At 30.6% G+C, this 60,948-nt stretch overlaps 2 protein-coding genes across 2 annotated transcripts; both read left to right on the top strand.

Moving 5' to 3' along the window:
• The first annotated feature begins 894 nt into the window (after nucleotides 1-894).
• On the top strand, nucleotides 895-8,409 carry LOC131935652 (mucin-like protein). The gene is made up of 17 exons (XM_059292171.1): nucleotides 895-1,044; nucleotides 1,139-1,300; nucleotides 2,192-2,350; nucleotides 2,574-2,760; nucleotides 3,194-3,292; nucleotides 3,779-3,924; nucleotides 4,189-4,414; nucleotides 4,579-4,712; nucleotides 4,834-4,957; nucleotides 5,263-5,391; nucleotides 5,703-5,897; nucleotides 6,134-6,385; nucleotides 6,550-6,778; nucleotides 7,049-7,215; nucleotides 7,382-7,543; nucleotides 7,975-8,087; nucleotides 8,383-8,409. The coding sequence occupies exons 1-17, from the start codon at nucleotides 895-897 to the stop codon at nucleotides 8,407-8,409; spliced, it is 2,661 nt and encodes an 886-aa protein (XP_059148154.1).
• Nucleotides 8,336-54,611, top strand: LOC131935671 (fibrillin-2-like). The gene is made up of 19 exons (XM_059292190.1): nucleotides 8,336-8,511; nucleotides 8,629-8,742; nucleotides 9,210-9,329; nucleotides 44,360-44,611; nucleotides 45,243-45,365; nucleotides 45,569-45,697; nucleotides 45,980-46,102; nucleotides 46,422-46,544; nucleotides 46,894-47,151; nucleotides 47,478-47,732; nucleotides 48,001-48,261; nucleotides 48,589-48,723; nucleotides 49,362-49,483; nucleotides 49,783-49,847; nucleotides 50,020-50,186; nucleotides 50,512-50,613; nucleotides 51,449-51,599; nucleotides 51,899-52,511; nucleotides 52,671-54,611. Exons 1-19 carry the CDS (start codon nucleotides 8,436-8,438, stop codon nucleotides 52,692-52,694), a joined length of 3,213 nt encoding a protein of 1,070 aa, XP_059148173.1. The 5' UTR covers nucleotides 8,336-8,435; the 3' UTR covers nucleotides 52,695-54,611.
• The last annotated feature ends 6,337 nt before the right edge of the window (nucleotides 54,612-60,948 follow it).

Genomic DNA, 60,948 nt, shown 5'->3' with positions numbered 1-60,948 from the left:
GTCCCAAATAAGTTAGACCTATGATTCTAAAGGTCAAAAGGACTTTGACATTATTGTTTTGTATTTTGATTATGTTGTAGCATATTGTGCATTGTTTGTAAGGATGTAATCTACCATAGTGTTCATGTTACAATATAATTGGTGATTTTAGGATACTATCAATTGTTCTATTGAGAGATGTGTTATTGTGTTCTAAGGGTAAAGGGATGTAATAGATTGAGTTAATTGTGAGGTCAAGGGAACTCACTCTCTGTATTAGTATTATATTTATATTGTTATCTTGAGTGATGTCCCTTACATGTTGTTATCTATAAATAGCTCTCTCTCGCCATTTCTCCCTCTCTTTGCATGATGGCGTCTGTACATAATAAAGACTGTTAACAACCAACGCGGCTTCTCGTCAGTCATTACAATCCACTTCATACACAATCTTACATTATGTTTTCAGCTTGGCCATTTCTTAGTTTATTAGTTAGCTTACTAAATAGCCATTGCAATAATTCATTTAAATGTGTTTTTAAATTCATATTTAAAATAATCTTTTGGTTTCAAATATGTTCATCGGGTTTAAATTGTTAAAAATAAACACAGTGACACACACTCTGAACGTATCAGCTACATTACAATTTGAACACTATGACAAATGAAAGTGTAACATTACACATAAACATGGATATCGTAAAAATATTTAAAATAGCTTACAATGTAATAATCATTAGTACACTTTAAATTAGGTTGCTACAGAAAGTCTAAAAAAAGTTTTTAAATATTCATACTCTATCACAAACGAGTATAGTACATTTTCATCCAGTCTTGTTCAATATCATTGTTACACAACATCAATTTAGTAGGGTTTATTTACACTCTAAATAAACTTTCCTATCTCATTATATGATGGTGAGGTGTATTCTTTTTTTAGGAACATATCCATATGGAGTTTTGTCAATGGATGGAACATTACCTAAAAACAAGGAATTCGCCACCGTAAAGATTTACATTGAAGATTTTATACCATTTGGTAATACATTGTATCAATACCTATGGGTAAGTTTCCACAAAACTTTGAATAAAAAGTGTTAAAAGTATTTTTGTTGTGTGTGAGCTTTGCAAACTATGTCCACTACCACGTAATTTACAGATTTCCGTGAATGGATTGATAAGTTTTGGAGATGAGTTCTCCAGCTTCACGCCCCAACGACTGCCTGTGTTAGATAAAAAAGGAAAGCCTCGACCTCTGTTGGCTCCGTACTGGACAGACCTTGAGCTCACAGATGGCGATGAGGGACAGGTTTATTATCATGTATGTTTTCTTTCAGTTTTCATACATTATGTTTGATTTGCCTATCATCAATTTTGGAATCGTAGGACAGGAGATTTATGAATAAAAATAATTTGTTAGAAAGCTGAACAATGTCGTGCTGCTAACTTTTTGCAACAGATTGTATTCGGCACTTTTTTCAATACTTTTCATTACCTAGATCTATATGGGAAAAATGGAAACAATCACAGTGCGCGTGTGTTCTATTAATAACTACAAATATTATAATCGATTAAAAAAAATATTCATATTGTAATAACTAGTATTACAAAATAGTGGTCTAATCAGTACGAAAGTAGAATTTACGTAACATTTTGAATTGTAGATCAATATGTAGCCTACATGGGTAAAGTAATAAAGTGACTAAAATTTTAATGTTTTTCGTTTAGGCCCCTATATTTCTGAAAAGGATTACACTATAATAAAATCGACTATATCGTTGGGGTTTTGTAAAAAACAGCATTGTGTCAGATGAAACATTTTTCAATAGTGTGGTGTAGAGGGTCATTTCTAAAAATTGCAACTTTACATATTTCTATATAAATAAAGCAAAGTGATAAAGACGCGTAATATGGCAATGGAAGTTAGAATTAGTACATATTATTTTTATAATCAATAAAAATTAAAGCAATAGCATTTCTTGTGATATTCATTTTTAATAAATAAATACAAGAATTTAGTGGAATTTTCATTAAATATCTAGGTGCATTTATTTGTAAAACTATTATTTAAAGAAAAGGATTAAACATGTATAATTTAAAAAAAAAAATATCAGTTATATTCTACATCAATTTTTTTATACAGCTATTAGTTTTGAAAAACACAGCAGTTAATGTGTGATGCTAAAAATTACTTTCAAATAATTCCATTTAGGTTTTCAATTGTAGTCTGGAAACATCCTCCTCTAAAGTATGTGAACAGGCTAACATTGATGTCGTTAGATATTTGGTTAACGCCTCATCCTACAATGCAACTACAGTTATTGTAATCACGTGGGTTAACGTACCTGCCCCTGGAAATAACTCAAATGAGGTAATAATCGTTAAAAATTTAAGTATTATTTTTTAGTTTATTGAGTATATACTTTTGAGGATTCTGGTCTATGACATTGTCATAAAAACAATGATTGAAACTGGAAACAAAATGTGATATTTGTGTGCTACAAGCCTGCAATGTACCTTCCCTATATCAAACATAGTAGAGAACAATAAAAGTATTTTACAATGCCTAAAAAAATTTATAAATTTTTTTTCAGCGTGTGTCATTCCAGTGTGTCATTATAAACGATGGCTACACAACCTATGCAATGTATCTGTACATGCAAGCAGCTATGCAATTCAAATCATTGTCAGCAAGGAGTGTTGAAATTGGGTGGGGCAAGTTCAACCTCGACACATCCACATCAGCGTATTATATGTTCGACCGAGTTCTGGGTAATACAGGTACGTTAAAATAAATGTTCTAAGTTTATGAATTGTTATTAAGGTGTTGATAAAATGTGAAACGCAAAAACTCTGAAAACCCTCCATTAAATTAGTTACTTCTTCACAGTTTACCACTTTCCAGGCTCATAAAATAACGAAACCACTGCTTCGCTATTTTGAGTTTTGTATCTCTCAGTTGACCAACAACTTTGTTGACAATTAAAAATCAACAAGCAATGTAACCTATAAAATTATGTATTTGTATATTCTCAAAAGTAAAATTAAGTAGGCCTATATTGAAAAATGTTATGGTACTATTTACTATTACATTGTATTCCTTTAAGAAACCTAGGCCACATTGTTTCATTTTGTGTATTTATAAGATTAACCAATGAAAAAAATATGTGCATACTTTCAAAATTTGAATATTTAAACATCTTTCAATTGATAGGATCACCTGGTCAGTGGTTTTTTAAAGTTGGTGAAAAAGTAAACTATAAAATGATGTGTAGATCATGGTACCAAACTAGTCCACTTGCTGAATATTTTGGTAAGTGTCATTAGAGATTTTTTTTTTATTTTCAAAATGTTGTATAGTGAAATACCAGTAAATAATTATAGCTTAAATTTTAATGGCACATTACCATATCACATTTAAAAAATTCAGAAAAAAAACTATTTCTAGAGTTTCTTGTTTAATAAGTAGCCAGCTTACTCTGTTTGAGTTAGTGAAACAAGGATCAATGATTATATGATCAATGTATATGACAGCATTTTTATAACTTGAGTCTTCCAAGCAGGTTTTTTTACAAGATGGCTGCAACTGCAATTGCAGTAATGCTTTCTGAAGAGTCTTATGAATACAAATATTTTCCTTTAAGTACCCTAACATAGATACACATAGGTACACACATATAAATAAATAAGGGTTTAATAATTAAGTTCTTTTTCCATTGCTCACCCCCTTGATGCAACTTGAATAAAATATAATGTATTTTTAAATTTGATATTGACATCATTTTTCTGCATTTTGTAGCAATTGAAAGAAAAAAGTCAGAAATGCCAGCTTGTCCTTGTAATGAATTGGTGGCTATAAATAGCCCTCTTTGGGTGTCATACAGTCTTATCCAGAATGAAAGTCACTGTTTTGATTTATTACCATACTATGGTGAATATGGAAGAGTAAGCATTGCTTTTATAGTATAGTTTCTGTTTGTTTTTATTTATTGACATAACTTATACACACTAACATCTTCATGTAAGGTGTATGTGTATCAGTACTCATAAAAATATAGCAAGCCATATATAGCTTATTTATTGAAAGAGGAGAGCATGAAAGAGAATGTATTGCAAGAGTTTATTTTAAACAAATTATAATATAATATAACAAAAAAGGTAAAAATTACATTAATGGGCATAATCTCAAATCATATGACCTTTTTTTAGCGATGCTGTTACCGGACAGATGGGAGTTTCAGTCTTGAAACCAGAATGCCTCAAGCTGGCAGCCTTCAACGCTTCAATGCTTTCAATTCTCTAATACACAATTCTAAAGATCACCAACTAAATGATATTGAACCAAAAAACTGGTGCTGTTATCAGTCAAATTTGTGCGAACTCTACTATGTGTTAAGACCAAATGTGCAATGTACTGCAAGCAGTTGGTCTAGAGGTAAAGCCTTTAATATATTATCATTACTTTAAAAAATAGACTATGAATTCTAAATAAAAAATTTTCATGAATAATAATCTAGCTAAAATATATTAATAATTCCTTATTAAATTTTTACTCTATTGCTGGATGTTTTAAATACTATTAAAAAATTCTTCTTTAAGCGTTTTTGTTTGGCGATCCACACATTATTACTTTTGATGAGCGATTTTATATATTCAATGGTCTTGGAGAATATAAAATATTGGAGGTGAATGGCATAGCAATGGACAAAGCTGAAATCAATTTTATAATGCAGGTAATCCAACAGTCTTTGCAATTTTATAATGCTAACTTAAAATCTTGTATTAAACGTTGAATAATAAAGCCTGCAACTTTCTTTTTTTTTTATTTATTTTTTTTTTATTTTTAAAATAAAGGGTCGAACCTGTGCTGCATTCAACAGCAATGGAACAAAAACAAGAGCTGCAGTTTGGTGTGGTTTTGTATTTAAAAGTGGAGATGAAAACACATTAACAGTGGAAGTTAGTCCTAGCCATAAAAGTATGTCTTTTTTGCAAACAACATTTCCATTTTTTAAAGACATAATAATTTAGTTTTTTATTCTAATTTTAAAACTATGCATTTTTAAAAAAAAAATTTTAATGGTACTAAAAAGTTTAAATAGTTTGAAAGCTGGCTTACTCATTCAGGATTTCTGTTAAAGAAAAACCTAAAAGTTTTATGCAAGTGACAACTTAAAAAAAAATTCTATTAAAAATCATATTGAGTAGAATAAATAGTATTTTAAAAAACAAATTCTTTTATGTAGAATCTTCAAAATAAATAACTATAACTATTTATTTCAGTGATGATTATATATGGAAACAAACAAGATTATTCAGCACAATTTCAAAATGAACATGAGTTCTTTGCTATGGAAAATGGAATGGTGATTAGAAAACAAAATGGGTCGTTAACAGTTTCTTTTCGAGAAAGTAAGTTTTAGTAACTAAACACCTGCATGGAACCCCTTGTAAATAAATAAATAAATATAAAATAAATAAATAAATATATAGGCCTATATATATACATATATATATATATATATATATATATATATATATATATATATATATATATATATATATATATATATATATATATATATATATACCTATATATATATATATATAACATGTACAAGAACATATTTTTTATTGTATTAAACAAAACATGTAACACATACTTAAGTACATTTTGTGATTTGCGAAATTAAACATTGATACATTGTTATTATTCTTATTAGGTGTTGGAGCTACAGTTTCACTCATATATGGTTTTCTTGAAGTTTCTGTAAGCTTGGATAAAAAATACCAGAATATGACAAGAGGACTTTTGGGCAACTTTAATGGAATCAAAACAGATGAATTTTTCTTTCAAAATGGTTCAAAGCTCTTTGATGAGTCATCCGAGAGACAAATTTTCCAATTTGTCCAGAGTTGTGAGATGCTTTTCAAATAAATACTGATATTTATCACTATAATAAATATCTTTTTTATTTGACAGTTATGTTTAATGGCTACTATATCTATGCACACACACAAATATATATATATATATATATATATATATATATATATATATATATATATATATATATATATATATATATATATATATATATATATATATATATTTATATATGAAATTCAGATTATTAAATGATTTCTGTTTCAGGGGCAATAACCCAATCAGAAAGTTTATTCCAGTATGCCTATGGACAAAACACATCAACTTTTTCTTATCCAAATAACAAGCCTTTATTTTATGATGACCTAGATAAGACAATAATAAATTATTTCAACACACTATGTAATGGAACATTTAAAATACCCTGTATATACGATTACATTGCAACTTTAAATGAAAGTTTAGCAAAACATTCATTAACAGTAGCAGATCAGTTTATAATGGACTTCATCAATATTGGTAAATATATTGTTTTTCATAGTTTTTCATATAATATTACAATGAAATAACTTTGATTGCTTCTGTTTAGATATTTGGTTTTTATAGTTTTATCTCTAATAAAATAAATACTTCTATATTGTTTTAAGAAATTACCCTTGTATTTAATTTTTTTTTGTTTACAGCAAATCAAGGACCACTTATTAAATTAAACCAAACATATTTTGAAGTATATAGAAATAAACCTTTTTACCTTAATGCCAGTGGCTTTGATATTGATGGAAACATAACACACTTTATAGTGTTAACAAATGTAAATTATACTGAAATACAGCATGAGCAAAGCACTGCAATACATAATGCAACATCCAGCTTTAGATTTATAGTAACAGATCTTATTCCAGTAACAATAGGGTATGTTGGTTTTCTTAGTTTGAATCTATATACATATTGAAAAAAATATCCACTTGCAATATTTTTTAAAATGAATTTCAATTATATTTTTCCATAGGGTGATCTATTACTAAATTCTTTTTAAAAAAGCAATTTTACATAATTATTCTTACAAATTGTTTTCTCATTATAACATTCATATTAAATATATTCAATTTAAATTATTGCAGTATGATAACACAACATTTTTTTAAAAATTGGTAATAAAATATGTTCTATTTTATACCACAGATTAACAGCTGTTGATGATAAAAACTTACAATCCGAAGTTATACCATTGTCTCTTACTCTCTGTACTGGTTGCAGTAATCAAGGATCATGTAACTTTTCTGTTACCAGACCTACCACATCTCCTTATTTCTCATATGCAACCTGCAACTGTAACTCTGGCCATGCAGGCATGTTGATGATTCATACAATTTTTTTCAATTCAATTCAAAACTATTTTTACTTTTTTTTTATCTTTAAAAATAATGTTTAAATATGTAATAATGTAAAAAGCATTTACTTTAAAAAATGTAGTTTAAGACTAGATTTTTCTTAAATTATATTAACTTTTACTAGGAGCTGATTGTGAAGAAGTTAGTGATGGCTGTGATTCGAATCCTTGCCCATTAGGATGTGTAAATAATACAAATAATTTAGAACAGGAAAATGGGATATTTTATAACTGTGTAAAATGCCCTGTTGGATTTAATCTTAGCATTGCTCAAACCAAGTGTGAAGGTATGATTTTCTTATAAATTGTTTTTGTTTATGAATTATAGAAGTACATTATTAGTATAAGTGTAATATAATATAAATCAGTGTAAAAAAAATTAATAACAAATAGTAACTTTTTATTCTATATTTACAAGAGCTACCAAGTGTTTGAATAAGTAACTTCCAAAAATGTGGACTTTTTGAATGATTCTAGCAGAAAATAAACTGCAAAGATTACTTAACAGAATGCCTATCTTTTCCCTTCTACAAGCATCATAACCAATATTTATCAAATAAATAAAATAATTAAAATTGAAGTTTAAATTATTTAGAATAAACATGTTTAGTAATGTAAAATAAACAAGTTCTTTAATAATTGTATAACATGTACTGTTTATGATAATTGTTAAATTTAGTATTTATTAAGTCTGTTTTAAAAAATATTATATTAACAGACTTTGATGAATGTAAAACATCACCATGTGATTCTTTTGCTGACTGTGAAAATACATTTGGTAGCTTTGTATGCCACTGTCCTAAAGGTTACCAAAACATTAACAACACTTGTGTAGGTAAGTAGTTTTTATAGTTTTGAAATCCACTTCTATTTAGGTATGAAATAGCTGTCTTGCAATAAGAACACACTACAAATCTATTATTTACAAAGAGCAACTAACAACTATGTATTAATACATAATAGGGTAACATTAATTATCTACGCTGATATTTAGTGTAAACATTTTAGTATTAACCTATGAACAATTCAGATCTAAAATTCAATAGTATTCCTTACATTGTAATTCAGGATTTGATATAATTTATTCTTGCTCTAATATGCATTGTACAATTTTGTTTACTTTTAGACATTGATGAGTGTGCTAACAAGTTAGACAACTGTGATCAAATATGTATCAACATGCCAGGGAAATTTAATTGTTCATGTTTTTCTGGTTATAAACGTGCAAATAATTCATGTGTTGAAATAAAAACAGGTGATGATATTTTGATAACTCATTTCATTCTCAAGTTTGGTATTATTTACTGATTAAAATAATAAAAACAAATGTGAATGGTTACATTTTAAATCTTCAATTAATTATGTTTTAAAGATAAAAATCAGTGTAAATCACTAAATAAAACATGTGAGTATGGCTGCAATGACACTCAAGGCTGTTTTTGTAAACGCGGATATAATCTTACACAAGATGGCATCCACTGTGAAGGTAATTAAAATTAGTTAAACAGTAATATAGTCAGATTTTATGTTTTTTTATTGTTTTTTTTTTGTTTGTTATTTTACTCAATGTTAAATAAATCAACTTTCAAAGAAAGCGAAATTCAATTTATTAACGGTTATGTCATTTTAAACATTTGTAAAGAGTTAATTTGCTAATGGTCATTTATATTACAAGTAGTTTTAAGTAAGTCAATTTTAAGAATAGTCAGTTAGTGAATAAATATTAGCTTTAATTTATGTACATATAATAGAACTTGCGTGAATGATGGGGAGGGTTGATCTAGTTAGAATACTAGGGGAAATTGAAGCCAACAGTTGTGGAGGCAAGGAAGACAAAAATAGTCAAAACTAGGTGTAGTTTTGTTATTTATACTTCTTAAAATCTACTATATCATTTAGTATATTAAATATTTTGTTTATTAAAAAATAATGCAAAGATTTTTGTTTCTTCAGATGTTGATGAATGCAAGGAAAATATTTGTGCACAGAACTGTAGTAACAGTGTTGGAAGCTTTACCTGTAGTTGTCATCCTGGTTACAAGATAAACAGCAAAGATGCTCACAAGTGTGATTGTAAGTTTAAAAACATTCACAATTAGTAGGCCTACTACTAGAATCTCTTGAAAAAAAATTAGTAAATTTTATTTTTCATTAGTTTTTAAATAAATACAAACAATAACATGAATTTAAATTACATTTCAATAAAGGATTTTAAATATATTGCACAATATAATTTCTTTTTAGAAACAAAAGCTAAACAAATAGTTTTATGAATATCTTTTTACCAATTCTATTTCTTCAGTATTTTCATAGCTTGAACTTAACTAGGCTCCAGAATCTTAACACTCACAACAGTGCATGTCCTAAAGTTACATTTGTTTTATTTGTTTTTCTAATAGCCTGCCCTGATAATATGTATGGGTTAAACTGTGCCTCACAATGTGAATGTAAGGGCCATGCTGTACGATGTGACAGTATCAAGGGCTGTATCTGTCAAGACAATTGGAAGGGAACAAACTGTGACATTGATGTTAATGAGTGTGTAGAAACTCCAGACATTTGTCCAGCTGATCACTACTGTACAAACACACACGGATCCTACACATGTGACTGTCCTACAGGATTTGAAGATATGAATGGGACTTGCATCAGTAAGATATATTTGCTAAGTTAATTAAATGTACAATTTTAGCCTGATTTTTAGTGCATGTTTTTAAACAAAACACTCGTACTGCAATACATATTTAATGAATATTTTACTATACATGTCTGTAATAGGATAATTGCCAAATCTAATGGATTTTTATTGGTAAGAATTATTTTCTAAGTTAGATATAAGCAAATTGGCAGTTTTTTTAGATTATATGTATCATACGAATATGGACTGACAGTAAATATTAGCTGAATATTTTACAATGCAGGTCTATTATGTGTAATTGCAATATCTGAGAATTTGTTTATTTAGACTTTTAAGCTTAGCTTAATGTGCTATTTTCTAAGGTGGGAGGGTGTTTCACAAAACAATTCATTATAATTTTGGTAGTTAATTTTAATATTATCATTGATTTTTAAATTTTTTTAAATTATGAAATACAATTTTCGGTTACCATTAAATACCAAAAGCATTGACAAGTTTTACAAATTTAAAAGGTTAACAATTATCTGTTTTTGTCATATTTTCTGTAAATTCAATTTGTGATATAATTATCTCAATTTAACATATTAAAGCAAATACATATATTAATCCAATTGACAAGATGTCATTTCTTATGAGGAATAATTAACAATTATTTACTTTAAAATGTATTAATGCTTATTTCTAATTTTTATCTTATACATTATTTTATGAACATTTTATGATTTATTCTTAAGTTTTTGTATAGACCTATAGCTTAATTGTTTTTTCAGACGTGAATGAATGCAACAACATATTACTAAACAAGTGTTCACAAAACTGCATTGATATGCCAGGCTACTACATTTGTGATTGCTTTAATGGTTTTACCAAGCTATCAAATGGGACATGTAATGGTAATATCTAAAAACAATGCAGACTTTATTGTTAAATATAAGTAAAGTGTTAAGTTCGAATATTATAAATTTAACTTAAACATTGTCCTAAATTTTTGATACATCAAATCGAAAAAATTAATTTCATGAATACATAAATGTTGTATTTATTTTATGCCTGCAGATATCAACGAATGTAATAATGGCCAATCTGGCTGTGAGCAGATTTGTTTGAATGTTCCAGGGAGTAGCTACTGTGGTTGTTATCCTGGTTATAGATTAAAGGATGACAGAAAGACATGTGAAAAAGATGGTAATTTTAAAAATTCAATTTATAAATACAGTGATACTTTGAGATAGGAATTCATTTCTTAACCTTGCTCATATGTCAATTAACTCAAAGATAAGCGCCGTTTTGTCTATTATAATTAATTGAAATTTTTTTAATCTATTACCCCCTCCCCCCATCCCCTTCATGCAAGTTGTTTTAAAGTGTTTTTTTTTATTTTAAAATTGTGTTTATAAATGATCAATTAAAAAAAATCATAATTAAAGAAAATGCAAAGAAATAAAATTGTTTTAAAAAGTGCATTTACATTGTATATAATCAGTTTTACAGTATATTAAGGTACCACTGTAATTAAAATAACATAAAGAATAGTTTTGATAAAATTAAATTTAATATTCTTAATAATGTATTTTTTTAAAAATATAATGATTATTAATTAAATAGTATAGTACCAATTATGTCTCACATTATGCATCTATATTAAAGTTACTGAATAGAAAGGTTTACAATTTTAGGATAAAACTAAAGTCAATCTAGTCATTAATTATTATTGTTTAATTTGACAATTTTTATAAATCAAACTAGAGACTAATAGTCAATGAATCTGAAATATTTAGAATTTAGGTCAAAATATTATTCAAATCTTTGAGCATTACATTTAAGACTAGAAATTTACTCACTATATGATATTTTTTTACAAATATAAATTTTATATTTTTTAGCAGTGGATCCATGCATCAATTCTAATTTAAGCTGCAGCCATGGATGTACAGTTATTAATGGAACAGCCCAGTGTTTTTGTAACATTGGCTTTCTACTTAGCACTAATAATTTTGAATGCATTGGTGAGCTAGTCTCTATTTCTATCTGTAAATTTTCAATTATTTCAGTTATATATATATATATATAAATATGAATTTAGCATATTTAAATGAGGGCTTTAAGTGTTTTATCAACACCTTTATGTTACTACTAGCAAAACATTTTCTTAACATATCTATTAACAAAATAACATTTAGTTAATGTGCAGACACAAACATGCAGATACAAATGATTGAACAAGTCCAAAATAATATGTTAGTTACTATTGTGAACAATTCTAATCATAAACAAATTTTAACACCTTTTGTTTTATAAATTAAACCATAACAGCAACGACAAATACATCAAGGAATGAGTGTATCAATTACATTAAAAACTATCAAGAGTATGTGGAATGCCTAATGTGAGTATTGTCTATTATATTATTTATTGAATTTAAATTATTTTTAAAAAAATGTAAATTTGTTTGATCAAACTCCAATACTAGATTTCAGGTAGTGAATTAAAATTAGCTTGGACTTAACTGACCTAAAAGACAACGCCAACCGTGACAATATGCCTAGGTTAAATAGTCTCAAAAAACGTCACTGATAAAACTTATCAAAGTAATCATCAACAATAAATCTGACACTAAGTCATGTATGCTAAAAACAGCCAAAATGCTGCAGCATATTCAAACGGTAGATTAATGCATGATATGAAATTGACTAACTAAAATTGACTAAACTAAAATGACCTTTTTTCCAATAATAATCTACTATACATACATATATACATATATATATATATATATATATATATATATATATATATATATATATATATATATATATACATATTATTATACACATATACATATATATACATATATATATATATATATACATATATATATATATTTATTTACATATATACATATATATATATATACATATATACATATATATATACATATATATATATATATATATATATATATATATATATATATATATATATATATATATATATATATATATATATATATAAATATATATGTATATATATATATATATTACACTTTAAGTGCTTCTTTGTTGACTAGTTTTTTACATGCTAATAGCATAATTATTATTATTGCTTTCTCACTACGTAACTTTTTTTTTGTCAACCACAGTATTACAGGCAAGACAACGGTAACAATGCAGACAACCACAACAAATACAACAACAGCTTCAGTACAACAAACAATTACAACTCAGCAAACTACAAGTCCACAGACAACAAGTACCACCAAACCAACTAGTACCACAACCATAATGTTAACCACCACAACTATACCACAAACAACAACTACAACAACATCAAGTACATCTAAACCAATTACAACTACAACCACAACAAAACCAACTACAACAATACCAACTACAACAGCAACTAAACTAACAATAACTACATTCATACCAACTACAACCAAAACAACATCTACAATAAAACAAACAACAACTCCAACCACACCAACTACAACCAAACCAATAACAACTACAATGAAATCACCACCAACTACAGTCAAACCAACTACAACCACAACAAAATCAGCTACAACAATAACAACTGCAATAGCAACTAAACTAACAACAACTACGACCATACCAACTACAATGAAAGCAACAACAACTACAATGAAACCAACAACAACTGCAGTCAAACCAACTACAACCACAACAATACCAACTACAACAGCAACTAAACTAACAACATCTACAATAAAACCAACAACAACTTCATTCAAACCAAGTACAATCGCAACTAAAAAATCATCTACAACAGTACCAACTACAGCTACAACAACAAGTAAACTAACAACAACTACAACCATACCAACTACATCCAAAACAACATCTACAACTAAACCAACAACAACTACAGTAAAATCAACTAAAACCACAACAAAACCATCAACAGCAATACCAAGTACAACAGCAACTAAACTAACAACTCCAACCAAACCAACTACAACAAAACCAACAACAACTACAACAAAACCAACAACAACTACAGTAAAAGCACTTACAACCACAACAAAACCAACTACAACAATTCAAACTATAACAGCAACTAAACTAACAACAACTTTAACCATATCAACTACAACAAAACCAACTACAACAATACCAACAACAACAGCAACTAAACTAACAACTACTACAACCATACCAACTACAACAAAACCAACAACAAGTACACTCAAACAAACTACAACCACAACAAAACCATCTTCAAAAATACCAACTACAAAAACAACTACAATGAAACCACCAACAACTACAGTCAAACCAACTACAACCATAACAAAACCAACTACAACAAGAACTAAACTAACAACAACTACAACCACACCAACTACAACCAAACCAACAACAACTACAATGAAATCAACTACAACAACAATAAAACCAACTACAATGACAACTAAATCAACAACAACTTTAGCCAAACCAAACACAACTGCAACTAAACTAACAACAACTACAATCATACCAACTACAACCAAAACAACAACTACAACAAAACAAACAACATCATTAGTCAAACCAACTACAACCACAACAAAACCAACTACTACAATTCCAACTACAACAACTACTAACCTAACAACAATTACAACCATACCAACTACAACCAAACCAACAACAACTACAATGAAGCCAACAACAACTACAGTCAAACCAACTACAACCACAACAAAACCAACTACAACAATACCAACTACAACAACAACTACAATGAAACCACCAACAACTACAGTCAAACCAACTACAACCACAACAAAACCAACTACAACAATAACTAAACTAACAACAAATACACCCACACCAACTACAACCAAACCAAAAACAACTACAATGAAATCAACTCCAACAACAATAAAACCAACTACCATGTCAACTAAATCGACAACAACTTTAGCCAAACCAAACACAACAACAACAACTAAACTAACAACAACTACAATCATACCAACTACAACCAAAACAACAACTACAACAAAACAAACAACAACTTCAGTCAAAGCATCTACAACCACAAGAAAACCAGCTACTACAATTCCAACTACAACAACTACTAAACTAACAACAACTACAACCATACCAACTACAACCAAGCCAACAACAACTACAATGAAGGCAACAACAACTACAATGAAGGCAACAACAACTACAGTCAAACCAACTACAACCACAACAAAACCAATTACAGCAATACCAACTACAACAAAACCAACAACAACTACAACCAAAACAACAACAACTACAATGAAACCACCAACAACTACAGTCAAACCAACTACAACCACAACAAAACCAAGTACAACAATAAATAAACTAACAACAACTACAACCACACCAACTACAACCAAACCAACAACAACTACAATGAAATCAACTACAACAACAATAAAACCATCTACAATGACAACTAAATCGACAACAAATTTAGCCAAACCAAACACAACTACAACCAAACCAACAACAACCACAATAAAAGCAACAGCATTTACAACTAAAACTACAGCAACCACAACAAAACAAACCACTACTTCAACTACACCAATAAAAGCTATATGGACAACAACTTCAGCTAAATCAACTACAGCTACAACCAGACCAACAATTACAACCAAACCAATGACAACTACAACTAAATCCATTTAAATAACCGAACTCTCTAAGAAGCTTACCAAGGTAAATCGAAAAGGCTGGTATATTTTAAGCACTATTATTTAGTTTCAGGTGTGTGTTTAAATGCTAATATTAAAAATTGTTAACCAGTTTTAAATTAATAAACATTATTTAAAATATATAATAAAAATGTAACCAAAAACAAATCTCCTTAAAGTTCTAAATAAACTAAGAATTGCTTTTTTTCTCAGAAAAATATGCTGCATCAAATTTTGTTTTAAAAGTTGTCAAAAACTGTCACTGTAACTATGACTTAGGTAGCAATATCTTATAATACGTGGAGTCTAATTGAATAACTTTTAACATTACTTCTACCATTTTCTATCAGTAATACATAAAACTTTCATAGTTCTTATTATGAAATCTTATTTTAAAAACATTATACTATCATTTATAACAAATAGTTAAAATTGTATATATATATATATATATATATATATATATATATATATATATATATATATATATATATATATATATATATATATATATATATATACTAGCATACCCGTCGACCGCGCGTTGCTAGCGGTGATAGAAAAAAGTCTGACGAAATATATTAGAAGGATTTTACCAATGCGTTACCAATCATATGTTCTTAGACGTGTGACCTTGTTTTCTAAAACTGATTTATTTAAATGTAAACAATGCCTGCGCTTGGATCATAAATATTTGACATGGGTTTACCTACACTACAGCATGAAAACATTGAGTGTACCGAAATAATGAGGGAGAACACACTGCAACTCATTTTTATTATTTTTATACACCGTATAATAATATAGAGAAAAAACAAATTGCGCCCTGCCGGGGCGCCACCCCTGCGAATTTGAATTTTTTTTTTTTCGCAGAAACCTCCCCAGAATTATTCTCAACAACTTCTCAAAGTTTCACGGTGATGTGATGAGAGGTGTAGTAATGCATAAAAGACAAACACACATACATTGCTTTATATATATATATATATATATATATATATATATATATATATATATATATATATATATATATATATATTTTACTTTCAACATTTTTTTACATGCAATTAAGAAATGAGTCACATACCATAGTATCAAAGTTTTTATATTCTACCTGAATTTATGATTTTCTTAAATGCAGATTTAAAAAAACAATATTTTCTTAAAATTTGCATTATTTATTACCTGAGGTAATGTCTGTTTAATTGTATATAATAATTTTTGAAATATTAGAAATGATTTGTTTTTACTGTTTAATCATTTATGAAACTACATTTGTAAAGGATGGAATATTCAATGCCATTTAAAAATGTTTAAGGAAAATGATTATGAAAGAAAATAAACTGTGGACTTGTTTAAATCTAAATGCTACATTTCCTCCAGAATTATTTCCATTTCGATGTGTTTTAGCTTAAATTGTTTTTTAATATTGTTATTAATTTCAGCAGAATAGTTGAATGCTAGCTAATTTGGTAAATGGTGTATGAGATTTGTGTTTTGTTTTTCTCTATACTGTTTTGCAGTTTATGTGTATTCATTTATTATTACAAATGAAGCCATACATAGTATAATGAATTACATCGTGTTTTAAAATACAAATTATTGGATTATAATGAAAAATTTCTAAAACATCGTTGTGTTTATTTTTATTAATTATATTTCAAATTTAATGCATACCGTATTAAATTATTTATAATTTATCTTCCACTTCTGTGGACCAATAAATACATTACTTTATTTAATGCTAAGCAATTATCTAGTTAAAATATCATTCACCTTTGTATGTGTCATTTATCATCACGTACGCTGCTATTTTAAAATAAAGCACACGCAAATATTATTCCAACTAAAACCTTTTTTTTTCTTTATTTGTTGTGTTGAAGATTTCGATGTGCCATTGTATTTTGTACTGTAATGTAACGTTTTTATTGGTACTCTCACTTAAAACCCTTATCCCGCATGGACGTCATAAATATTTATTGGGCGGGAGTTAGGGGCAAAAAACAGGGATTCATTTAGGGTTTAAAGACAATAATGTGTGGTTGCAATGGGATATTTGCTCCCTGGTAAAAAAAAAAACCCTGGATATAAACCCCCTACTGAGGTTTATATAAGGAAATAATAACGATGATTAGAACAAAAAAAAATAATTAAAGTAATGTAATTTTTAACGACTAACAAAAGAGTTTCTGCATAAAAGGATGCTATTAGAACGTCAAGGAGTGACCTTAGCTGCATTTGATCGAAAATCGGGCATCGACAACACCTTAGATATCGGTCATCCATCTGTTGGAGCCGTGCGGATCAAAGCAACGCATTTTTAACAAAACAAAAGATGTGAGAAATTCACCGGCGGAAGCTTGATTAATATCCACCTTGGCACACAGAAGCATGGTATAAATATAACATCAAATTTATTTCTCCACAAATCTTATAACTTCTATTATGATTGACCTTATCAAACAGGCAAAATCGCTCCAAGAGGTTTATTGTACACAGATGAATTCGGGTCACTGGTTACCAAAACAGAAAAAAAATTATTGATAGCAGCGCTCGAATTTGAACTGCTGTTAAAAGTTTTAATAAGCCCACTATTATTGAGTATTTGAGAGGCATCGCGTACAATTTCTCTTTTTAAAGTTATAATAAAACACTGTTTTTTTCTAATATTTGTTTTGTTTTTATTATTAATTATTAATTTTGGTTGGCGTCATATTTTTGGTTTTTCCTAATATAAACCTCGATTGCTGTTTTTTTTTCCCAGGGAATTTATATCGCCGGGGTTTATGTTGAGGGGGTTTAAGTCGATGGTTAAGGTCCAGGTTTTTTTGTCCAGTGGGTTTTTCCAACGGACACCTGGAATATTGGATTGTGGTCCAGTGCAGCAGATAGACCATTTGCGAGCTGGAAACTGGGTCGTCTAGTTTTTATCTTAAGCAGAAACTGTGTTTTATTTTATGTTGGGTGCTTTTAAAGATTTTTATTATAAAGGTTTTTTTTAATTACCTTTGAGAGGAAGGGAAATCGTTCTACTTTAACACGCAGATACGGAGAAAAAGCAGCCCAAAGTTCAAGCACATCCGTAAAATAGTTTAAGTATAAAGGACTTTTTGCGCAAAGAATATATATAAATATTTTATTTCTTCCTGTGAAGGAAAAAAAAACATATTTAACTACAGCTTACCGATTTTGTTATATGATATTGCTGCCAGGGAAATGTATTTTAAGCTTATAGAAAATAAATTCGACTCCCCCCCCCCCCCCCCCCCCATTTTTTATTAGCATGTTTAAATCAGGTTTCTGTTAGGATAAGATTTAGGTAGGGTAAGAGTTAGAGCGGGTTATTCTAGATCTAGATGTGACTAATAAATTCACAAACGGTGTACAATTCTAGAGCAAGATTTCGTTACGGTATATTACAATAATATTACCGAGTTAAATAAAGCCTGGGTTTCGGGGAGTAATAGAAACTTCTAGGGGGGGGGGGGACACACACTGGTTGAGTTATATGTTTTCTTTTGTTTTTCGTGAGAGGGTGGACATGCTTGGGAGGAGGGTCGGGGTCAATGTTCCACTTTAGAGATATTTAAAAGAAAAAAAATGACTGAATAAAACTTCGGAGTCAACCATTCCCTAAGGCGAGGAACATGGATGAGACAAAACTACCGGCGCTGCTCTGCCGAAAAGACGTAGACCCTCCTTAAACTTTGCTGGAGCTTTACCTGCCAACGCTACTGGGTGACAGTACTACAGTAGCTCACACACCATTAAAGAAGTTATATGTTTTGTTGATTTTATTATTACAATTAATGCGGTAAGGGATCATCCATATATGACGTCACGCGTTTTTGAGTATTTTTACCTCCCTCCTCCCACCCATCACAAATTGTCAAGAAAAAAAGCCAGACTCCCCCTCGATACAAAAATGACGTCATACTTCAGCCAACAACTCCCCTTAAAAATTGTAGTGTAAAAATCGATTGTTGTTTCTGAAATCATAATTGATCTTGATCCACATAGAGTATTTTTATCCATTTCTTTTACAAATATTAAAACAGATTTTTAAACTGTTAAAATTAGTTTTCTAACATTACTTTTTTATAATGCAAAAGTGAGACTTCACACAATCTGACCCCCTCCCCTACGCATCACACACCGTATTTACGGACCTCCGTTAATCCCCCCCCCCCCCCCACAAATAACAAACATATCTGAGTGTAAGATAAAATAATTAGGTTTTCCATCAATGCTTTAAAAAAAACCCATTAAAAATAAGTTTAGAAATTTCCAACCTCTACGTCGACAATAAGTCTTCTAAATTTAGACTTGATGACCGAGATAAGTTTCCGTGGGCATCGACGCATGACATAACAACCCCAGTCATCAAAATGTAGGGCTGCAGGTTGAACATAAAATATCATAAGGAAAGGTGTGGGAAAGACGGACGTGGAATATTACAGCTTTGTGCCCTCGTCAGTTCACTTCCTGCAACTTGGCTGTAATTACACTTATGTTGGTATAAGGAGATTTTATTTTAGTTTATGGTAAACACATTAACTACACGTGTATGGATACATTTAACTAAGGCATTGAAATAATATACAAATTTAAATGAACCGTGATAGGAATACAGTACTAATTTATGTTCTTGAAAATATCTGAAATATTTATTTTAAAATGTGTATAATGAGATTTTTTTTTTGTAATTTATAGTAAAATACATGTGTATCGATACATTTAGCTAAGGTATTGAAATAATATAAGCAGTTAAATTGGAAAAGATAGCAATACAGTACTAATTTAGTTTCTTGAAAATATTTGAAAAATTTACTTTAAAATGTGTGTTTATATTCATAAAATCAGTACATCTTTATAAAGCTTAATGACCCCTCCCCAATAACGACATGATTCTATATTTCATAGTATGTTTTATAGCCTACTATACTATTAAATCTTTATAAATAAACAAAAAGCGCTGTAGTTATACACCTTTTAATTTGATATTTTTGTTAATGTTCTGATTTAAATGTTTTACTCAGTACATAGGTACAACAAAATAAATTATTAAAAAAATTCATGTTTTATTCTAGTATTTTCAAATGTATAATTATTAAATTATACTTGTTAGGTTGTCGTCATTTAATGGTGTTAAATTAAACTGGTGTTTTAACAATTTAGTAGTTCTTACATATTTATCAGTATCGTCGAACCGCTTATCACAGTAAACGGGAAAATACCAGCTCTTCGTATGCTTTACTTATTTATATAGCTTAAGACAGCATGCTCGAATGATAGAGCCTTCGCCTGCTAACCCAAATTTCGGGTCCCTGGCTAAAGTCATAGAACGTCCATGAGTCCACCCAACTCTAATGGGGACCTGACTTATGTTAGCGAAAGTAAGGGCAGCTGGGCATAGTGCTGACCATACCATCCCTTCGTATGCAGAAGCCACGGTAACAGGTTAACCCTTCTTCACCAGCTTCGTGGACCGCAAAGTACAAAATATAACTTTTACTTACTTACTATTTGCATCGATTAGTAATATTTATTAACATTACTCTGGTAAGCCATTGGTTTATAGTTTGTTAATTAGCTTATTTGCATATTATTTGTTTTTGTTATACCCAACGAAATAATGCCATGTCTGGAATTATCTTCCTGGTGTCTGGCACATGATCAAGTGACACAGAGACACGCTTGGCTAACTATCCGTATCGAATGTATTTTAACGCTCTAGATATGTCGGCTTAAAAAGTACATAATTCTATAGTTAGGCTAATCATGTATCTAAACTTACGTATTTGTTTTATAGCCAACCCTTATATAACTTCCTGAGTGAATTTACAATTAGGCAATTTTTTTAACACCAAAAGATCAGTTTTTTATAAGTTTCAATCTTGCTGGTAAGATTGAAGGAAACAACTGCAATTTATTTACTTTAATGAACTTTAAATTAATTAAAAGAAGCGGGTATCTATATATATAATTCTCTTCTTCGAGCCGTTAGAAAACAAGCTGCAAACGCTCTCCCTACCTCCCCACCCCTACATGGTTTTAGTGAGCTGTGTTCACTCTAAATGTTTACAAACAGAGCCAACGATTTTAAACGTAGGGGGGGGGGGGGGAGAGGAGGGGGGAGGGAAGGAAGGGGGAGGGAAGGAAGGGGGGGGGGGTTATGGTCCTTAACGAGCTACTTATAGTGTTTTAAAGAAATATTTTCAGTGTCAGCGTTGGTACTGTCGAATTCACAAATTATGAATTATTGAAAATTAGAAACAACTAAATAGCGGCGTATGTTATGCCGCGGGCCGGCTCGTTTAGTTAAATTGTATATATGTGTACGCCAGTACAAGAAAATAAGAAGCCTAAACTTATTTCTGTGAAAATATTACTATTAATTTTTTTTTTACTAATTCTCACATAGGGTATAACGAGTAACCACTTCTAGCATATATTTGCTTCCTACGTCATGTTCGAAATATTAATTATTGCATTTGATTATATGATTATTTCTTATCAGAGGTGTAGCGACCCATTATGGCGCCCTGGGGGAGGGGGGTGAACTATCAATTTTATATATATTATTCACGTAAGCGAAAAAAGTCTCTTCCCCCCATCCCTCCACCAATTGGAGAGGTGAGAGCTTTTTATCAATCACATTTTATTTTGGTGTCGTACAATCACTATTGATAACATTTTAATCGTTCTGTAAAGCCATGTAGCAGCCCATTTGTTTTCACTTAAACCAGTGGCTCTTAACCGTTTTGGAGGTACCGAACCCCACTAGTTTCATATGCGCATTCACCGAATCCTTCTTAATAGTTTATCATCCGCATTGACAAAATCCGATCATGAATCATATAAGTAGGGCGTGTTTTGACCTCCGCCAATCCCTGAGATTGACCCACTGAACCGCTGGGGTTCGATCGATATCATACTCAGGTAAGGAACCATTGATTTAGACTGAACAATTACGTTAAGCAGCTCAGAATGAGCTTTTTTCAGCCCCCTTTGGCACCGACATGGGGACGGAGTGGTCTAGCGGTAGAGAGCTGGACTGCTAACCCTTAATTCTCGAGTTCGGATCCGGGTTCAAGTCAGTAGACCGTCCCCGAATCCACCCAACTATATATGTATTTATTTATTTAATAAACTCACGTAAGGCATAGTGCTGACCACACTACCTCTTCATATGCCGAGGTCACAGAAACAAGTGAACTCTACTTCACTTGCCCCATAAACTGTCAGGTTTGAAAGGGAAACTTAACTTTACTTTTATGGCACCGACATTATCTACGCCTCTACTTATTGTGTCACATGCGTCATATCACTTATGGTTATAGAGTTTTATCTAATCTCGCTCCGGCCGCTTACTGTTCAAAAGCTAAAACATTATTTTCGTTTCCTTTAATGCAATAAAATAATATCTAAACGTTCTTACAAGTAAATAATAATCATTAAAAAAGTTTTAAAAAACCCACGTTTTCTGATTGAACTAAAAAGTAGAAAATAAATACTATACATCACAATAATGCAAGCGATCACTCTACTATAAGCTATCAAAAACGTGGGTCGCCGAAGTAAAAGTTATATTACTATTGATTAGATAATACTATTGACTTTTATTAGGGAGCTTGTAGAGAGTCAACAGTATTAGAAACTGTAAGAAAATCACGGCGCCCCACGTTTTTGATAGCTTATAGTAGAGTGATCGCTTGCATTATTGTGATGTATAGTATTTATTTTCTACTTTTTAGTTCAATCAGAAAACGTGGGTTTTTTAAAACTTTTTTAATGATTATTATTTTCTACTTTTTAGTGTTTGTCTGTTTGTTTGCATGTAAATCTTGCTATCGATTTTATCTTTTCACTTTTTTTTTTGGGTAAACGAAGACAACTCGTAAAAAGACAACTCGTAAAAAGACAACTCGTAAAAAACACGTTGTGTGAATACGTTACTGACTAGAACACATAGATTTGAACCCGTGTCGAGTGGGATAGCAATCGTGTGCCCAACCACTCGACCATATCGTCTCCCCCATACTGGCCACCAGTTGTTACGTTATGGTTGTTTGTACACAAACACAGCGTGACAACTACTCAGTAAGCAAAAAGAGGGGGAGTGCCGAACCTTGTTTTCATCAAATTACAGTTACTGGGTAATGTCCCTTTTCCCCCACGTTTTTTGGTACAATTATATAGCGGTCTAAAATGATCAATAAAATGTTTCCATGGATTAATTTAGTAATAAAAACAATAGAATATTCAATTGTCATCCAAAACAAAGCTTCCCTGAAAATTTCAGCGCGCTAGCTAACTGGGAAGTGCCAGAAATTTCGATCGCAAGATTTGATTGGAAAGACAAACACAGAAACACACAGAGAAAGCAAGTTAAAGAAAACGTGGGAAAAAAATATAGCAATGACATAAGCTTCCTTTATGATAAAACTTGATCTACTTCCCTGTTGCCTCCCCTTTACAAACTGTTGAATACGTTAGTTCCGACTGGCTGGGCTTCAGTTATCTTGTGGGCAACCCAATGTTTTTAAATAGGGTGTTTGTTATGTGCTTACCGTTGACGCTTGAACAAGATTTGTGCGCGGTTCGTGGGAAATATTTTTGTTTTGTAATTGCGGTAGTAGTTTATAAAAGTCTTTCACTGGAGTAATAGGCAGTGTATACATTTTTATTGATTTAAAGGTAAATTATAATGAGATTTATAGGGGTTACATATGTTGGCTAATGTATGTTATATTAATTTAACGATACATCTAATATATTCAAAATAATATCTTTTAGTTGAAGAAAGTAGAGACCTGAAATATTGTGTTAAAACTTAATTTTCTTCAACACTAGATGCTGGTGGCATAGATAGTTCTCCTGGAAGTAGAAAAAAAATGAAGTTTACAGCCATTCTAAGTGTTACTATATGTATATTTGGAGTGCTATGTGCTTTGGAAAGCAACGAAACTAATAGTGGTAAGGATTATATACAAATATAGGCATATATATATATATATATATATAATTTTATATATATGTATATATATTGCGTGTGTGTGTTGGTTTGGTTTTGTATGTATTTTTGTTAGAAATAGTGTACATATATGTGTATGTTGGTTTCTCGTCTTGCTTTCAAATGACAATTGTATAAAAACGTGCTATTAATATATACATTTTACGACACTACCTTAAAAATACAATGATGTGCATTTTTGGCCTTTTTGGTTTCTAGAATATAATAATGAATTCGACGACAAGAATATTTCAGCAAGTAATGTTGAAGAGCTAAAGGATCTTCTAGTGAGAGATATAGTAGAAGAATTTAAAGACGATTTCTTAATTGAAACACATACAGACATCAGTGACACGATTGAAGAAGATGACTGGGACATGGAAATGGGTGAATCAACTGTCAATGCTACAGGTGATTTAAAAAAAACTGCTTTAGTTTAAACCATTTCTTTTGCTACAGTGTATTTGGTAAACTGAACACACACACACACACACACACAAACACACACACAGAGACACACACACACAACCACACTTACTCACGGAAGCATAAATGTTTTTATATAGACTAAATATTCTTTGTTTTCAGATTTTATGCTGAATAAAAGTGTTAGCAACACAAGCACAGAACTGGGTAACCAACACCCACTATACGGAAACTTGTCAGTATCTATAGAAGAGGCAACGAGCACCATAGAAGAGAAATCAGGTTCAGTTAAAAGTTGTTCTTTTTTATATGTATTAAATTTAAACTCCGTCAGTATCCTTTCCAGAGATATTTATTTTTCTCAAGAATTGGAATCATCGATGTGGCTATAACACAATGTCAAATGACTCTATCTGAATTACGAGCATGATTCCCTACACATGCACCTAAATTTATATATTTTTTTTTATTCAATCAAAATTAATAAGAATATGACTGTTTCATATGTAGTTATAAACGCGAATGAAAGCAAGAGCGATGAAAGTACAGATATTGGTAACCAGCAACTGCATGAGAATTTTACACAAGCAGCCTTTGAAACAATGGACATCGCATTAAACAATACAGGTGAGATCGATGTGGCTATAGCACTATAAATTTGTGTTAAGTTAGATTGATATTTTGTTTTGAAAAGTGCACCACTAAAATATAAACATTTTTAAAAGTGTGATTCTTATATTCACACTTTTATTATCACACTATTAATCACACACTATTTCTATTACTGACATTTAAAAAGAAAAACATTAAAAACTGAGATGTTTCATTCTAAAATTTAAAAACAACTTGAGTCTTTTTTTTTATGAAACCTGCCAAGCAAAAGACAAACACAAACTACGTTTTTAAGAATAAATAGGTGACCTAGAGAAAAACCATTGTGCTGGAACCGTGTTCTTATCGTCATGCACCAGATACCGTGCTTCTAGTATTATATGTCGTTGCGCGCGGCGGCTTGGGACATAACTGTGTTCCTATTTCACCTTTAAGTTCTAAATAACATTAACAATATCAAGTTCTGCCAGGGTACAATAAAAGAAAAAATACACACAGCGTTAGATTAAAATAACAAAACTTTTGTGCTATCTTGAATTCACCTAGTAAAGAATGCAGTATTGGCTTTGACCCTGAAGTTCGTAGTTTTTTTTTAATTGTAAATCTTATTATCGACCATTTTGCTGCATAAGAGCTATTTGACATACACACACATACATCCATTAATATATAGGGACATAAAAATAACGCTAACATTTCTATATAAAGGAAAGAATGCATTTATTATGTGTGTAAAGGTTTGTTTCGATTAAAAGTCACCTAACGCCTTGTTGGTCCGCTTGTTCTCATGTGTGTTGTTTGCTCTTGCAAGCGAATTGTACCGGTATTCTGTGGAGTCATGTGGCCTCCTGGACATCGGGCTGGAGTGAATGAGTCTTTGACCTGTCATGTCCTGATGTTCCGGTACAAGAAACTTAAATGGAAGTATATAGAACTAATGAACAGCGATAGGTCGTCAAGCTAGTCATTATATATATTTTCACTTCAATCATTATATCTCTTAGTATGTCATCATTGCCTCCATCAGGTTAGTCATATTAAACCTCGACTACACTGTAGTGGTTTGTGTGACGAGTGGCTACGCTTAGCTGCACAATAAAGTGTGTCTCACTAGCGTGCTCTTTGTTTTCTCTGAGGGTCAGCAATTAACTCCAATGGTTGACCAACACCTATATCACATCTGAGGCTGTGTTCAATGGTAATAAATAATAAAAGGATTGTTAGATTTATAACATTTAATCACTGAAGCAGGAGTCAGCAGGAATAATTCCAATACACAAAATGAGGGGAAACTAGATGTAACAACAAGGAAGCCATTATGGTCGGAGTTGTTAGATGACGTCACTGTCGAGGAAATATTTATAGAAATTACAGGTTAGTTAAAGGGTATTTTTATAAGACTTTTTTTTTTAAATGGAAATAAACCATTGCCTGTTTTTTTAATGAAATAACATTTTTGTGTATATGACATTACAAGTTGATAAAAATTACCTTCGGGTGTCGATTTGGTAGTTTTAAGTCAAATAGAAATGCTTGTATCAAGTTAGGCTTTTAAAGGATAGAAAAATGAATTGCTTACCTGTGATGAAAACAAATGTTGTAAAAACGAACTATTCAAGATTATAAATGTAGGTCTCATTCTCAAAATATTTAGAAACGCGAAGTATGCAATATATTTTTACACATTTTGTGATGTGTGTCATTAGAAAAACAACAAGTGGAAATGTGTCGCGTTCAGTACAGTGGCGCAGCTAGGATTCTTGGGCCCCTATGCAAAAAGTGTTAGTCGGCCCCTCAATGGCGTAGCGACCCTTTTCGGCGACCGGGGACAAATTTTCGATTTGCACCCCCCCCCAGACTTTTGATTTACACCCCCCGTCTTTCGATTTGCTGCCCCCCCCCCCCTCAAACTTTCCATTTGCACCCCCTCCCCCTCAGACTTTCGATTTGCACCCCCCTCAGACTTTCGATTTGCACCCCCCCCCCCCTCAAATTTTCGAAAAAGGGCCCCTATTTGCCTTGGGCCCTGCCCCTATGCATTGTTTACGCTAGCTTTACGCTAGCCACTGGTTCAGTTCATAGAATACATTTTATCAAAACGACAGCATGAAAGTGCTGTAACTAGTCATGTGTTTAATTTTAAGTTTTCTCTAGTAAACACCCGTGTTTTTTCTTGGCAACGTATAAGCTACAATCTATTTATTAACAGCTAAACCAGAACATGCCAGCAAAACATCAACCACTACAGAAACAAACCAGAGAGTAACAGAAATGGATGAAGACTTAAGCCATTACATCCATGGTTGGTTACGCTTTATTAGCATAGAATAGCTTCTTAACACTCAAGATTAGAAATTCATTTATTAATTACACTTAATATAGAGTTGCCAAAACTTTATAGTCGAACTCCAAGGTATAGTAGTGTATAGGGGTCCTTGTAGTAGCTGTTGTGTGGAAGACAAAATTGTTTTTAGCAAAACATTGTCAGCAAAATATTCTATAGTTGAATATATATATATATATATATATATATATATATATATATATATATATATATATATATATATATATATATATATATGTGTGTGTGTGTGTGTGTGGATACTAAAAGCTTTAAATTGATGTATTCGATATTAAAAATTTTTGCAGACAACTCAAAACAGGGACAGTATGTTTCTCATACAACAATTAAACCAAGCAACGACCAAAGCTATATAACAGAGTACTTTAAAGGCGGGCTCCAATCAACAACCGCATATCCTAGACCAAATAACCCTTGGGAAGATAAATTACAGTTTGTACCTGTTGCTAAAGAGTTAACAACACAGAACCCAAAAGCACTTATCAGGTCCGATAACCCTCGAAATATCAAGGGAGGTAAAGCAAGATCAAGAAACGTTTATGTCTACGATACAGACAAAGACGATGATTTGATGGTGGCTAACAAGGAAGAAGATGAATATATTCTTGTGAAGTATAACAGTGGGACGGTTCGGGTGAAACGATCACTTGAGGATTACAGTGGAGGTTCACCGTCGGCATTAGCAGGTACATGTATGATTAACTTATGTTGTGGGGTCTGTGGTTTATTTACAAAGACTACAAACGAGTTTGCTACTTGTTTTAATTTACCTATACCCCTTAGGTTGTATGTTTGTTTCTAATGTCAAGGTTTAATTTAATATTAATCATTTATTCTGAGTTTGCATTAATTAATTAATTTATGAACATTTATTGGTAGTTAAAAAATCTTAAAATAGTTTCTTAAACAGAAAAAAACAGAAGTTCAAACTGTTCCTTTTAAGTGTGTATTTTAAGTAAATATCAATTAATTAGTTTTTAAAATTGTAAATCTGTTTGTCTTGCACACATTATAACTTAAAATTACTTAATAATTTTATGAGTTATCATTGAGACGCTATGGTCGTGTATTAGAACACTATGCTAACCAACAAGTCTGGAGTATAGAAGTTAATCCAACTCTTACGGGTACCTAGCTCAAGATAAGGAAAGTCAGTTAGGCACTCTCTGGCTGATGAACTCCATTCTGCCTTATCGACCCTCGGGGTCGCATGGCTAACTTACCCCATATTTATTTCAATGAGTTTACAAAGTTATAAATAAAATAATCATAAAAATTTAAAAAATCGAAAACATGCTGACCACACCTTCCCTTCATAAACCGAGTCCAAGAAACATTTGAACTCTTCTTCATCTGCCGAATGAATTGCTATGATTCATTACTATTATTACATCAAGATATGTTTATAAACCGCATAAGTTTAAAAATACACACGCAATGTATATCGGTTTAAATAAATGTAGTGTGATATCGATTCATTACTTAAAATTAGTGTAGGTTAAGAACAATTAGAAAAAATAGTAAAAGTAAAAAAGCCTATATACATATTGTAATTGAAATTATTATTGTGTCATTACTAAAACCAGTTAGAGGGGAATTGTGGATTTCCCCTGCTGTTAGTGGGAATGAGTCGATTAACGGAACAGAAGAGAACAATATATTAAAAAGACGTTTTGCTGTATCAGTAAGTAGCATTCATAATTTTTGTTGCAATCACCATTGTTTGTAGAAACACTTGATTTTAAATTATGATACATTCACTTTGACACGGGGTGTAATAATAATACTAATAAGGAGACAATCTGTCGGATCGGTAGAGCTCTCGACTACTGAGCCCAAAGTTTCGAGTTTGGATTCCAGGATCGAGTCCGCAGGAGGTTCCTAAGTTCTATAAGCCTTGATGGATACCTGACTAACGTATGGCGAAAAAGGCGGCTATATATAGTGCTAACCACGCAATATGTTTATTAGCCAAAATCACAGTAACAGGTGAACTCTACTCCATTTACCCATAGACTACCAGGTTAAAAAGGAAAATTTAAAAAAAAACAACATTACATTGAAACCAAAATATAAGCGACGTATATATAAAAGCCTATATATATATATATATATATATATATATATATATATATATATATATATATATATATATATATATATATATATATATATATATATATTTATTTATAATTCAGTTATCTAAAAAGTATTTAATTATGTATACAGCTGAAGAAGTACTTGGCTAAATACATTAACAAGACGTCATATGCCTCTTTAAACTCTACGTATATTGCCGTTAGTATGCTTCGGTAAGTATGGTTAGTAATAGCCAATTAAGAAAACATATTTCTTAAAGCATTAACGCAAAAACAGTATATTTGTAATTATATGTGGTATAATAGTTAGAAATATAAAATCATGTATACATATATATATATATATATATATATATATATATATAGTTATATATATATATATATATATATATATATATATATATCTGTGTGTTTCTGCGTGTTTGTATGTGTATTTATATTTGTGTGTGTTTGTATTATCTATACATTTATTTATTTTATCTCCTCACCAGGCCTAGTGGTAACTACACTATAGTCGAATTTGAACTTTTTATATTTTATTTTGTTCTCGAATACGACACTGCATTCGACATTGAAGTACGTTTGGTGGTGGCGAAAGCCTTGATCAACATGAATGATTTAGAGACAAATTATAATGTGTTTATGTCGATGTTAGAAAATGTCACGGATGTACTGCGTGAGTATTCATTGTACGTATATATATATATATATATATATATATATATATATATATATATATATATATATATATATATGTGTGTGTGTGTGTATAGCCTATGTATATATTGTATATATACGTACATATGTTTATATTATATTATATAACATTGATCTTGTACAGACATATAGACAGTGATCTAACAGAGATAATAATTTTACAATATGATTTTGTTCTCTCTTACAAATTGAAGGATCATATTACCATTTAAAAAGTTATAAACATGTGACTTAATTTTTTTAAAGTAATTAACATCCATGCACAAATTATCTATGCAGAAGCAGCAAAATGCATTACATGTAAGGCGTACGAATTCTGTGAGCCAGTCAACAACAATATGACCGAGTGGCACTGCAAGTAAGTTCTTTAAAGAAACAAAAAAATGCGCATGCTAAATTTGTCATGTTTTTGTTAGTTGGTGTTTGGATTGGTGATGGTGATAACTGCATTAGATTATAAGGTTAGCTACCACATGAAGATCTGCTCAAGGGACACTACTCCTATTATAATACTAAAGATGTTAAACTAGTTCTTTCCCTTGCATGTTTTCAATACAAAACACGGGTAAACAACATTAGAAGGTAGACACCAAGGTTAAACATTGCAAACATATAGAATTGACATGTTTTTGCTTGCTCACTTACGGTTATATAGATTTAAATGTACACATTAATGATCCTGAGAAGGGGAGGGGCGGGGTGACATAATGATGTAAAATTGCTAACTTAAGAGAAAACAGTGCTACATCTAGCTACATTTTAGACAAACAACGTCACTTTTTATTGTGCTCACTTTAAACTTTAAAGTTATCACTTTCTTGTTATTTGCATTGAAAACAATATATATGGTGGTCGCAATTGAGTTTTAAAGAAATACATTAACGTTTATAGACGTCTATTTTATTAATTTTTTTTTCCAAATTTCTTTTCTCTGCAGGCCATCGGAACCACGTATGTTCAAATAAAATATTTAAAATTAACCATTTTTATTAATTTTAAAATGATGTCCACAATTTTCTAGCATTTGTTTTAGAATTTAAATAAATACAATGTCTTTATTTGATGTTCAAAAAATTGTCTGTTTATAAATTATTAAATTTCGAATATTTAAGAAAATTAAAACTCGGATAACTACACTAACACAGGTATGTTTGCTACTTATGTTGATGAGCGTTCCACTCTTATCATTGTTTTCTTCGCAATCACCATTTTCTGGCTTTGTGAACTTTATTTATAAGTAGCATTTAAGTTTTCCATTAATAATTATTTAACAAATGCAAAAGTCTAATACTCAACTAGGATGAATAATAACATTTGCGAATGAAGAAAACTTGAATACGTTTGACTAAGATAATAAACCAACAAAAATGACAATCAATGCCATATATGTTCACAATTAAAAATAAACATTAACTTGTTTACTTTGGGCATTAATTTCCATCCATTATTTTAATATTGATATCTGAAATAAAGTACTTATTTTTCTTTAGCACATCGTGATTGCAAAGTTATCTAAATTAATTACAGAATTGAAAATTAAAAGTCTTTTTAGCCGTATAAACACTTTAATAAGCCAAGAATAGTGCGAACCAAGATAAATAGTTATTATCAAATTAATTCGTTGCTCGAAGGTCGTACAAGCAAAGCACGTTTATAATTGTAGCCTTTGAAGATATTTTAGGACGAAGAGCCAAAAAAATATTTTTGAGAAACATTACACAAATTAAAAATAAGAGCACATTTTACCCAATATATATTTTTTATTGTCTCTATTTGTTTCTCAACACATGGTGAGTCATATAGTAATATATTTTTTAATATAAAAGATTTGTAAAATGTCATAAATGTGCATACAAACAATGGACGCATTTATAAATGTGAATGTCTATAAAAAGTTTTATTGTCAGAAAAAGTTTATCTTGACACGTTTTATTAATATATTCTAGGAGCATATCCATATGGAGTTCTGTCAATGGATGAAACATTACCAAGGAATAGGGAATTCGCCTCAGCAAAAATTTATGTAGAAGATTTTATACCATATGAAAACACACTGTTTCAATACCTGTGGGTAAGTTTACAAAATGATTTAATTTAAAATGTATAGTTAGGATTATCTTTATTATAGGCTATTATTGCTTTGGTAAATTATATTAATGCTTCAGCAAATATTTAAAAACACTACGTAACTTACAGATTACCGTGAATGGATTGATAAGTTTTGGAGATGAGTTCTCCAGCTTCACGCCCCAACGACTGCCTGTGTTAGATAAAAAAGGAAATCCTCGACCTCTGTTGGCTCCGTACTGGACAGACCTTGAGCTCACAGATGGTGATGAGGGACAGGTTTATTATCATGTATGTTTTCTTTCAGTTTTCATACATTATTTTAAATTAAAAAGTAAGATGGTCATCGTTTTTTTTTAAAAAATACAACATTAAATAATTATGAAATAGCACTCCGCACTTTACTTGCATTTTTTTAAAATCCAAAATTACGAAAAAGCATCAAAGATGTGTGTGCAATTTTTTTCTCATTAAACAAGTTCGAATAAAGCAAAATAAAACCATGGGTCTCGCGGAGCCAAAAGAGATTTAAAAGAAATTCATATAGGCCCTAGTAATTAGAATATTTAGTTTTAGAAATATTTACGAATACGTATCGTAAATTAGATTTGTTTAAATATGATAGATTAAAGTATTTCATTAATATACAAGTTTAAAAATAATAAACTATTTTTATGTAAGGTAATGTCCGCGTATAATTTAATTTTTTCTTCAAATATGTTAAAATAATATATTTAACATTATGCTGATGATGTCTTTAAAAAAATCTTTAGGTTTACAAGTGCTGGCTAGAAAAATCCTCTAAAGCATGTGAAAGGGCGAACAGCGACATTGTTAGATATGTTAGCTCTTCAACCTACACTTCCACCGTCGTTATTGTAGTCACATGGGTTAAAGTGCCCGCCGCAGGAAATCATAGAAACGAGGTACAGTTTTATGAACTTTTATTTATACATGTTCTATTTTATTCTACTAGATCGACATGGTGAATAGACCGAAATGGTGAGGTGAACAACCAATGTAGATTTTTTAAAATTTTTGTAATATAAAATAAACCTACACTGAATTCTACTCCGACTTTTAGTATTTTGATTTATTTTTTATTTTTTAAAATAATATCGCCATTAAAGCTATTTCTATCACTTCTGTTAGAATTTTCTAAAATTTCTATCTACTCTAAATCACATCATCAAAAACCACATAAATATTGCATTGTGCTCTGTGCTTTATCCGATTCAGCAGCACCTGTGTCCAATTAGATATTAAAACTTGTGTGAGGTATGTTGACAGGAGACAATTTTTTTTTTTACTTTTTTTTGCGCTGAGCGTTATATAAATGAAGAAACAGAGAATTAGGCCTCGTAGTTAACAATAGGTTTGTTATATTTTTGAAATAAAAAAGATACATTATTCAATTTTTTAAAATCATAATAAAAAATTAGGCCTATACAATTTCAATATTTGGGGATTATAGTTAGTATAATTAATAGCTGCTTAAGATTTAAGGTTCGTGTTTTTGGATGATATAAGTATGCCTATAATTTAAGAATCCAGTTACGGTTAGAATCATGTTCAATTTAGTGATAAAATTCGATTAGGAGAGAACTATGTTCGGCGATTAAATGAAATAAATGTTGGCTCCGAATCATCATGTTTGATATGTTTTTAATTATATTCCTTATATTTGTAATTGTCTTGTTACTATTTGTATTAATTGTAATTTAATTTAACTTTTCTGGCTTCGTGTTGTAGTTATTTCATTTGTGTTATTTCAGTATTTTGTGTTTTTCGACTTCCTATAGAACTAAATTTCCAACACTCAGTATCACCAAACATATATACAAAAATTTAACTTAACATATAGCATATACAAATAATCAATTTGTATATGCAACTATTAGCCAATATTAAATATGCTTGCTTAAAACTAAAACTAACACAAAATTTTAAACCAACATTATTTCTAAATGCTTATATACATTTGCATATTTTTTCAGCGGGTGTCATTCCAGTGCGTTATTGCAACTGACGGCTATACATCGTATGCTATTTATCTATATATGCAAGGAGCTATGCAATTCAAGCCATTGTCGGCAAGGAAAGTTGAGATTGGGTGGGGAAAACAAAACTTCAGCACATCCAGATCGTCGTATTATATGTTTGACAGAATTCTGGGAAATACAGGCAGGTTAAAAATTATCTTCCTAAGTTTAAAAATGGGTCAGCGTGATTGCAAACTCTTAGAGTTTCGATTCTTAACCACCGGACAAACCGTGTTTCTTCCAGACTTTTTTCTTCGGGGGGGGGGGGGGGGGGCACTTGAAATTGTCGGGGGCGGGGGGTCAACATTTTTAGGGGGGCGGACACTAGTAAAAGTGTATGTTCACTATATAAAATCCATCTTGTTCGGGGAGGCGGTAGACTTTCTTCGGGGGGGGGGGGGGGGGAAGAGATGCCTGGAAGAAACTCTGCGGGCAAATGAGAATGGATAGCTGGGGAAACCAACCCATGTAGGAGCTACAACTCCAAATCAAACAGCCCGTTTGGATTACCAAATGTAGTTTTCTTTTCAACATTCTGTGAGTAAGCTCACTAAGCTGGTGCCAATTTGTATAGTAATGCCTGTCCCTTGTTGCCATACATCTGCGCGAAGAGAGAAAGAGAGAGAGAGAGTGAGAGAGAGAGAGAGAAAGAGAGAGAGAGGAACTGATACAACGGCAGCACCAGGCTCTTCTAAACTTCTGTCCAGGCTTTTCGCCCTGATTTCCAAGACTACTAAGCCATTTAGCTTAGTTTAAATTTAAAACCTAATTTATAAGGATTATTAAATGTTATAATTTTTGGTGTTATTATATTTGTTTTACTATTAGCAATATAATACATATTGGAAAATATTTTTACATATTATAGGCATATAGATTAAAGGCTAAAAAGTATACAAACTTGTAAAATGTGCTGTCTTTTTAGTTTAAATGCAAACAGTAAACATACAGATAATGCTAGCATTATTATAAATTAATATAACCATACTCTTTCGGTTGTAATTGTTAGGAGCACCTGGCCAATGGTTTATCAAAGTTGGAGAAAAAGACAACTATAAAATGATGTGTAGATCATGGTATCGATCAGCCTCTGTTGCTGAATTGATTGGTAAATGACATTAATTATTATATTTTTAAAACATTTAATATAAATGTAATGAGCTATAACTAATGTTGCGTAAGTAAATTATTATTTTTGATTGGTAAGCAAAATAGTGTGTTGTGTATTTCAATGATAGTTTTTATTATATAATGCTACAAGTGAATCAGATTTGACGTTTGATAATAAAGTTGTAGTCTCTAAATGAGCAACCTTGATATGGCAGATAACTAAGCCTGCTAAAGATATATTTTTTTAAAAATTGTTTTCTTGCAAGATAAGACTTCTGAAATAAACATATGTTGATTATTTAAAAGTGCTAATATGTGTAGAGTGAAGCAACAACAAATGTATGAATTTTAAAAAAAAAAATGTTCATCTATATTTTTGCTTTATTTGTAAATATTTTTCTCTATACACATCTCTTGTTTATATATACTTATATTTAGCCTATACATAGGCAAAACATATATATATATATATATATATATATATATATATATATATATATATATATATATATATATATATATATATATATATATATATATATATATATATATATATATATATATATATATATATATATATAAAGAGGAGTACTAAATTATCAAATGATATTTCATATTTACTTTTATTTTAATACTACTTTTTAAAAGTTAAAAAAAAAATTTTTGTCTGTTACTTTTTCACATTTTCTAGCTATCAATAATAAGAATTTAGAAATGCCAGCTTGTCCATGTAATAAATTGGTGGCTTACAATAGCCCACTTTGGGCGCAATCCAGAATCCAGAATCAAAGTCACTGTTTTGATTTACTTCCATATTATGGTGAATTTGGAAGGGTGAGAAATTCTTATTGTATGTGTTTATGTTTAAATATATATATATATATATATATATATATATATATATATATATATATATATATATATATATATATATATATATATATATATATAGCATCAAATTACATTTTTTAGTGATTCGAAAAAAATTAAAATTAATATTATTAAATAAAAATGTTAAGTATGCAATTTTTTATTGATACTGATTTGAATCTATTGTCTTTCTAATATGCCAACTGCATTAAATGGTCTTAAAGGTTTTGAAAGAGGAAATAGAGATAAAGAGAACATTGTTTTACATACTCCTGGACCAGCAATTAATATTATGATTACTAGTCCAATAGCTTAGTATCATAGTGAAAGCACATCAGTTATTGTTTACTTCTGAAACTGGGAAAGTAAACTGATAAACTTGTTTTTATAAGCTTCTTGAGATCTATTTGTTTGAAAAGGGGTTTTCAATTACCAGAAATTTAGTTTTTCTCTCAGTCAAAATTAGTATAGTTTTAATTTCTTAGGAATGACACACTTAAAACAGCTTAAGGATACTACAAGTTTTCTCTTTAGTATCTGTAACAGTACTTAGCATGAATATTAGGATTACTTTAATTAATCACTTGCAGTAAGTATTGTTGGATTTTTAAAAATAAAAATTTTTAAGTCTTAGATACTGACAGTTTAACTTTTGCTTTTAGCAATGCTGCTATCGAATGGATGGAAGTTTCAGTCTTGAAACCAGAAAGCCACAAGCAGGCAGCCTTCAACGCTACAATGCTTTCAACTCTATAATACACAATTCTAAAGATCACCAACTAAATGACATTGAACCAAAAAATTGGTGCTGTTATCAGTCAAATTTGTGTGAGCTATACTATGAGTTGAGACCAATTGTACAATGTATTGCAAATAGTTGGGTGAGGGGTAAGTTGTTAAACATAACTTTATGACTTAAATTAGATATTTATCTAAAATTGAAATCCTACTTATATGAGCATCATTTAGTGAAAGTTTGTATTTTTATATTAAAAAATACATTATTGTATATAGGCCCTAATTGTTATATGCTTTAAAATCTTCAAAATTTTTCTCCAAGGATTTTTGTTTGGTGACCCTCATATTTTTACTTTCGATGAGCGATTTTATATTTTTAATGGCCTTGGAGAATATAAAATATTGGAGATAGATGGCATAGCAAAGGACAAAACTGATATAAATTTTATGATGCAGGTAAATAAATTAATTAGCTACAGTTTGATGTAGTTAAGTACCTATTCTATAAAGATATTTTTAGAAAATATAATTATAATACAAATCATATTTAAAGTTCATTACCTCCTAATATTTTTTTTCCTATATGCAAAGGGTCGGACTTGCAGTGCATTAAACAAAAATGGAACAAAAGCAAGAGCTGCAGTTTGGTGTGCTTTTGCTTTTAAAAATGGTGATGATATGATGTTAACAGTACAAATAAGTCCCGGAGATAGAAGTATGTTTTTTTATCTTAAATGATCTTTAATTATTTTATAACAATGCATCAGTTTTCATCTTAATTTGACTTTTCACATGTGAACAAAATAATTTATTGCAATTATTGACACAAAAATAGGTTAAATCTATAAATCCTTGCTTGCAGTAAAAGAAAAAACACAAAAAGTTACCAGGTTAATTAATATTAGCATCAAAATGCTTCCACTCTTTTCTAATTCTTAAAATCTATTAAAAAAGATTAAGTTTGTATAAAAGAACACATTTTCTTATCAAAATTTATAAAAGTACTAACTATTTCAGTGATGGTTATTTATGCAAATAATAGAGATTACTCTGCACCATTTAAAAATGAGCCAGAATTCTTTGCTGTTGAAAATGGAATGGTCATCAGACAACAAAATGGATCCTTGAAGGTTTCATTTTCCGAAAGTAAGTTTTGACATTTATAGATATATTTAATACTGTTTTTAATATCTTATACTTATATCCCATCAAACGTGTTAAAATTAATGAACTTTTTAAATCTCCAGGTGTTGGAGTCACAATTACCCTATCATATGGTTTTCTTGAAGCTTATGTAAGCTTAGATAAGAAATATCAGAATATGACACGAGGGCTCTTAGGCAATTTTAATTATATCAAGACAGATGATTTTATATTTCCTAATGGGACTACACTCACAGATAAATCGTCTGAAAGACAACTTCTTCATTTTGTACAGAGCTGTGAGAATCTTTTAAAAATCAGTTTAAAAAATTAAATTATGTTAAATTTTATTCTGTTATTTCATTTAAATAGAACATTTTGTAATTTCTTTTTTTACCGATATTGCTATTTATGTTTTCTTTGCAGGGGCAATAACTCAGTCTGAAAGCTTATTTCCATATGCTTATGGGCAAAGCACATCAACATTTTCCTATACAAATTTCACCCCTTTATTTTATGATGAGCTTAGTTATGCAATAACAAATTCTTCCAGTACATTTTGTAATGGAATGTTTCAAATACCTTGTATTTATGATTACATTGCTACTCAAAATGAAAGTTTAGCAAAACATTCACTAGAAGTAGCAGATCAGTTCATAATGGAGAATACCAATATGGGTAAGAGTTTTTTATAACTTTTTATTTAACAATTATAGAATGATGTAGTTAACAATATAGCACTACAGAAATGACAGTTGGCTAATGTGCATCAATCTAGAAATATTCCTTAAAGTTTACTTTGGGGGCAGTGTGGCTTAGTGCAAGCTGATCATTTAAATTGTTTTAAGTTTGATACTTGACTTTGACATACTAAAATGATTTGTTTTTAATGCTTTTATCTTCTAGAAAGTAAATACTGTTTTAAATACTTAAAATTATGCTTAATTAAATTCATTTCTTTTGTCTACAGCAAATCAAGCACCATTTATTAAGCTAAATCAAACAAACTTTGAAATATATATAAATACTCCTTTTTTCATCAATGTTAGTGGCTATGATATTGATGGGAATGTTACACACTTCATAGTATTAACCAATGTAAATTACACTGTAAAGCAAAAAAATCAAGTTACTTCAACATCTTATGCAACAACCGAATTTATGTTTATGGTTACAAATTTAACTGTAGTAACAATTGGGTAAGTAGGACTACTTCATTTACATTTTGTCTGTCTGTTTGTCTTTTATGCATTACTACACTTTTCATCTGATTGCCATGAAACTTTGTGAAGATTTATGTGGAAAACAAAAATTAAATTTGAGAGGGTCAGCGACCCATTGTGGTAGGATTTTGCACAGTCAAACTGTACTAGGCATATTCTCACCAGCATTCAAAGGAGCCTGTGCACCCTAGGCTCCCACATGAACTCTATGGTACCTACATTCGTTTTAAAGAGTACCATACAATAGGAACACTGTGGGCCAAGAGATTTGATAACTAAACAGAACCAGGAAGTGCACCTCGTGTGATGTGGTAAACAATTGAACCCAATGACTCTCATGACATGTGTTCTACCTCATTATTATGGAGGTTGATTAATTTACCATTAAGACTTTCATATGCCCTTGGGTTTCAGGGCTGTATTGTGGACAAACTCGCATCCCAACAACTATGATCAAACACTTATAGTGCAGACATTATTTACATTTTTCTAACTTAGTTTTAGAAAACATTGATAAGGCATTGATGAAATTCACTTCACAAGTTGCAACATGCTTGTTGGTTAAACTTGGTTACAGCTTTAATTAATATTAAGTTTTACCACAATGCTTATTTTTTAATTTCTGCTGTGGACATTAGTGTTTTCCAGCATTTTGCTAAATATCAGATGGATAATTTGTTTTTTTGGAAATCTGTCTATGAAAAACTAAAAAAAATAACATTTGCTTTTTGTCATCTTTTGTTTTTATGCTGTTTTGTATATTTAAATTAGAATCACTATTATCAAAATGTGTGAGTGTGTATGTATAATAGATTGTTTTTGTCTAAAGTTTTGTTAGGGAATACTATTCATTAAAGATTTTTGCAAAAGTAACACACTTTTACATAACATATTTATTATATATTATTATATATAAACACACATATATATATATATATATATATATATATATATATATATATATATGACTATATATTTACAAATTGGGTCATCCATAAATTACGTCACGCCACACACCCCCCTGAAATTACGTCACACCTCAGCCTATTACCCCACCTCCCACTCAAAATTGCTGTTGAAATTTTCTTAAAACATCGATATTTTTCCAAAATCTTGTCAGAACTCTGTCAACAGATGGTATTTTGATCAAAACCTATTACAATTTATTAAAACATTCTTCTAAAACGCAAAATAACGGCTAAAACTCGTTTTCTAACATTGTTTTTTAATAATGCAAAAAAGTGACGTCACACCATCTGAACCTCCCCCCCCCCCCATTCCCCCTCATCACACATCATCACAAAATTACGGACCCCCCTCCCCCCTACTAGTATGACGTCATTTATGGACGACCCCAATGTAGCAATTAATTGTTTTCCTTAAATTGATAAAGCTAAAATATGATACATTTTCTCCCACAGAATAACAGCTGTTGATGATAGAAACATGCAGTCTGAAGTTATCCCTTTGTCTCTTACTCTCTGTACTGGTTGCAGTAATCAAGGATCATGTAACTTCTCTGTTACCAGACCTACCACATCTCCTTATTTTACCTATGCAACCTGCAACTGTAACTCTAGCCATAGAGGCATGTTGATAGTTTAATATAGAATTACATTTAATTTTTTTTTAAGTGTTACCACATTTAAAAATTTTAAAGCTAGGGCTTTTAAAATATATTGAAGTTGTAATGTTTTGCAGTTGTTTTAGTCTGATTTATTTTAAATAGAATTTGAATAAAACATCTGCATTAGCATAAATAACATTCTTACTTTATAATATTTTTTACAACATAAACATGTAAGTTTGAATAATATTATGCAGTAATTTGTTTGCAAAATTTAAGTTTAAAGTAAACAGATCTCTGTGTATACAGCTTCGCAACTTTTTTTTGTATAATTTTTAATAGGAGTTGATTGTGAAGAAGCTATTGATGGCTGTGCTGATAAGCCCTGCCCATTAGGCTGTACAAATCTTTCAAACAATATAAATCAGGATACTGGAATATTTTATTACTGTGAAAATTGCCCTGTTGGTTTTAATCTTAGCATTGCTAAAACCAAATGTGAAGGTATGATGTTTCCATATTTTTTATTAGTACATTTGTGGTTAATAGAACACAGTAATATTATAGGGTATAATGTAAACTCAGTGTGTTTACTGCATGCATTTGAATAATCAATGGTAATATTTTAAACAATTTAAATGAACACTATAGCATTAAATATGGTAAGGCCTAAGAGCTACACAGTAAAAATGTGGAATACATTTTAATCAAGACAAAAACAAACTACATCTCTTGATGTAAGAGTATGATTATCATTTATCTGCTTTCTATTTTAAATTATATTTTAAAAAAAATGGTTACTTTAAAAACATTAAAAAAAGGTAGACATTGTTTTAAAAACAAGTTATTAGCTATGTAAAACTAATGAATAAAGAACTATAATTTTTACTAAGCCAACATTATTTATAGGATTATATTAAGACTATTATGAAATATATTGTATCAACAGACTTTGATGAATGTCAAACTTCACCATGTGATTCTCATGCTGACTGTGAAAATACTTATGGAAGCTTTTTGTGTCACTGTCAGAATGGTTACCAAAATGTAAACAACAGTTGTGTGGGCGAGTACTTTTTGCATTCAAAAATCAAAATATGATTTTAAAAATATGAAAAAAATTGTTGAAAAATTATAAAGAAACAATACTACACATTTGTCTATAAGCTAATATCTAGAGTAACACATGTTTGGTATCAATTTTTAAACAATTCACTATAAAGGTTCAATAAAGTGCAATATTTTATAATGTAATATTTGATAATATTTATATATTTGTATAATGTGCATTGTAAAATTTCTTTGATATTTAGACATAGATGAGTGTGCTGATAAACTAGATAACTGTGATCAGTTATGTACCAACACTCCAGGAAGTTTTAATTGTTCTTGTTATCCTGGATTTAATAGCTCCAAAAATACATGTATTAAAACAGAAACAGGTGAACATTATTTTTTTTTAAATTTATTTAAATCTTAACATTGATACTATTCATTTATGAAGATACTAAACAAGAGACGAATAATCAAATATTTTAATCTTCACTTTATTTTTAATTTAAAGGTATAAATCAATGTAAATCAGTAAACGCAACATGCAATTATGGCTGCAACAATGACACTCAAGGCTGTTTTTGTAAACATGGATTTATTCTGAAAGAAAATGGCATTGATTGTATAGGTAATTCAAGATTCATAATAATATAATTAGAATCAAGCTTAATGATGTTTTGCTTTTTATTTTGTAACATATTCATTATAATGAGCTTTATACATAACAAAATAATATTTATTTAATTGAATACAGTTTTATACATTCTTGAAGAATTCATTTTGAAATAAGTATTTTGAGGTTACTAATATGTATACTTAAATTTTTATTCATTATCTGTTAATGCAAAATATGTATGTGCAGATGTTGATGAATGTAAGAAAAACATTTGCTCACAAAACTGCAGTAATAGTGAAGGGAGCTTTACTTGTAGCTGTAAGGCTGGTTACAAGATGAACAGTGAACACGCTCACAAGTGTGATGGTAAGTTTGACATTTTTTTTCATAACATCTTTCTTTAAAATCTCTTAATAAAATCTAAACAAACTTTTTATTCAATATTGTTTCTAATGATAATGTAACCCTCACTCAGTGGGGATGCTTTTACCCACTGAGGTGTTGTGGTTAAGACGGGCTGACCCTGAGATTAAGTACACACCGACACCGACAGTTGTTGTCCAGTACTCGCTCTATTTACAGCATCGAGCCATGACGGCGATGCAACACAGTAGTACAAAACAAACTAGCCAAGAAGAAAAATAAAACCGTAGCCCTTCATTAGGTCTACATCTTGGTCACCGTGTCCACAGACAGCAGGCTTGCATGTGCGACACACACGGCTAGGCATGAAACCCACAGTCCCATGTCACATGACATGGGACACAGGTAACATCGCTCATAAAAGCATGAAAAAAACAACTACGTCCACAGAGCCACAGCCCCACAGGGGCCGCAACTCAATGAATTAAAACTTCATATTTTTATCCCCCTTGGCTGGTAACCATATGTGTTACAATAAATAAACATAATTATATGTATCTAAATTGAAATTTCATTTAAGGTTTTTTAATACTTTCCTAACTCTAAATTTATTTAAAAAAACGATACCATTTTTGTCTGTTCTAGCTGCACTTTATTTTTCTATAGCTTGAACCCATACATGTCTCATTACATATTAGAAACCAGTGCTAGTCCTAAAACACATTCAAGTTTTGCGTTGATAATTTTTTTTCTAATAGCATGTCCTGATAATATGTATGGGTTAAACTGTGCCTCACAATGTGAATGTAAGGGCCATGCTCTACGATGTGACAGTATCAAGGGCTGTATCTGCCAAGACAATTGGAAGGGAACAAACTGTGACATTGATGTTGATGAGTGTGCAGAAGCTCCAAACATTTGTCCACCAGATCATTACTGTAAAAATACTAAGGGATCCTACACATGTAACTGTCCTACAGGATTTGAAGATATCAATGGGACTTGCATCAGTAAGAATTATTCATTAATAGAGATAAGCAGTTTATAGACCAATAATTTGGTGTTTGTTTCAACAATATTTTGTACTACTATAAATCATAGGTGAACATTATACTATTCAGGTCTGTAAAATACAGCATTATTGCCATAAATAAGGTTTTTATTTAGTGGCTATAGGATTGTTGTTTAACTTGGTTCATAATTGATAACAGAACTCAAATGGCTACCAGACAAGATATTACAAATGTAATGTAGTTTGGCATTGATTTGGATAGCCATTTGACACCATTATCTGGCCAGTCATATTAAATTAAATGTACAGTAAACACCACATAAAAATATTAATGTCTATGACAACAAACATATATTTAAGATAAAACACAGATACTTATTACCACAAAAAAATTATGTTAGTAGTTTTAACATTTGATTTTATTTATTATTAAATTGGGAATGACAATTTATTTATTGTATATAAAATTTCATCAGCATTAAATATTTTCATTAAATTAACTTTTAAAAATATGCTAATTACTTCAAATGCATTGATAATTAATTATTTCTAATTTCATTTTTAAACACTACTGACTAGAATAGTTCAGTAGATGTTATTTAAATTGTGTATAATCATTTGTTTTTCAGACATTGATGAATGCAACAATATTCTGCTAAATAATTGCTCCCAAAACTGCATTGATGCACCAGGCTCTTTCATTTGTGAATGCTTCAGAGGTTTTACAAAACTTTCTAATGGGACTTGCTTAGGTAATATAAAAAAAACATTGATTTTAAATCGAAGCCCACATTGTAAATCTAGCTATAGTTAAAACACTATAAAATATAAACAAAAACATTTAAAGCTGTAATAAGCCTAAATAAAAAAAACATAACTTCTGAAAAATTGTATCCATCACATTGAAAGTAAATGTTATCAATCTATTAATTAAGAATCTACAATATCTCTACAGATATAGATGAATGTGATAATGGCCAATCTGGCTGTGAGCAGATCTGTTTGAATGTTCCAGGGAGTAGCTACTGTGGTTGTTATCCTGGTTATAGATTAAAGGATGACAGAAAGACATGTGAAAAAGATGGTAATTTTAAAATATAATAAACAAATACTTAGTAAAAAAATCAGCATGTGCAGATACAATAGTATTTATTTTTAAAAAGTTGCTTTAAAAACACTTAAAATAGAAATATTTTTGAAAAAAAAATATGTACTCATTAATTTACTTACAGATTATTAACATAATATTTTAATGTGTGCATCAGCAATAAAAATCTATGTTTGAACTTTATAAACTTTTAAAAGAGAAATTACATTTTAATTTTAGTATGCCATAACTTGTGACCCAACAATTTTATTTTTTCAGCTGTGGATCCTTGCATCAATTTTTACCTTAACTGCAGCCAAGGCTGTACAGATGTAAATGGAACACCTCAATGTTTCTGTCATACTGGCTTCACTCTTAGCACTAATAACTTTGATTGCATTGGTGAGTTTGTACATTATTTAAAATTGACAGTTTTTTAACTATATTGGAGTTTTAAAGAATTAAATAATAAAATATTAATAGGTTTAAGTAACCCTTTTTTATTAACTTTAGTAAAACATTTCTCTGCCTCAACTTGAAATAATTTGAAATATTTGTATCAAAAACAACAAAAAGAATAATCATTTTATTGTTTTAATGAAATTTACGCATTATTTAAAGAATAAAAATAACTATAAACAACATTTTCCTAGAAAATATCCAACCATTCTGTATAAATTAAAAATAAATCACTACTCAAATGTAACGTCTTTTTTTTTAGATGTAAATGAATGCAAATCAGAAAATAACAAGTGTGATGGAAACTGTGTCAATACTATGGGCTCTTACAACTGCTCATGCCCTGTAGGCTATAAACTGCAAAATGATAAATTAAGCTGTCGAGGTAAAATAACTTATATTTAAATGAGAAGTAATTTATGACTGCATAGTGTTTGTTCTCTTTACATGTACTATTCATAGCAGCACAATTATCATAAATGCAGATACTGCATGTTTCCAGCTTTTGCTATTTAAGATTGTAAATATTTTTTCTTACACTGCTATGGTTAATAGTTCTATTTTTATTTTGTCTCTCTTATTTATTTGGAATACATTTTGTTTCTGAAAATATTATATTTAAAGCAATAATATAGTCTAGTATAAGTTTATAATTGTCTATAATTTAAGTAATTTTAGTTGCAAATGATGTTTTCCAAAAAAATTATAATTTTGTAATGTTTAATTTCATCTAGCATGTGATGCTTATCATTGGGGAGATAACTGTGCAACTACATGTAACTGTAGTATACAAGGCACATCAAGTTGTGATGCTGAAATTGGATGTCAGTGTAAAGCAGGCTGGGCTGGGACATGGTGTGAGATTGATCAAGATGAATGTTCTAGTGAAATTTTTCCTTGTCTGCCATTGTCTTCATGTATTAACACACCTGGATCATTTGAATGTCAGTGTAAAGAAGGATATATTGACTTAACTAACCATACATGTACAGGTAATGTGAACATCCTTTTTAACTTTGTATTTCTTTTAAAGGCACATACACATTATTATTAATCACTAATTCTTGAACGTATTTTAATACACCATTTAAGTAAAATTATTAAAATATTTAACCATTTAATTATATTTTAATGAAAAATGCTTCTGAAAAAATTATTTTTGTTTTGTTTATTAAAGATAAAAACATAATTTCTAAGCAATTTAAACACAAATAACTCCCTTGAAATGGTAATAATAATGACTTATTATCAAACTAATTATTCATTCAAGTGTACCGATAGAGTCATAGAAATCTACATTGCTACCATGTGTTTTCAGAATGTTATTATGGAACTAACAGATACAGTTGTAATCAAAATTGCTCATGTAATGTAACAAAGGGTATTTGCTTTGCTGAGAATGGAACATGTGAGTGTCTAAAGGGATGGAAGGACACAGGCTGTAATACTGATATAAATGAATGTAACTACCAAATCAATCCATGTCAGAACAATTCAATCTGTGTTAACACATTGGGATCATATAGATGTGTCTGTGATAAAGGCTTCTTTAAATCAAACCATGGTTGCACTCGTAAGTATTTTACATTTTTATTTTATTTTATTTTTTTATTTTTTTTATTTTTATTTATTCTTCATTTATTTTTTAATTTTCTATTTTGCCCAAATAATATATTAATATTAGAAGCTATTATAAAGAAAGAAAAAAAATTGACATTTTTGAGCAAACATTTATTGACACAGCTAACTGAAAAGCCTTAAGACTTATTGTTTTGTAAATTAAAAATTGAAAATGAAAGTTTTAAAAATTAATTTTAATTATTTTACAATATTTGTTTTAGCTTGTAGTAAAATGAAATTTGGTCAAGACTGCAGTGAAAAGTGTAATTGTGTTCAGCTTCACACTGAGAAATGCAACAATATCAATGGATCTTGTGCATGTAAGCCAGGCTGGACTGGAGTTCATTGTGAGACAGATATTGATGAATGTTTAAACACTAGCTACTGCCAAGATGCACATGATCATTGTTTTAATATAAATGGATCGGCCGAATGTAGATGTGATGAAGGATATGGAAAATCAATTGGCCCACTTTGTGAAGGTGAGATAAGTAATTTTATAATTGTTATTTATCTTACACATCAACTCATGCTTAAGTTAATATTTCTTTTCACACTTTAGTTAATACTTTTAGGCAGTTTAAATTTTTTTTGATCAAACTAAAATTACATCTTAATTCACTGTTTAATTTACACCTCAGTCACATTTTAATTGAAATAAAACCCACTCATTTGACATATGACAAATCAGCCGACAAATGTTTAATTTCATCTAACTATCAAATTTAACATTAGTTGATTAACTAAAGTAGTTTTATTCAAACCTTCCTGTGATTATAATATTTATTGTAAACATTTTACACTTACAGATATAGATGAGTGCCTTGATCCATCTTACCAGTGTGACTTGAAGACTACAACATGTAACAATGCAGAAGGATCATATGAATGTATTTGTAAACCTGGACATTTAACAAAAACAAATGACAAATTTGCTTGTACAGGTGACTTTTTATATGAGCTGATAATTTGATTTTGTACTTTTTAGAGAGTAGGTTGGCATAGCTGAATTCTAGAGAACTTAGACATCAAGATTCCCTGTTTATGTCCAAGACACATGGGGCAAATAAAGTAGAGTTCATCTGTTTCAGTGACCTCTTTATTTTCCTTAATGAGAGTTAGGTACCTATCAGAACTGGGTGAACTCAGGGACATTCTACTGATTTGAAACCGGATTTGGGTTTAGCAGTCTAGTGCTCTACTTCAGTTCAGTTCTAGGGCTTGAGTTAGTAGGCATTTCTGAGTGTACACAGCTCATGGGAGTACCTGACTCAAGTGGAAAGTAAATGTGGCTATACATGTGCAGATCACACAACTCCACACTTTGCTGATATTAAAATTCAGATACCATCAACCCTAAAAAAGAACTACATAATTTTGAGAAAAGCTCTTACACTACTAAAAGTATTATATGAATATAATAATTTAAACATTAAATTATTCTATAAACAATAATAGTATTTGTCTAAAATTGTAACCTTTGTTTTTGTAATTATCTTACAAGATGTCTAAATACATTTATTAACATCTAAACTAAAAAGTTATATAATCAACTGATTTAACCAATGATGTTTCCATACAGTGAACTACATTTCATTCCCTTTGACTGTTCAACTTCAGTACCCCAAAGAGAAAATAAACCCATTCTTGTTTATTTCAACGACGATAGAATCAAAAGCATTATCAAGCAAAATTGCAGATAGTGTAAGTTTTATTTATACAAAACATTTATAGACTAGAAGGTTAATAAGGTTTAACATTATGCTTTGTTTAAATAGTATATTTAAGTTAAGTTTGAATAAAATAATCTTTTAAGCTATTAAAACTTCAAATATCTCTAAGCTCTTGCTATATTTATGTGTTACAATATAGTTATCAGAATTAGTAGCAATTTTGTTGCAATTTTGTGAATCTTTCAAAAGGCATATAATCAATGTTAAATTATAAATAATTCATTTATGGGTTTAAAACAGCCTAAAATGATCTATAAACATTTATTTCAGTTAACTAAATTTGGTAAAGAAAAACTTGGTCAAGCTATTTTGCCTTTCATTATAAATAAACTTGTGTAAGTATTACACAAAATTTGATTTTGTGGTGTAAATACTGTAACATTATATCTTCATTAAAATAAAATATTGTTTTCATTTATAATGTTGACTTATGCCAATACATTATGATAAGTTAAAATGCTATTTTTAAGACAACTTATACCTGTTAAAAATTACTTTTTTCTAAAGAAATGGATCCGTTATTGCCTATACAGAACTACAGGTTGATCAATTGTATAGTAACAGTGACTCAGACCCTGCTTCAACGTTTGCTTATGAACTAAACAAAGCAGGAAATTTGACTATTGGTTCTGAAGTAATTGAAGTACTGGATGTTTCTGTGTGTAACACTTCATGTAAGTCAATAAAATTTGTTCTAATTTATTTTTCTAATGCATTTCAATGAACTCAAGTATATAACTTAATTGAAACACATTTCATTATAAAAAGGTAAGCATTTTAAAAAAAAACTTATTTTCAGTAATTTGTATAGGTTTCGTGTGTGAGCATAAGAATAGTAAAAATAAATGTTATTGTACACAGTTTTTTAAACATTTGAGTTAATAATTAAGGTATTCATGATGATTTGATCCTTCTTAACATGAAAAAATACAAAATATTACAATAATTTAAGATAAAGTTTTACAGCTAATGCGCATACATAGTTTTGTTTTTAATTAGTGAAAACACTACCAAGTTCATGTGAGGTGTACTCTGTCTTGAAGAACTGTTCATCTAGTCCATCATACAAAGAGAACTCAGTAGCATCTTGTAAAATCATAGGTAATTCTTTTAAAATAAATGTAAAAACTTTATCCAGTTTGAATTTGCAAATTTATTTTATACAACATTGTTCTGTTAACAGCTATAAGCAGTCTTTTTGGTTTGTCTACTGTGTGCTTGTTTTGAATTTTTATAGATTTGAAATAATAATTTGAATAAATTATATTGCTAGTCCATTTATAAAATATATATGGGGAAATGTTTAAAATTTACTTAGTGTTAATGGGATGGTGTGGTTTAATGGTAACGTATACTACTGCTAAACCAAAAGTCCCAAGTACAGATCTCAGGCTAGTGTCTCTCAGATCTCCCAGAGACCTCCCAACACTGATGAGTACCTGACTCACATCAGGTAAAGGCAGAGGCATAGAGAGGGGGGGGGGGGCGGGGGTGCAGACCGCACCGGGAGACACCATTTAGGGGGGGGGGGTGACACCAAGGCAAAAAATAGCAATATATATAGAGAAAAACTTGAGGGTGGGTGCAAATCGAAAACTTGAGGGGGGGGGGATGCAAATCAAAAGTTTGAAGGGGGGGCATATTGAAAATTTGAAACTTTGTCCCCGGGAAGCGTCGCTACGCCTCTGGGGGGTGACACCATTAAGTGCTGCACCGGGTGACACCCGACCTCGCTACGCCACTGGGTAGAGGTATTTCTTCAAATGCTAAGGTCAAAGAAATAGGTGAATTTATGTACCTAATTGACCCCCAGTATGAAAGGAAACTATACTTATACTGCTAATATAGTTTATAAGTAGCAAAATACTGTATAATTATGACTGTCTTAGTAATACTCATTATTTCAAATAAAAAATAAAAGCTCAAATATTTTAAGATGCTGAGAAAAATACTGCATTAAAAATTGGATTGTCTGTTGGACTTAGCCTGCTGGTCATCATCACAATAGCTATTGTGGTGCTTGTTATCTTGCGATACAGAAATAGAAGACAAAAACTGGATAAAGAGGAATATATTGAAATTAATCCGTAAGTCTTTGAACTGAATGTGTCATAATAACTTCACTGTAAAAAAATTAAGTCAAGATAGCATATTTTGATTTCTTTAAAAAAAAATATTTATCAAAGAGCTCAGTCAACACATGACTTGTAGTGATTATGAAAAGGACTTAATGTTTATCTGCAATGATTGTATAATTAAAATAATAACATAGGTCTATAACTTTGTAATAATAATGCTGTGATCAAACATAGCTTTATATATTGTCTGCCATGAAAGCACATTCAAGATTCAGTGTTCTAATTTTTGTCTTAAATTTTTTTCTTAGACCACTGCTATCCCCATTACCACAAAAAACTGTATACAAAACAACTGAGGAGAAACATGCTTACAATACACTTGAGATGCAATATACAGATCCTGATGTACATTATCAAATGATACCAACCACATCAGAGGAACAAGGAACTAATTTACCTGACCAAAACACTGATATTAATACATATTATGAAATAGTGAAAGATGCAGAAAATAAGACAGCGGCATTTAGAGAAATGGCTACTTATTCAAACAATGACATTACTCCCAACATTCCACTAAGAAAGAAATCTAATAATAAACCAGCTGAAGATTCAAAAATAACTAACAGTACATACAATGAAATACAGAATAATCAAAATAGTTTAATTGTTATTAATTCAGATATAACCAATAGTACATACAATGAAATACAGAATAATCAAAATAGTGTAAATGATATGAATGCAGGAATAGACAACACTCCATACAATGAAATCCCCATCAATCAAGACCATGAAGTTGTAAACAGCCTAGAAGAGGATAACAGTCCTTATAATGAAATTAATCCTGACGAAGATAGAGGTCACAATCCATACCATCAATTAAATGAATCTGGAACAAATGACTTGGACAAGGAACATGTGAGTAGTACAAATTTGGAAATATACATTTTTAAAGTAGGATCACAATGACTGGTTCAGATTAAATTAGAACTTTTTTAAAAAAAATAAATGTTCAATGTTTAATCTTTAGCTATACTTCAATGACAAGTTTTTGTTTTTTTCATTTTTCCCCCACAGGTTTATGAAAAAATCCAAAAGTGAAGAGTTGAATCTAATCTAGGCTTAACCACATTAGTAATCATTAGTATGATATAATAAACAATGTTTGTAAATCATGTTTCCTTTTTCATTCATACATTAAAATTTACATGGATATTGTTTCCAATACCCCTGTATGAATATGTTACCAGGATGTATAAAACCCCAGCATTTATAGAATACCTTGGCAATTTAGCAATCCATGTTGTTCTTTGAATCACAGAATGAAAATTCCTGATTTTCATAAGATGGGCGAGTCATAGTCTTTCAATCCAGTGATCAGTTTTCTAATTTGATGTCTGGCTTAGTTCTTTCAAGCAATATTATATTCTACACTTTGCCTGTGGTTGTTTAGGTAAATGTATGACCCATTTCCTAAATGGAAATATTTCATTATTCTTGTTTTTTTTTAAAGCAGTATTAAATCAATTTACTCAAGGTGTTCAAATGAGTTTGAATTTAAATTCATGTTTGAGTTATGTTTGCCATTGTAGTTTGCTACAAGTTAAATTATGCATTTGATTGTCATTTTAACTTCTCATGTCCAAAAGTATAAATAGTTCACAATGGTTTAGTCTTTTATATGGTGCCTTTTTTACATGATTAATTCATAGAAAATAGATATTGGCTATATCCTTTTGTTGGAGTTACTAAATGCTTCATTCTAGAACTGTCTTTGGGTTCAATTTCTTGTTCTGTGTGAGGTGAAAGAACATTTGTAAACCTACATTTTCAGACCAACATATTGAAAGAAAACTCACATCAAATATATATTCATAACTTTTAGCATATGCCTGGTTATTTTTCTTTCATTTTATTTATTGCAATATAATCAGTATATTCAACTAAAGTCATGTTGTATTCAATATTTTGTATTTTTAAAATTAAAATGCACATAAAGATTTTGTGAAAATTCCCAAGGTACTTGTTCATTGTTGGTAACAAAACCACTTTCTAATTATATAAGATTTAATTAACTGAACTAAAAAATAAAGATATATCAGACATATACTATTAACATTTTTACTTATTAAGTGTGTACCATTTAGCCTAGTAGTATAAATGGAAATTATTTTTTTTTTAATTTCCCTCTTTCTTTGTATAATTTAACTTCCAGTATCATTCTACAAATATTGAAGTTAGTGTAACTTAAATAACAAAATTGACTGGTGTATTTACCTTATAAACACAACGAATTAGTAGGCTATTTATTTAGTGGCAGAAATCTTAGATGAAAATATGATTGTCTAGCCAGTATCAGCAAAAATATTAATTTGCATTAGTTTGTATCAACATGAAAATAATTGTGCATAAACCAATAGATTAAATTATCTTTACACTTATAATATGTAGTGAAGGGGGATGAATGGGGGTAAATGTTGTTGTTACTTGGTACCCTATCCCATTCGTCCTTGTTCAGTTCTCGTGCTGTGAATTGTAATAGTCCGGTTTGTACCAGTTTATGAAAGGGTATATAAGGTGTATGAAAACGTGTGTGATTGCCTCAGTTTTGTCCAGATCTCCAATGTTAGTACCGGTTAGGTTTATACTAGTTTTTTAGCCACTGTATCTTAGTTTACTGGCTTGTGTATTTTGTGTTTAGACTAGACTGTGTTAAGTGTAAATAGTGTATATACTATTAAATTCTTTTAGTTTTCAATGAGCCTTTGTTTCATTCAGTCTTATTTTGTAACCGTTTGTGGTTGTTTGTCTTATGTGTTGCGCTACGCATCGGATCACCCGGAAGGCGTGTCCGTGTGTTCACAATATAATATATTACGTTTGTTTTGCACAAAAATGTTGTCATTTATATTGAATTTATAAGTGAGAGTGTAAGATTGTGCTTGATATAATTACATAATTGTGGTTTTATTAAAACTGTAATACCAGATGTGTAATATAGAACAGAGATGTAATTATATGGAAATAAATATATTCTAATAACATTCTATTATGTACTTAAATAATTCTGGTACATTATTTTTCCATACATTATTTTTTTAGTTAGAGATCAGAAATTCATTATTTTCCTCAATATTGAAAAGGAAACGCCAGTGCAATTTTTATTTCAAATGTAATGATAGCAGCAGTCTGAGCACCAATATATTCTGAATTTTTTTATGCTTGTTAGCATGAGACTAGATGACATGGTCAAATGATAGAAGATTTGTCTGTTAACATAAATGTCTAGAGTTCAAGTGCTTGGCTAGAGTCCCTGACACCACCATACTCTGATGTGTACCTTATTTATGTTAGAAAAAGTAAAGGCGGACAGGCCTAGTACTAAGCAGACTATCCCTTCATATGCTGAGGTCACAGAAATTGTTGAACTCTACTTTACTTGCTATTTTATTATATATACTCTAGTTATACTCTAGTTAAATGCTACTTCCTACATATTTTCTGTTACTGGTATAATTACATGACAACACTCAATTATTATGCTAGTAGGCAGGCCTATGTTTTTAATTCCATTTCACAAGAGACAAAATCAAATACAAAACATTTAAATCGATTCACAAAACACATTCACTAAGTAATGGCACAAATGCACTTTACTCAGAGAAATGAAAAATGCATAGGCCTATTATAACTATACTAGCCTACTTATCAAGTTGTGAACTAAAGTGTTAACACAAAGGCTACCATGTATCAGTTTTGTGATGCAATTTTTTTAATATCTTTTTTCCTAAACTGTTGTATATTGCAATATGTAGACAACAATTGTAATAATAGTGTGCAGATATTAAAATAAATACCAAAATTAAATATATTTTAAAAACTTTGTGAACAATTTATTGCTAAATATTATTACATATAATATTTACATAAAGTATACTCAATTACTAACCAACAATAATTACAATTTACAAGTTATTAAAATTTATATATTAATTCTAAACATATTATTAACATTGAACCTAACCCAAAATATAAGATAATCATAAGGTTCGGTTAATGAAAGGAAATGGCAAAGGCTATAATGTGGTTAGTAAAACATTTGTTGCAACTATTAATCTAATTTTAACATGGATATTTCACATCATCTATATAAGGAGATATTAATTTTCACTGAATAATAATAAAATTAAATTGATTATACAATTTATTTTTCTAAGATTTAGGATTTATTATGTGCCAAAAGAGTTGTGATAATATTTAAAGTTTTTAAAAATCGTCAGGAAATGGTTTGCCGATATGTCAGTACATCAAGTTTTCATTGTATATAGCTTCACTAAAAGGAGAAAGGACTTGATTAAACTTTAAACATTTAGCAGCTGGATCACTTGCCATCACAGGGGGTAGTTCCATGGACTCATAACTTGAGTCTTCCCTTGCACGCTTTTTATTACTAAAAAAAGAACATATTATTTTAAATGTTAAAAAATACACCAGGCAAAGTATATTAACATACATACATTTTCAGTGAATGTAAGTACTAGTCAATGTAGATTAAAAAAGCACTTCTAAAAATAAAACAATTTTTTACCTTTAAAATTTTAAGCTCTAACTAAAATATATATTTATTTTAAAAAGCCACGATAGTTAAATAAAATTAATAAACAAAATTGTGAATTTTTATAGAAATAATTTTCTTAGGTTTGATTAGGTTGGCCTGTCACCACTCCTGGGACAAATGCCACTGACAAGAGATTGCCAGGCATCTCTGTCCTGTGCTAGTCTTTAGCCTAGTAATTTTTTGACTGAATGATCCCGATTATTTTATAATTACTTACAGGATTTAATAATAAAAAGTAAATGTAAGTACATGATTTACATAAGGCCTATATACTTACTCATTAATAGGCTTTGAATATAGATGGTATTTAGTTAACTCCTTTTGATGAACAATAACATAAACAGCAATAACCACAACAATGATGATAAACACATCCTAGAAGTCCTAGAATTAAGGCCAACCTGTCTGTTAATAAAGAAATTACATCAACTGTAAAATGAGCATGTTTTGATTTTCACAAAGACAAATGTAGCTAAATAAAGTTATTTTAATAAAAAAAAATATTGTCAATTTTTAAAATACCTGTATCCTTTATAATTGTCTTACACTGTGTAAGATTCTGAGTATTTTCGTAACAATTTTCATTGGATGAACATGATTGAGATAACTGAGTGTACAGGTCACAAGTATTTTCTGGAACTAATAATTAACATGAGAATTAGCAGATATTGAAGAAAATAAACAGCTGATAAAACATTTGTTTGCTAGGTAGATCTGCAATTGAAAATATGTTTAGGAATGATTAAGATTGGTTACTTTGTGAAGTGGGGGACTGCATAAAGCGCTAGGTTGTTAACCCATAAGTTTCAAGTTTGAATCAGGTTCAAGGCAATAGAATGTCTCTGTAACCCATGTTAAGGAAAGTAAAGGTGGGCCGGTAAATGGCTGACCTCACCTTCTTTCACATTCCAGATCAAGAAACAAATGAACTCTACTTCATTAGCCCAATGGATCACTAGGTTTATAGAGAATTCTTTACTTTTTTTTAATATGAACTATGTGAATAATGCAAATATTTTAAAGTGTATATATTGCGAAAGGTAGATGAAATAAACACAGCCTTATGCTAATAGAAAAAAAAATTGTTGTAAAATATTTAATTCATTAAACTTAAACTTAAACTTAAACTTGAACTTGAACTTGAACTTGAACTTGAACTCCAGTCGTTTGTCAAGTAGTCTTTCTCAACTGACAATGGAGAATATTACATATCAAATAACCTTGTCTTTCGTCGTTTTCTATCATCTACGGTTTCACCTGCTGAACCATGGTTGGAGAAAAAACAACTATGGGTACTGTTATAACTGGGTTCTATTGTGTCCCGCAGATATGCAATGAGAGGTTTAAACTACTTGATACAATAGAATATCCAGATACCACTACCATTTTATTATATCTTGCCATACAGTAGTTAATTTAGAAAAAGTTTACTTTAACGTATCGTATATAAATGATTCGACAGGACGACCTTATTTAGTGTTTCTATTTATTGCACTATAATATATACATCAAACGACTTGAATAAACTATACTAGACTGGACCACATTACAACATCCCCCTAACATCAATACGAACAAGACTACTTGAAGCTTCTTCCTGGGCAACAACGAACTCACACTAAAACGTCACTTTATTGCGTACCCCGTCACACTTTCACTCGTTCAATATTATAGCTTCGCACCAGCATTCATGCGCACCAATTTGCCTAGTCAAACATGCATCATAACATTACCCCCTCTCCCTTCAAGCTAATCATATTAGCTTTATTAATTACATCAATAATCCAATATTCTGTTTTACCTAACAATAGCAACTATGGTAGCATTCACCTATAGACCTTAAAGTCTAAACAATTTTAATCAATTCTTGAAGTTTCTGTTTAGTTCATCTCTCCACTCACACCAACATATTTTGACAATTCTGCAAAGTATACGTCTCAGATCACCAGTTGGGTATACATCCTACAAACACACTTCACGTTGATTCATCATATAAAAGCCAGGATTCCATACAGTGTCACTCACATCGTAGACCTTAAACATCACATCAGTTCCACTGAAAAGAAATTATTCCTAGGGGAAAACAACATGTCACTACTAATCGGTTATCATTATCTAACATAGTATCTCTAACCTAATGTATTAGACTTATCTAATGTAGTACCTCTTCTGTTAATTACGCTACATTATTTATACAATAAATCACATCTTACGTAATACTTTGGTGCCAAGTAATTAAGTAACCCGTTCAATTTCATAATTCATTAAATCACCTGCGTATATTCATCTCATGTTATAATGACAAGTACCAATAATAATTCTCAGCATCTTCAGTAACCAAATACAATATCCCATAAAGGATTATTTTCCCCAGAACCCTTAAATCCATAACCAGGTACCCGATACATCCTCGAGCTACCCACACAAAAAAAATCTGACTGCATCTTCAGTCTTGAAATCAACTAACTACCGATGAAGCAACCGACCAACGAACTATTCTCCAGCTGGCCGGGTGATGACACCAAATTATCATGAAACAGCAATATCCTAATCTTCTTTGTTCCTTATTCGCTAAGAAAACAAACCTCATGGATAACATATCATCACATATCATAGATTGAAAATCTTATCATTATAACAAATCAAATCCAGATCATAGTGACATTATCATCTTGTCAACAATATAACACCGCCCTCAAACCGGCGTGTCCCCATTAACTATAACAATAGCAATTATCACTAATATTGATGTCTTACTTATCATACTGCGACCACCATCAGCATAACACAGCAATAGGCTCATAACGCCTACAGCCCCTGCTTAATCACTACAATTTTTTGTTCCACTAAGACGTAATAGAAAAAAAATGTATTTGCCAACTACTGAAAAGATAATTGAAGAGGTACTACTTATCTAGCTTGTAGAACTTGCGTATCATCATCGGCTTTATCACACATTTGTAGTTTGTTCTTGGGCGGATAAAGGCTATAGAAGCAAACACATAAAGAAAAGCAGGCTGAATTTGGAGTCAATGGCCTCAACGGCGCATAACAAGTTGACTAGTATCCTTAATTGTGATGGAGGCGTAGTCGAGACGGTTAAAGCTAATGATTGATAAATTCGAAAAAGTCTCGAGTTCAAACCCTCTGGCAGATATGGCTAGATCCCCTACAACACTAAAAATTAAAAACGTAGAAGAAGAACACAATACACACTTCCCACACACATCCACTTGTCCTTCACAACACGGGTCCTCCCAGCACGGTCTTCACGTCAAGGTCCTTACAGCACAGGTCATCAAAGTACATGTTCTCCCAACAGGGTACCTCAAAGCACAGGTCATCAGAGTAAATGTTCTCACCACACGGTTCCTCGCAGCACAGGTCATCAGAGTAAATGTTCTCACCACACGGTTCCTCACAGCACAGGTCGTCAGAGTAAATGTTCTCACCACACGGTTCCTCACAGCACAGGTCGTCAGAGTAAATGTTCTCACCACACGGTTCCTCACAGCACAGGTCGTCAGAGTAAATGTTCTCATCACACGGTTCCTAACAGCACTGGTCATCAGAGTAAATGTTCTCACCACACGGTTCCTCACAGCACAGGTCATCAGAGTAAATGTTCTCACCACACGGTTCCTGACAGCACAGGTCGTCAGAGTAAATGTTCTCACCACACGGTTCCTCACAGCACAGGTCATCAGAGTAAATGTTCTCACCACACGGTTCCTCACAGCACAGGTCATCAGAGTAAATGTTCTCACCACACGGTTCCTCACAGCACAGGTCATCAGAGTAAATGTTCTCACCACACGGTTCCTCACAGCACAGGTCATCAGAGTAAATGTTCTCACCACACGGTTCCTCACAGCACAGTTCGTCAGAGTAAATGTTCTCACCACACGGTTCCTCACAGCACAGGTCATCAGAGTAAAGGTTCTCACCACACGGTTCCTCACAGCACAGGTCATCAGAGTAAATGTTCTCATCACACGGTTCCTAACAGCACTGGTCATCAGAGTAAATGTTCTCACCACACGGTTCCTCACAGCACAGGTCATCAGAGTAAAGGTTCTCACCACACGGTTCCTCACAGCACAGGTCATCAGAGTAAATGTTCTCATCACACGGTTCCTAACAGCACTGGTCATCAGAGTAAATGTTCTCACCACACGGTTCCTCACAGCACAGGTCATCAGAGTAAATGTTCTCACCACAAGGTTCTTCATGACACGGTTTCTCACATCAAGGGTCATAACGGCACAGGTCTTCAGAGCACGGGTCTTTATAGAACTGGTCTTCATACATAAGTCTCCAAACACAGGTCTACTTACACGGTTTTTACAACAACAGTCCATATATCACGAAGACATAGTCCATACGGAAATTATATCAATTAAACTTGACTGGTTAGATAGTTATAGCGTTTGCTGTCTAGACTTTGAATATCCTCCAAATGGCTGCTTCACCTTGCTATACTGTTGTTATAGCTGGTTCGCGTTGTTGTGCTGCACTACCATATTATTTTGAGTGAGTGGTTTGGGTTGTCTGATTCGATACCATTCTAATTTCCACTACCATGTGGAGGTTTTGTACCCACAGGCATGCTTCATAACATTTGTTCACCAAGACGACATAGACGACCACTAATCAATAAGATGAAAGCTGGCTTTTTGTTCTTATCTTTATTCTCATACTCCCTTTCACCAAGGCCAAAAAAATCATACTAACTCA

Source organism: Physella acuta, unplaced genomic scaffold (assembly GCF_028476545.2).
Source record: "Physella acuta isolate Inbredline_101_S28 unplaced genomic scaffold, ASM2847654v3 ptg000151l, whole genome shotgun sequence".
NCBI classification, from domain to species: Eukaryota; Metazoa; Mollusca; class Gastropoda; family Physidae; genus Physella; species Physella acuta.
Note: the sequence above shows the minus strand (reverse complement) of the source record. Positions and strands in the feature narration are given on the sequence as shown.

Excerpts from the sequence above, each read along its gene's own strand:
- LOC131935652 (XM_059292171.1), top strand. The coding sequence starts at position 895 with ATGGTGAGGTGTATTCTTTTTTTAGGAACATATCCATATGGAGTTTTG. Across the intron at positions 2,351-2,573 it reads CTGGAAATAACTCAAATGAG|CGTGTGTCATTCCAGTGTGT; the intron begins GTAATAATCGTT and ends ATTTTTTTTCAG. Across the intron at positions 4,958-5,262 it reads AGTTAGTCCTAGCCATAAAA|TGATGATTATATATGGAAAC; the intron begins GTATGTCTTTTT and ends TATTTATTTCAG.
- LOC131935671 (XM_059292190.1), top strand. The coding sequence starts at position 8,436 with ATGCCAGGGAAATTTAATTGTTCATGTTTTTCTGGTTATAAACGTGCA. Across the intron at positions 8,512-8,628 it reads ATGTGTTGAAATAAAAACAG|ATAAAAATCAGTGTAAATCA; the intron begins GTGATGATATTT and ends TATGTTTTAAAG. Across the intron at positions 9,330-44,359 it reads AGATGCTCACAAGTGTGATT|CATGTCCTGATAATATGTAT; the intron begins GTAAGTTTAAAA and ends TTTTTCTAATAG.